The sequence below is a fragment of the Bidens hawaiensis genome, unplaced genomic scaffold, assembly GCF_021521415.1.
Source record: "Bidens hawaiensis isolate Kalapana, Puna unplaced genomic scaffold, B.hawaiensis_p1.1 tig00003430_1, whole genome shotgun sequence".
Lineage (NCBI taxonomy): Eukaryota > Viridiplantae > Streptophyta > Magnoliopsida > Asterales > Asteraceae > Bidens > Bidens hawaiensis.
In genome coordinates this window covers 216,348-288,436 of record NW_027491191.1, presented here as the reverse complement: position 1 = coordinate 288,436, position 72,089 = coordinate 216,348, and the positions used below count along the sequence as shown (strand labels likewise).

Here is a 72,089-nt window from a genome sequence, read left to right as displayed (position 1 = left end):
CAGACCGACAAAAGAGTTATGCTGCCAATCGCAGAAAACCATTGGAATTCCAAGTAGAAGATCAAGTACTATTAAAAGTCTCACCCTGTAAAGGAGTGATCAGATTCGGAAAAAGAGGAAAGTTAAGTCCTCGATATGTTGGACCATTTAAAATCATCGATCGAATTGTTCCAGTAGCATATAGACTCGAACTACCTTCAGAACTGAACGGAATACACGATGTGTTCCATGTGTCAAATGTGCAGAAATGTTTATCTGATGAATCACTGATCGTTCCTGTTGAGGATATTCGAGTTGATGATAAGCTTCGATTTGTCGAAGAGCCTGTAGAGGTCATGGATTGGAAAATACAATGGTTTAGACGAAATCGAATCAAGCTAGTCAAAGTTCATTAGATGAAACAAAAATATCCTCACTTGTTTCTAGTAGAGTCTGAAGCCAGTGACACTTCCTAAATTTCGGGACGAGATTTTTTAAAGGAAGGGAGAATGTAACACTCGGAAAAAAGTATCGTTAATATAATCATGATTATCAGTATAATATCATTTTATTAATAAAATCTTCCTTTATTAAGATTCTATATCTTGCAAAGTCAACAAAAAGTCCAAATTTTGACACGTAACGAGCATGGCATGTAATATCCTCGGGCGGCGAGCCAGAAAGTAAATAAATCATTAATATGATTTAATGGCCCCCAAAATTTAAAATATATGTTAAAACATTGGAGACAATGTATAAACATAATTTAGGAAAGCTCAAATTGCGAAAACTGAAAAATAAGTAAGCAAAAGCCGGAACAGGACCCGGAAAGGACCTGACACAAACTATTTTCAGAAAAATAGTTTTTATAGTCCATACTGTCAGGAATTTGATTTCGTTCAACGTCTGACAAAAATTATTAAAAACGGGATCCAATTGAATATCTAAAACTCGCAATACGTTAAACGATTAACCAAGATTATATTGTAATTAGCCAACCTTTCACCTCCTTAGATGTTCTTGAGTTGAAATTGAATTTGAAAGTTTGAAATCATGAATATTGGTGTGTGTGTGTGTGTGTATGTGAACCATATGTATTTATGTGTGTGTAGGAGGAGGGATTAAACCCACTTACACATGCATACCTTCATCTTGAAGTTCATACATTGATTGCTAAGATTGATTAGAAGCATTGTTGGAACACTTGATAGTTTGGTATAATCATAGATAAAATTGTTGTTAGAGTTTGATGTTAGGATGAACTTTTATTAGTTGTTGATCATTAGATTTGATTATATGGAATTGAATAATTGACTTGTTGATGTTAGAGATGAATATGATAAGAAGTTGTTCATAATTGAAAATTTGAGGATTTTTGGATTCTTGGATTAACTGTTGATTTTGGATGGATTAATGAATCATGAAATTGATATGGATTAGTATTATTGAAAATTAAATAGGGTATATGCTAGTAAATTCTTAAAACCAATAGTTAATACTTGAAGATTGTTGAAATTGTTAGATTACCAATTAAGGAAACTTTGTTACTTGATTAATTAAAATATCAAAACTTGAATAGAACAATAGGGTGCATGAAACCCTATCAAACTAGTTGAATGAGATAATATTAGATTCATATTTAAACAAGAATTGAAAGATTGAATTAAATAGAATTATCAAAAAATAAAAGTTACTATCATAAGAAACTTTGGAAATTAAACACTTTGAAAATTCATAAGGATACATGAACTAATGATTTGAATGATTTGTTTGAATGATTTGATGATGATGTGAATGACTTGATGAATTGATGATTAGATAATAATAATAATAATAATAATAATAATAATAATAATAATAATAATAATAATAAACACAAAAGTTGAAATACTTGATTCTTGAAAAAGACTTACATGATCACACGTGTTAGAACCTTCCAAACAAAAATAAAAGAATATAGTTGTAAAGTGTTACTTTAGCTTGTTGTGGAAATTATAATAAAAGGATAAAATCTGGATTTTTAGGTCATATTAGAATGTTTTTTCATATTAGAAACAATAAGCTTGATTAGTGACATTATTAATAACCTTAGGATATGAATTAGAAACTTGAAAATTGATTAAAATGTGTTGTGTGAAACTATGTGAACAAATCTGGAAATTTAGGATGAAATATGTGTTATAATGAGTAAACTTAGTCCATAGGATTTTTAGTGTGAACTTACCTTGCTTATTTTACTTGTCAGTAACATTAACGGTCGAAAAATCGGCTTTTAAATGTGAACCGACACAACGATTAGGGATTGTGTTAGAACAGCCCCTAAAGTTGTAAAATAATCATATATAATATAAGTTAATATATGATAAGAGGACAAGATAATAAAACTTGGTCCTAAAAGGGTCGTGTGGCGGAAACCGGCACGAAAACGTTAAAAAGTTGCTATTTTAAGAAAATATTTAAAAAAATAAAAATATCATATTTTTGTAAAGTAACTTCTAAAACTTGACTAATATATATGTAACAAATATTTTTCAAGATTAAAAGTTATATTTTATACAAAAAGTCGAACGGTTCGTTTTTAAACTCAAAACCAACAAAACCGACAAGATTCATTAAAAATAATAAATTAATATTTTCTTAAGACTATCCAGCAACTGAAACGTTAATATTTTATTATATTTATATATTTTAATTTATTTAGTTATTAAAAACAATAGTTAACGAAAACCAAACTATACGTATTTGTTAACTTAATAGGAACTTACTTGCCTATGTGCTTGTGTGGACATTAAACTAGGATTAACAACTAAAGATTTTTATAAAAAAATCAAACCAAGTTTTATTAACAAAACGTGTACTAATATTAAACACGAGATTTTTTGAACGAAAAGCTTCAACCGTAAGTTTCTCTATTGACCCCTCGTTTTCGAAATTTTTTTATTGTGTTTTGGGGGAAAAGCATATTCTTTCTACTGAATTTATTGAAAGTTTTATAAAGCATTGTATTCTACAAACAGTGTAAAAGTGGGATGAGTCAACAATTGGTTAAACAATTGTTAACCGAATTAATAAGGGCACGGAAATATTGGTAGATCTATTGGGGTGACGCCCCCCACATCCAATCGCGTTGGGTTAAAAGTGGGAATATTTTAAGTATGGTATGTATCGAGTTATCAATTTTGATAGTCATGCACTTGTTGTATTCCTTGCTAGTCTACAACATTACGATTTATTTAAAAGATAAAATGCTTTGTTTTTATGGTAAGTTCGATCATTGAGAATTTTTAAATGATATAATTACCATGTCACAAGAACGGTAGGAAAGGCCACCACCGTTGCTTATGGTAATGGATTATAACAAAAGAATGGTCCTTGAACCATGGTATGGAAAGAATATATATGAATTCGTTTACGATATTATGTTACTTGATAAATTGGTATCATGTTGATTATTATGATTTTATTTTTATGATGAGAGTTCGATTGCCTTATTTTCATTATATCATATGTATATATGTAAATATATATGTAAGTATATATATATATATATATATATATATATATTATTTTAATAAAGAGAACCCATCAACATTCGTGTTGACGTTTATTCTAATATGTTTTACAGGTAAGTGATGGCTTTGAGGAGACAAGGAAAAGAGAGTGGTTTGTGTGTTTGAATAATGTAGAAACCGGGATTTTAATAAACCGTGCGGTAGCACGTGTATAACTCTAATAATGTAATGAATATTTTATTAAATAAAATTTAAACTTTTATTATTAAGTATTCTTGTTCTATTATTATTGGATATCGGCATCTGTCACGACCCGAACAACTTAAGTTAAAGTCTTCCGTTTTCTTAATTAAGATTTTCGGGGTGTGACACCATTATCACTGACCATCGTTTGCGGTATCCCAAAACGGCGTATAATAAATTCCCAAATGAATATCCTGATGGTGACAGTCCAAATGGATGCCAAAGGTTTGGCTTCAACCCACTTTATGAAATAATCTATTGCGACTACCAAGAACTTCACTCTTCCTGGGGCTTCGAGGAATGGTCCTATGATATCAATGGCCCACTTCTAACATGGCCACGCAAAAGAGATTGAGATCGGATCGTTCTTGGGCCGGAGAGTGTTGGTGCATGTCGTTGGCAAGAGTCACACTTCCGCAACTATTTCACGGCATCCGTGTGAATGTCAGGCCAGTAGTAGCCCGCATTGGTGATCTTTGCCACAACCATTCTTGGTCTCGCGTGTAATCCACAAATCCCTTCATGGATTTCCCGGATTAGATAACTGGCATCCTCCGCATCAACACAGTGAAGCAGCGGGCCTATGAATGGCCTTCTGTATAGAATTCCGTCTCTCAGCTGGTATTGTAAGGCTTTGTGCTTTACTTTTTGGGCTTCCGCCTTCTGCTGCAGAAGGATTCCCTCTGCTAGGTATGCCTTGATTGGGGTCATCCATGATCCTTCAAGGTTTTGTGTAATGCAAACTTGTCTTGGCGGTGCTGATGGTTCTGCTAGGGTTTCCACTCGCACCTCTTTTTCTAGGTGTTTGAAACTTGTGGTTGCCAATTTACTCAACGCATCTGCGGATTTGTTCTCACTCCGCTTGATGTGTTTTCCGTTGCATGACTTGAATTTTTGAGTTAGCTGTCTGGTTTTCTCAAAGTATGATGCCATGACTTCGTCTTTTGCTTCATATGAGCCATTGACTTGACTGGCTATGAGCATTGAATCCACCAAATTTGTTAGCTATGCATAACCCAGCCAATAGAGCTTATATTCTGATCCATTATTGGTACTTTTGAAGTCTAAGCGGATGGCATACGTGAATTCTTGTTTTCTTGGGCTTACCAATTTCAAGCCAGCCCATGATCCTTCATCATTGGATGCTCCATCTGTGAACAACATCCATGTTTCATTTTCTTCTGGTATTGCGGTTGGTTCTTCTTCCGCCTTACACTCATCTTCTTTCTCGGTTGGCACTTCCGCGATGAAATCCGCCAGTATTTGATCTTTGATTGTTGGTCTAGGTTTGTATTGAAGGGTGTGTTCTCCTAGATCAATAGCCCACTTTTCCAACTGTCCTGAGAGTTTTGGCTTCCGGAGCACATTTAAAATTTTATAATTTGTCAACACATTAATTGGATGACCATGGAAGTATCTACAGAGGCGCCTTGAAGCGTATACCAATGCTAAGGCCAATTTCTCCATTTTAGAGTGCCTTGTTTCTGTTTCTGCCACTAACATAATAGATCAGTGTCTGAACCTTTTCTTAATCTAATAGTAGTACGGCTTCGACTGCCCTGGCCGATGCATATAAGTACATGGTTAATTCTTCATCCCTTCGCGGGGAATTCAATGATGGTAACTCGATCAGACATTTCTTCACTTCTTGGAAGGCATGTTCCGCTTCTAGTGTCCATCCGAATTGTGACTTTTTCAGACAGTTTCTAAATATTGCCACAAATGGGAATGATTTGGTGGCGTGGTTTGCTTGGAACCTGTTCATTGCAACCAACCTTACGTTCAGAGTTTGGACTTCTTTCAGTGATTTAGGCAAGGGCATGCGGAAGATTGCTTGTACTTTCTCGGGGTTGGCTTTAAATTCATCTTTCGTTACTATAACTCCGAGGAACTTGCCTTCTTCCATTTCGAAAGAGCATTTACTTGGGTTCAACTTCATACTTATCTTCCGCAACTTGTTAAAAGTGTCCTCGATGTCCCGAAGCATTTGATCTCATTTCATGATTTTGATGATGATGATGATGATCGGTTAAAAGTCGTGTGTTGTATTATATTAATTGTTTAGTTATAGTTTAACTATTGTGTGAACATTGGTACTTCAAGCGTGTTTATCTATTTCAAGTCATTGATCATTAAAGATACTAATTGGAGATATTTACGAGCATGCTTTGGAATCTCGGGGTGATCGGTTTCGATACTCACATGATGCAGGGTTACGAATAAAGCGAGATTAAAGCTACAATGTTGAGGTTTATTGAACAAGCTATTAATTTGATTAATGAGAAATATATATATATATATATATATATATATATATATGTGTGTGTGTGTGTGTGTGTGTGTAGAAAAGAGTTCAAATAGAATAAGGAGTTTCATAGGAATGGTAAGAACCAACAAGTTTTTGACATTTGGCATTACAAACTATGATAAAAGAACAATTCTAGGAAACTATGTCGGTTATAATGATGAAAGAGTAATTCTAGGAAACTATATCGGTTATTGGTAATTTTAAATCTTAACCATTGATTAACATGATCCAGTGGTTATGATTTATTCCTAGTCTTCCTAGGAAACTACTTATTTTTAGGATAACCCTCCCCTATATATATATATATATATATATATATATATATATATATATATATATATATATATATATATATATATATATATATATATATATGAAAAGGGCCCAAATAAAAAACAATTGTTTTGTGAGAAGTGTGAGAAGACTTTAAAATAAACCACACCACCTAAATAGGACACTATATAATGTAAAATGAAACTATACAACTTTTAAAAACTACTAATTTCAACCACTAGATCCTAGATCCAAGGGTCTACATATATTCTTATGTTTCTCACAAAACTATTATTTTTTAGGTTAATGACGTGAGGTCGAAGACTCACTCAAAAATAAACCAGTTACAACTAATTTGACAGCAGTAAGTGGGTATCGAACACATGGAGTTTGTGGAAAATGAGTTACTGAGTAGCTTTGTAATTAACTATATTAAACTAAATGCAGAAAACAAAATCAAAGATTTGGTTGTTTGATTTGATTAACAAAAAGAACTAAAAACAAATAATGAGTTTTAGCTGATTCAATAAAAAGAATGCTCTCTCCCGATTTCAGGTTTCCAATATTGATAATGTTAACGTTTACTTTTAGGATGAACTACATAGACATAGTTCGTGAGTATGTGTTCAATTTTGATAAAAGAGGACTAAGTACTTGGATTGTAAAAACGCAAGGTTGTCACTCGATAATCAGTTTTATATAATCAACCCTAATTCCCTTCCAATAAACCCCGATTGCCTATGGCACCAATAATTGATAGTCAAGAACACGAATTACACTATATTAACAATTATTAATCAAACTCACAATCACCATATCAATATAATCATAAGATCAAATTACTATCCCACAAATAACATAAACAATTAATAAACATTCAATAGAAAACCTTACAACTCGGGAGAGAACACAAAGGAAATAGCTAAACATAACTCGATTCATTATTCCTTCAATCAAAGTTTACATATGAATCAAAATTGAGTCTCTAATGATTACCACACTCACAATAATGTTCTTGCACCCCAAAATCGCCTATAGGTCGCTTTAGGATGAAAAGATATTATAAGAATGTCAAAAGCTGTCCCTAAAACGAGTTGTAAAAGTTGTTACAAGTAGACCCACCGTAAGTTACAGTGGCCACCGTAGCTTACGATGGCTTCTAAAAAGCTATGGTGGGCAAAAACTGCCTTACGGTGACCATTTTTTTCAGGGGATACCGTAGCTTACGGTGGCTTCCATTCTTGCCTCTTGTTTTCTTCATAACTTTCTCGTTTCAACTCCGTTTCTTCGTCGTTTTCGCCCACGTTCTCGTGATTTCATCCTCTACTCTCCCTACCTGCAATTATATGAGTAACCATAGTCAACTAATTCCACAAAATAAACCAATTATATGCATGATTATTAAAGGTCTTATATCACTTAAGGGTTGTCCAATGGCATCAGTTAACCCTACCCGTGTGTGTGTGTGTGTGTGTGTGTGTGTGTGTGTGTGTGTGTGTGTGTGTGTTTGTGTGTGTGGGGGGGGTGTTTGTGATTTGAAGCTATCGATCAAAGTCTAGAGGAAAATAAAAAAGGTGGGTCCATTAAATAGTAAATGATGGATTATTAATCTATTTTTTTGGCTCGTTTACTTGACAAAATTCAAATACCCACAAATAAATCAGTAGTGGACCACCATAACTGCATCAAGGCCCATAAAACAAATCGAGTGGCAGCCCACGAAGATGAATATAAACCTGACATAGGATATGAGGCTTTCGGGGGGGACTAGCGGCTGAAAGAACGAGGAGGCGCAGGAGGGCAACAGGCAAGAGAGCAGAAAAGATATGTGTCACACAAATCAAGAAGCAATAACCATGATGAGGCAGGGCTGATCTCGTTGTAACTTTCTCATGGATAATGGTTCATATAGGTTACGCACTCAATTTTGTTTGTTTATGTATTGGATTTGTTTATGTGATGACAAACATTTAGCAGATTGAAGTATTAGTTAATTAAACAGTTTGTTGGTTTTGAGTTCTTTATTTACAACCATGTTCGGTTGATGACAAAACCTAGAAGCGGGATGGGTAACTAGAGGGTGTTGACTTGATACTAGTAGACTGGGTAATTGAATTGTATAGGTTTGATGACAAAAGCATGTCTCAATATCTAATTTAACTAATTTCCATCACCATGTCTATGTGGTGTCTAATTGATCATACGAGTTTTGTGTGAAATCTAGGACCTGAACCCAGAGGAGGTTGCGTTTTCCTTAACTTGTTTTTAAAATCACTTTTTCAAATTTTGCTTGACATCATTTGTCCACTTTAGTTATAATTTTATATTATAATAATCAAACAAATTTGTACTACTAACGCATGCTCCTCGTGGATACGCTACCCTACTTACTCTAACTATTTAGTTTAATTGGGTTTTTGAATGACTAAAACGACGGTCATCAAATGACCGTGCCATCCATATATACTTTGAGGTTAATCACAATATGCTCACCAAACTGTCCATCTATCAGGCATTGATATGTGGCTCCCGCTTTCTTCAATCCAAAGGGCATCATATTGTAGCATATTGTGCTTTTATCTGTGCGGAATGTTATTTTATCTTGATTTTTCGCTACCATGTGGATTTGGTGATACCCCTTGTATGCATCCAATAAGCATTTGAAACAATATGGAACAATCACGTCCACTTTTAAGTCTATTTGGGGAAATGGGTAGCAATCTTTGGGCATGCCTTGTTTAAATATTTGTAGTCGATACACATTCGCCATGCTCCTTTACTTTTAGGTACCATCATCGGGTTTGCCACCCATGTTTGGTACCGTATTTCCCTTATAATTCATGCTTTCAACAGCTCATTTACTTGATCATTTATTGCATTCATCTACTCTAGGCCCATTTTTCATCCCTTCTTAACAACTGGTGTGAACACCGGGTTTACTTTCAAGGTATGTTCTGCTATACATCGCGGAACTCCTACTATGTCATCCGACTACCACGCAAACTCATATTTGTTCATCAACAATAAATGTTTCAGGTGTGAATTCACACTGCTAGATAGGGTAGGCCCGATGGTGATGGTTTGATCTGGGAACTTGACATTCAACATCCATTTCATGGGTTCCGCGTTGCTGACTGTTTTCTGTGCTTTTGGGGATTTTGATCCTTCCGTGACTGGGCAATGTTTATTTGTCTTTATTAATGCTATCCCCGTTGGTGTGGGGACGCCCATTATGCCTGTGTAGTGATGGGTTTGCATTAAAATCTTTATTGCTTCTCTTCCCAAGATCACATCGTGCTTGGATTTTACTGGCAACACTAAAAATTCTACATCTTCAATCCTCGAATGCTTCCCGTCACTCAACGTCACTAGGAACATCAGTCAAGTGTCTAATGAATGCTCTTTCTATGGAACTCACAACTAAGCTTTAAATTTAAAACGAAACTCCTAATGAATCCACAAGTAGTATAGACCTAAGAAGTCTGAATATCGAACACAAGGACACGCAAGAACGCCTATGATCACTAAACCCTAGACAAGACCTTCCTAAATTTAAAAAGAAAAGTATGTTATGAAAGTTATAAGTATTCTGAAAAGTTGGTCCGAAAAGCAAATGACCATGAGAAAGTTATGTAATGAAAAATGCCAAAGAAGCATTCTCTAAGTTAGTAAAAGAGGCCAAAGTTTCACATATTAGATGGGACTTAGAGTTTACGTGTTACCAAGGGGATAGTGACTCTGAGGATACACTATTGGGGCTTGAAGGTTCTTAGTCAATAAATATCAAATTAGGAATTTATAGGACAAAGTCCAATAATATTTAGGAATAGCTCGTACAGCCTCCACAGGACCATTCATCCATCAAATTTCACCGAGTGCATCTAATTAGTACCATCAACGAGTCATTGGCTTATGGTGATTTGTCGAACCAGTCTGCTTTGACTCTAGTTTTTCTAGCTCTCTTTGTCTGAGATGGGGCAGATGTATCCGTGGTTTTTGAACTTAAAACGCTTAATGAAAGGGGGGGCTTGATAGGCTGGTGGTTGGGTTTAAGTGGACAACAATATCGGCAATCGCGGTTTTTGCGTTTATCTGTGCTTAAAAGATAACCTATATGTTTTGAAAACTAGTCTTGAATTCTGATTCCATTGCAATATATATATTTTTCGGGGACGAAAAAGATTTAAGTGTGGGGATATTTGATATGGGCTAAATTATATATCAATATTATAGATATTTCCTACATTTTAAATAGCTTTTAACTTGTTTTTTTATAATATTGCTCTCAATTGTCTCATATTTAAAGTTTAAAGATTGCATGAGGCAACGAGTTTAAAACTAAATAAGTGATTATGTGAATGCATGTAGGTGTCGAAGTCATGGATATCAAATCTTAGAAGATATATGAGCTGGGCCCACAAGAAGATCAAAAGAAATAAATTAACAATGGCCATTGATCAATAAAAAAAGGGCTTATGTGGGCTTTAATATTTGTTGGAGCTAAAAGAAAACCCTACACTCTTATAATTATATAAATAGACAAGAAGTAGAAGGGAATTGAGGAGATTGGTTTGAGAGGTAGCACAAAAGAGACGCAGCAAACAGAAGTGAGAATAGTTTTCTTTGGGGGGGGTTTTGTTTTGATTGGGGAGAAGAAGTCAACGAGAAAAATATACATAATATAATATTCTTTTAAAGGGGCTTGCTACTGTGCATACGAATTGGAAGTCACGAAAGTTAAAGAAAATAATTTGGATGAAGCTTTTCTTTGTCTAATCACAAGAGACAACAAAACAAAAGAAGAAAAGAATAATATAAAATAATAATTTTAGAGGTCGGCCTGTACGAAAAGAAATCAACAGAGAATACTCTTGTGGTGTAAGGCTACTTTTTATTTTTCTTATTTTTTGTTTGAATAACAATAACATATATATTATTTTGGTTTCATACTTTATTATAAGTAGCTAAATACTTTTATACTGCCTAGGTTTTGATTGAGCACTATGTTATTTTAATTGTTTGACGAACTACTATTGATTTTTGGTTGATTTAATATTATGGTAAAAGTTTTTAATTGGTTTGGTCATGGTATAGTTGAGTAATTAAATCAAGTTTATTATTTTAATATTTATTCCACTTGTGTTTAAAAGTTTTTTTTTTGTGATTGTTAGACACATGATTAGGTTGTTTACTTTGCGTTTTCAACTTGTTTGCGGTTTATGGTCGAAATAACCGTAGGAATAAATTATAAAAGTTTGTTAGATTTTATTGTTCTTTCACTAGGGAGGCCGGGAGGCAATTTAGTGTTGTGTCATCTTTGTCTTTTGCGGGTTTGGGTAAAAATTGCATGGGAGTGAGTTATCCTAGGCCCCTTAGATTATTGTGATACAAGTTGTGTTCAAGTTAATTATAAATACCCCCTTTATATTAATATATATTGTATTCGAAGAGACCGGGAGGTGATTTGGATTTTGGGGTACCATAGTATTATTAGGTAAGGTGAGACCGGGAGGTGATCCAACCCTTTAACAATTGAGCTTCACATGTCATTAGCGTTCTAGGGTGTCGTCGGTGAGGCCGGGAGGCGATCTAGCGTACTTTAGTGGTCTTTAGTGTCATATTTTTAAGATATTGTTTTTCAACCAAGTCAAGTTCGTTAACTATTAATTTAACTAGTAGGATTCCATTACCTAGGTAGTCGTTTCTCATATTTGTTTTAAACCCGATTTTTTATAAAGTTTTATTTTTAGTTAATTTTTAATTAGTTAAGATTATTAGTTTAAGTAATATAAAAAAATATATAAATCAAAAGAAAGTTTAGGTTAGTAATCATTAAGTTTAATAATTAAACTTTACCCATAGTGTCCTTGGTTCGATATGTGTTCTTACTTGCTAGCTACATTGCATCCGGTACACTTGCCGATTGTGTGTGGTTTTTTAGGTGAATTCGGTAAAACTTGGTTTTTAATATTATATACGTTTTTCACACATCAGATTGCTAAGGTGTTCTAATGCCGAATCTCCTCTCGGACTCACCGACACACGACCCTAATGGAAACAAATACTACGCATCCAAGGATAGAGGAATAATTTGGTTTAACAAAAACTAGACCAACTAATCGCTCACGAACCCAAACCCGACAAGAACCGAACCCGCTCTCTCGCAATCCTAATCCTAACAAGCAAAAGGTAGGAGATGACTTTACTTCCTATCACCTCTCGGTCTCTAAGAAGGTGTTTACCCGCTGAATTAAATCAATTAACAATCTCAACAAAACCCCACGGTTGTACCTACCGCAAACAAACTCTAAACACATAGTAAAGAATTGAACATGCAACTAACAATCAAAACCAATTCAATTAATCGAAGCACAAGATTATAAGATAATATCAAAAATATGGTAGCCACTAAACACAACCTAATTCATCATTAAACCAAACTTTCAATAGCAATACAAGTCACATTAACCAAACAATCCATTCAACTCATCAAAACCGCACAATAATCATCAAACCTAGGTAGAACTAAGAAGTTTAGCCACACATATTTTTTGGACAGCAGCTATAACTCAAATTAAACATCATATTAATCACCAAAAACATAATCAAAATCATCCAACAATCAATTATGATCATACACAATTCAATATTCAACTCAATTGCAAAACAATTCATCTTAAAGAACAAAATCAAAAGAGTTATGAATCTTGAACAAGAAAACAAAGTGTATGGATGTTATACTCTTGTATGGGGCTGAGATATGTGATGTAAACCAACCCCTAGCTATTGTCCCGAGTCACGTTTGCTGCTTTTCTTCTTCCCTTGGCCGCCAAAACCCTAAAAACTCTTTTTCTCTTCTTGGTAGAAGCTGCCGATCGGAATAGGTGGTAAGAGTTTTAATTTTTTTCCTTCTTGTTTGTTGCTGGTTGATGATGATTTCGGCCAGATGAGGGCTCTATGGGCTGCTAGGGTTTGTTATTTTATGTTATTATATAATAAATCATGCATGGGTTTCCCTCAAATGGATACGGGCCGGGCCTTTAACTTGGTTCTTCAATAATAGTGCATAAAAGTTCTCTAAATCTCTTTCAAAGCTCGGTTTCTTTCTCTTTAAACCCGTAACCTACAAAATACATATTCATGTAAGATCATACTAAAACAAGTTAAAAACATTAAATATTAGACAAATAAGCGATTAAAACAATGATAAATGGTGCGGAAAATAAGTGTGTTTTACAACACATCAGTGGGTCTTCTCGTAACCACCCTCCGGCGTGAGAATTAGTATGGCAAGTAATGAGTATTTTTATCGAAAAGGTTAGAGAGTCGATTCCTTTACCATTAATCCTCATGTCGTATATATAGCCAAAGGGAAGGAGAAGGATTGGGCTAGCTATCCCACTCAAATGGAAGCTTCTATTCTCATGGTTTTGCATGATAATGGCTCCTGATTGGTTTAGACAATATGGTGTATAAGGTTCTTTGTCGTGGGCAAGTACCGCGTTGGCCTTTCCTCACTGGTTCAACATGCGCCCGTACACAGTGCCAGGATCTTAACCAATGGTTGGTCTTTTCCTTGCCACGTGTCCGTTTATGCCTTGTCACAACAAGTCTTCCACTATAACTGTTATAACTTGACAATTCTTTCCCGGTAGATGATACGTGCCTTACCGCTGAGGGTATTCTCTCTGCGGGGAGATCCTTCCGCTTCGCGGAGGACCTATTATTTCCATGGTGTATCTAATACTCTACCATCACACCATCTAATCTACATATTTATCCACCACGAGATCATAAGTCTCAACCACTTAAAAAGGAACATTGATTGATATGTAAACACCTTGATATTGCTATGCTCCAAGTCTTTTCAGCCTTAGTGGTAATTGAGCGCCAACAACAAGGTGTTGTCAAGGGATACTATCAAACTATAAGTTGCCAATGTGGAGTATTCTATTGAGTTCAATAGTCACCAATTATAGCATATTTTTCGTTTGTTATTTTAATAACATGTCTGAGTATCTATCTTTTTATTATCTGATCCTGTGCACAGTTCACAAGAATATCTTGTCCTCATGTGTAGTGCTATTCATTCTCGTGTACATTGGTTAATGAAGGAAGCGTAGTTATCTATTGTTGGGTTTATGGAAGCTTAATTGGGCCCGGGTTAGAAGACATCTTTAGTGGCAGATTAATTAAATTGAAGACCGATGGCAACCTGGCTCGTTTTTCTAATTAAAGTCCATTATTAGTTTTCTTGGGTAGTAAGTTGTAAACCCTAGTATGGTTTCCTATATATATCCGTTGTACTTGTAATTCCTCATCACGAGTGAGGCATAAAGCAATAATAAAAGTATCCTAGTTGCAGCTCGTGGACGTAGGTCAGCCGACTGAACCACGTAAATCTCGCGTGTTCATCTTCGTTTATATTTTTCTGTTGCAGATTATTTGTGTTTGTGTGTGTGTTGCACTACCAGAATCCCTAATGAGTGGTATCAAGAGTTGAGGTTACGATTACACACGAGAGGAACACAACGCGAGAGAAATTGTTTAGATCGAACTAGGGATAAGTTTTTGGTAGGTAGTCGTCCATTAAAACTTGAAGCCCAGATTGTTCGACTGAAGTTTGGTATTCCACAACTCCACGTTTTTTGTTTGTGTTAAAATCCAAGAGAAGACAAAAGGTATATATTGCATTGAAATTAGTTTTTATTGTCTTGTGCATGTGATTTAACACAACCGCCAACGTTGAATAATTTAATATGGATAATTGTTAACCTCCTATTTGGATTATCGATCACTTTTTTTACAAGCTACAAATTAATGTGATTTCTGATCACTGTTTCGAACACTATGAACATCCGTGTCGCCGCGGACCAGGGCGCAATTTATGGCAATTTCGCCGACTACTTTGTCGAGTTCTTTCAAGGCTGCCAACGATTATTCCAGGTTCTGTTTTCAATTTGTTTGTTTGTTTGTTTGAGTTGGTTCAAATTATTTTGGTTGGCATATTTATCGGGCAGTTTAGCCGGGTGGTTTATTGTGGTTGTCGGGGGTTATTTTGTTTGTCCGATATTATTTTTTCTGATTTTGTTACCGAGAAGTTGGAAATTCTTAGTTTGAGATAATGGCTGAGAGCGGGAAACTTTAGTTGGAGAAGTTTGATGGTAAAGCTTTTGGTTGATGGAAAATGCAAATGGAGGATTTGCTAGTTCAGAAGGATTTGGACATGGTACTGGGTGAAAGACCAGAGAAGATAAAACCATATGAGTGGGAAACTTTGGATAAGAAAGCCAATGCAGTTATTAGATTGTCGTTATCAAAGGATATTGCGTTCAATATCTTGAAAGAGAACAACGCGTGGGATAATGAATGCATTGTCTAATATGTACGAGAAGCCTTCGGCAGCTAATAAGGTTTTCCTAATTCGTGAACTGGTGAACACGAAGATGAAATAAGGAAGTTCAGTTACAATGCACATCAACAAACTAAACTCGATTTTGTCAAGACTTGGGTCAGTTAGTATCAAATTTGAGGAAGAGGTTCAGGCTCTACTATTGTTATCATCCTTGCCTGATAGCTGGTCAGGGACTGTTACAACGATTACTAGTTCTACCTGTGAGTTCATTTTTTATGGGATTTGGGATCTTATTTTAGGCGAAGATGTCAGGAGAAGAAATTCAGGTGAATCATCAAGTGATTTAATGTATGTTGGCAGAGGAAGGAGAAATAACAGAGGTAGTGGGAGCGGGTACAGGAAAAGAAGTCAGCCTAGGAATCGGAAGGATGTGGTATGTTGGAACTGCAATGAAGCGGGACACTTTAGGAATTAGTGTCTGAATGATAAGAATAAAAAGAAAGAAATCAACACTGCAGAAGAATGCTCAGAGGATGAGTTTTTAGTTCTTAGTGTTGAGGATAATGTTGATTCATGGGTCATGGATTCTGGTGCTTCATTTCATGCTACCCACAATAGTGAAGCATTGCAGAATTTGAAGGAAGGTGATTTTGGTAAGGTTAGACTGGCGAACAATGTTGTTCTTGATGTTACGGGCATGGGTGACATGAATTTAGTTACTTCATCCGGTTCATGGACCTTGAAGGATGTCAGAGTGATTCCAAGCTTAAAGAAAAAGTTGATTTCTGTCAGGCGGTTGGATGAACAGGGACATGAGGTTAAATTTGGGAACGGGCAGTGGAAAGTTGCGAAGGGAATCTTGTCATCGCTCGAGGAAGAAAGAGGGGTTCGTTGTATATGGTCAGTTTATCGTCTGAGGGAGTGATCGACCCAGTTCAGAAGAAGACCAAAGTCCGGTTCACAGAGTCTAGTGGGCAGAAGAAGGTTTGTTTTGCAGGAGATAAATCCAGAGCCACTGGTCAAATTCAGGTTGAACGTGCTAGAAGAGGTACAGAAAAACCAGTCAGAGGTTTTCGTGGCAGTGGGAGCACTGGCAGTCAGTCAGTCAAAGCTTTAGCCAGAGTTACCAGTCAACGGATTAAGAGAACCAGTATTTCAGAGGTTAAAGTCTTTCCAGAAGATTGCCTGCTTAATATGGAGAGTGTTGTTTATTCTCAAGGTATTCCAGGATTTGACAGCTCGTGTAAGTGGGAGCCGGTAGGGACAAAGAACGAGTCGCTGGCAGTTGTAGCCATGACTGAGGTGTTGTAGCTCGGAAGAGCTTCAATGGGCGTTCAGGTTAACTGATGAGAAGGCATATGCAACCAGGAAGACGAGGAAGATTACAAGAGGTACAAGCGATCATCTATAGGCAGTTTGAAGATTATCAAGCCTCCAAGTGGGAGATTGTTGGGTTTATGAAGGCTTAATTGGGCCCGGGTTAGAAGACATCTTTAGTGGCAGATTAATTAAATTGAAGATCGATGGCAGCCTGACCCGCTTATTTGATTAAAGTCCACTATTAGTTTTCTTGGGTAGTAAGTTGTAAACCATAATATGGTCTCATATATATATATATATATATATATATATATATATATATATATCCGTTGTACCTATAATTCCTCATCACGAGTGAGGCAGAAAGCAATAATAAAAGTATCCTGGTTGCATCCCGTGGACGTAGGTCAGCTGACCGAACCACGTAAATCTCGCACGTTCATCATCATTTATATTTTTTTTCTCTTACAGATTATAATACCGAATCCCTAACAATGATGTGATATATACAATTGACAATTTCAAACTTAGAAAAGGTAAGTGATCTATTTTGACTTGGAACACTAAATGGTCTTGACTTTTGTAAATTTGACAATGAAACCTCCAAGTTTGTAATACTTATCATGTCACCCCCCTTTGTTTATTATATCGTGTTGCTAACGTACGCGTTGGGTGCGTTGATATGATAGGAAAGCATCACCAAAGAACGCACTCGTCAAAGTTATCTATCTATATCCTCTTTTAAAAAAAACAATATTCTCTTCTCATCAATCAGGTCATCTTCAAATCATCATCCACAATCGTTGTTCATTCAATTGCAGCAGCAGCAGGTACGATCAATATTCAACCCTTACTCATGCGTAATTATGTATTCTATTCGTAGTCTTGTTTGATATAATTAATAATTAGTTTCCTAGGGTTTTGCAATTTTCAATTTAGGGCAACGTAACCGATTTGTTTCAATTGATCATAATCCTCTTCATATTCCGGTTTGTAATAAATAATTGTTTGTTGATCGATGATAAATGCGTGATGATCAGAAAAAAAATATATATTATTGTCGGCAGGGTTGTAAATAATAAGTCGATTTGGAACTTATTGCTTGATATATGTAGAATAGATTAGTGAGTGCATCAGTAAACAACTATCTGCTTATATTAATTAATATGCTACGGTTTCTGTTCTAACTCAGATCCATGTGTCTCATATGCTAAGCTTTTTTGTACTTTTCGATGTAAATTATTGGTGATAATAATTGATGTTATCCGTTTCATTAGGTACCGGTTATTCATATCAACACAGAGCTTGTTGTATAACCTCATGACTGTTGTTGAATATCAGTTTCATCAAGACATATTTGTGCTTCAATAAGCTTCTTCTTTTTTAAATTTGCAAGCTATTGGTGTTTTGATATTTGCAAGCCAGGGTATATTATGCATCTTTGTCATTGGATTCCAGTTGTCTTAAGTGTTCTTTCATCTTGTTATGTGGATTATTGTTAGTGTTGTTATATGTTTGGTGCCAAATTATCAGATTCAGTGAATTTTAATTGTAGTTAAAGAAGGGAGACAAGGATGTGGGCAGCTGGTTGTCTGGCGTCTTGCTGTGCATCATGTGCTTGCGGTGCATGCCAGTCAGTGGTTTCTGGAATTAGTCGTCGGTCCGCTCGTATTGCATATTGTGGTCTTTTTGCTCTTTCTTTGATCGTGGCATGGATACTAAGAGAAGTTGCTGCACCATTCATGGAAAAGATTCCATGTAAGATCCTTTTTTCTTAATCTTTGTTAAACTGTTAACGATGCTTACAGAAACAGAAACATAAACAGATTTATTACATGATATTTTAAGCAATTTGAATAAAACGATTTAGAATACTGTATTCATCAAAAATAAGATTTTGGCTGACTTTTGACTTGCTTGAGTGCTTGACATTGCCCTCTTTTAGCTAAAGTTTTTCTTCGACATGTTTGAGATAAAAAGACATCTCAAAAACCACTAGTATGGCTGTAAACGGACTGAACTGAACCGATCGAGACCTTGTTCAAGTTTGTTCGAGCTTTTATCGAACCAAATAAACAGTTCACAAACACATAATTGAGCGTAATTCCGTGGTCGTTCGTTAAGAAACTTAATATGTTTCTGTTTATCTGTGTTTGTTCATCAAATTTATAAACTAACACAAACGTTAATGGACGTAAACGAACATACATGTCAAACAAAAACGAACATTAACGGATGTAAACGAACGGACATAAAAGAACATTCATGAACACAATTAAACGGACGAGGCCTCTATTTGTGTTCGTTTATTTAATTAAAGAGCAGAATACTTTGCTCATGTTCGTTCATTTAGTAAGTGAACAGTCGAACACATGTAAACGGAACTTTTGGTTTGCTGAACGTTTGGTTTGTTTACAACCCTAACCACTAATTAGTAAATATGTTGAAATCGCCTCCTATTTTCTTGTTATGCAAAACAGAATTTTGTTTATGTTTGGCTATTGTGCTAATATCACATGTTATAATATGAAAAAAATTAAGTTTTTGTTATAAGACGTACAAGAAGAGAAAGAGAGAGAGAGAGAGAGAGAGAGAGAGAGATATTTTAAACATGCAAAGTACCCACAACTAACAAATTTTGAAAACTAGTGGATACAAATATGTAAAAACATGTAAATTTTTTACATAAGTTGAATCCTAAAAGCATTTTCTTTTGAAACTCAACGGTTTACTGTTTGTTGTTCGTTCTTGCAGGGATTAATCATTTTTACGAAACGCCTGACAGAGAGTGGTTTGAGACAGATGCTGTTTTGCGAGTTAGTTTGGGGAATTTCTTGTTTTTCTCAATATTATCTCTTATGATGGTTGGTGTGAAAACTCAGAAAGACCCACGTGATAGTTTGCACCATGGTGGATGGATGATGAAAATCATTTGCTGGTGTATTTTGGTAATCCTTATGTTTTTCCTTCCAAACGGGGTCATCAGTTTATATGGTATAACTCTATTTCTCATCAGTTTCTTAGGAATAATCTTTAGTTGCTTTAGATATGCAAAATAATATTCATTTGAAAGGTCATAATAACTTGTTACATTTGTGAATGCAGAGTCAACGTCAAAATTTGGCTCAGGGTTATTTCTTCTCGTTCAAGTCGTACTCTTGTTGGACTTTGTTCATAGTTGGAATGACAAGTGGGTTGGATATGATGAACAGTTCTGGTTAGTTCCTAAATTTTACTGGTAGCAATTTGAACTTATTTAGTTATGAATGGGTTGACTCAGGTCATGTATTATCTCCAAAGCCATGGGATATACATTCATGCCTCTTAACTCCACATAGGTGCCACATCACCCACTTTACCCCTTTTTACTTCATCTTACCTCAAGGAATTGGTTTAACCCCGCTTAATTTAATTTAAAAACAATTCTCAAAATTCTTTTGTGTGAGTATAGAGGATTTTAAATCCTGTTAACAGTTTAACCCATCTTGTCTTTAATGCCCCTTAACCCATGAAGGGAGTGGTATCCCACTCGTTGATCTTTGCCAAATTAACTTTAACGCCATGGACGTTAAGGTATACCCCCAGGACCTAATGGTCAAACATGTAAAGTATAAAGTAGCCAATAAGGAAACATGTCGAATCAAAATTGTAATTGAAGGGAAACAATGTCAAATAGAAATAACTTTACATTTTTTTCTTGATTTTGGAACCCAATTTTAAATCAAGGCATCAAGCATGAAATAGAAATCAAACTTATAACTCATTACTAACTATAGCAATTAACCTCATCGTAACAGTTTCTATTTTTAAATTGCTGATGTGGCACTGATTAATGCAACATATGCAAAAAGGGCTTATGTGAAAACGGTTCAGAAAAAGTTTTCATTTTTAAGTTTGAACAAAATGATATTTTCTTAAATTTTTTATGTGAAATAATTCTGAATGCATATCGGGTGCCACATGGCATATACATGTACACTAAAATGATATATAAGATGCCATGCCAACAATCTTTGAAATATCAGCAAAAGAATGAATCAATAATGGCACTAGTTGATCAAGTCAATTTTGATGTTTGGTAAAAGGTAACTTGGCTGCTAAATTTGGTAATAAAGTGTACACCGGCTTCTGTTTTACTCCTAATTTGAAGCTGGTTGCCAAATTGAGAAGAAAGTGTAAAGTATGTATCTATTTCAGGCATTCTGCATTAATGGCCTTGGGGTATACCTTAACGCCCATGGTGTTAAACGCTGATTTGGCGAAGGTTAACGAGTGGGAAACCACTCTCTTCATGGGTTAAGGGGCGTTAAAAGCAAGGTGGTTTAAACTGCTAACGGGCTTTAAATTGCTCTACACACACATAATAATTTAAGAATTGTTTGTAAATTAAATTGAGGGGAGTTAAGTGAGGTTAAACCAGTTCCTTTAAGTGAGATTGAGTAAAAATGGGTGATGTGGCACCTACATGGAGTTAATGGGCATGAATGCATATCATATGGCCTTGGTCTTTCTATTTAAAAAGTTAGGTTATGATTGATATATTTTATGTATTGTAATCGTATTTGACACAGGTATGCAGCCTTGCTTGTTGTTTCCCTCGTGTGTTACGTGGCGACATTCTCGTTCTCTGGGCTTTTATTCTATTTGTTTACCCCATCAGGCCAGGACTGTGGGCTCAACACTTTCTTTATTGTGATTATTCTGATTCTCGTGTTCGTGTTTGCTGTTATCACTCTACATCCTACAGTAAGTTTTTTTACCCCTTTTGATCACTTGTCAAATCCAAGTCTTCTTTACTATAAGTTGAACAACTTAGTTGTGAATGAATCGATTTGGGCTATGTTTTATTTCTAACGGGTCAAGTAGTAAATTAAAAAGAAATTGGCTAATAACGAAAGGGACAAAATGGGTTAAATCTTAACCAGGTAGAAAGGTACCCAAAGTGTTATTTTTTTGTAAAATATCAAAATTTTTTCATTCCTAACTTTAGAGTAAATTATAAATTATATCAATTGTTAATAAAGTTTTGCACAAAAAGTACTTCTGGTCAACCGATGCTCATCTGAGTATCTAACACAATATGAATAGGCCTGTGAGTGAAGCAAACGAAACATGAACGGAGCATGTTCATGTTCGTTAGTTTAACTTTAACCAACAAATGATTGAGCATGAACAATTGAACTGGAACAGGTTTTCTTTTTCTTTATGTTCATTCATTAAGAAAACGAACGTCTTCGTGTGTTAACGGTATAAATCACGGTTCACGAACGTAACTGAACATAGATGAACAAATTTTATTGAGCTAAAACATTGATAAAGTAAATGTTAAATAACAATGCGTTGGGCCTATAACGTTTTTAAAACTAGATTAAGTTGTAATAGGCTTAAGTAATTTAAATGGAAGTATTATCGAAGGTAAACGGACAAGCTTAATCAAACATATACTAGCGAACATAAACGAACTTAAATGAACTAACAAGACATGTGTCATGTTCGTTCTTTGAACTTAATGAACAATTTTTTTTTTGTTCATGTTCGTTTGTTTATTTACAGGCCTAAATATGAAAGTTTCTCTGTTTTGACCTGAAGTTGACTTTTAACTGCCATCTTACAAATTCTGTTAATTTCATATTTCAGGTAAGTGGAAGCATTCTACCAGCATCTGTTATTTCATTATACTGCATGTATCTCTGCTACAGTGGGCTTGCAAGTGAACCACGAGATTATGCTTGCAATGGGCTCCACAAGCATTCTAAAGCTGTTAGCACTGGCACACTTACTATCGGGCTGCTCACAACTGTCCTCTCTGTCGTTTACTCTGCTGTTCGGGCCGGATCTTCTACCACTCTACTTTCCCCTCCGAGCTCACCTCGTGCAGGTAAAATATAGGAGACACACATGTTTTTAACAGGTTGATTGTGTGTCGTTTTTAAAATGAGTAAAGAATGAATATATTGCTTCATTGTTAACAACTTAACTAAAGTTAAGGGTCAATCAAATCTGATGTGACCCCGCTTGACTCTTACTGATGAATCAGTATCACACCAGGATCTGTATTGAATATGCTTATAAACGAACCAACGAACATGAACAGAGCGCGTTCGTGTTCGTTTGTTTAACTGTAACCGAACAAATGATCAAACACGATCTAAACGAACAGGGTTTTCTAGTTTGTGCTTGTTCATTAAGAAAATGAACGTGTTCGTGTTTTGTGTTTGTTCATGCTTGTTTGTTGAACAATATAAACAAATGGTTCACGAACGTAAATGAGCGAACATAAGTACATAACTGATGTAAAGTCAATTAAAACTTTAAATTAATATATTAACGAACGAAATTAAAAGTTTAAAACCAACATAAATCAATGCAAGCGAATGAATATAAACGAGTTTAAATAGGCGAATGAGGCGTGTTCATGTTCGTTTGTTTAACTAAATGGACAAAAAACGTGCGTTCATGTTCGTTCATTTACAAACATAGATGAACTTCCCGCCAAAGGGTTCATCTTTAATGGGTCAAATATAAATTTTTAACTGAAAGTATAATGGGGCAAAACAGATTTACTGGTTGAAAGTTGCCCAGTATGTATTTTAGTGCATAAAACATGCTAAACTGCTTTGTTCAAAATTTTTGAGAAAGAATTGGCCCAAAATAATGTGTTTGGGCCTAAATCTTTTTGTTAATTAATGATTAATTGTTTGCTATATGTTTGAGCTAAAATATACATTTGGTTCGTTTTTTCCACATTTACGGATAGGTTTTTTCGGTTTTATGCGCATCTCTAGGTCATCCCGATCAGACATGTACTATCATGTTGACCTGGACTTCTATAATTTAAGTTCCAAATTTCTGAGTGGGCCCTGGTTTTGTAACCATTCACTCGACGATGACCCGAAAACTAAAATTTGGTTGCAATGTTTCAGGTGGTGAGAAGCCTTTGCTTCCATTGGATAAAAGAGATGAGCATGAAGAGAAAGAGCAAAACAAGCCTGTTACATATTCATATTCTTTCTTCCACATCATCTTCTCACTCGCCAGCATGTACTCTGCAATGCTTCTCACTGGGTGGTCAACCTCGGTTGGAGAGAGTGGCAGGTTGGTTGATGTCGGGTGGCCCTCTGTGTGGGTCCGGATGTTGACCTCGTGGGCCACTGCTGGTTTGTTCATTTGGTCAATGGTTGCTCCTCACCTATTTCCTGATAGAGAGTTCTGAGTCCAAAGTGAATGAATGTTGAAAATGTTATGAAGTTGGTAATGTTCTGATTGACTGGATCAATGTATCTGCACTTGAAGTTTGTTTGGTAATGTTTCTATATTTTCTTTTGGGTGTGAATAAATCTATCTTAAAAATGTAATGAAATTGTCACTTGTTTTGTGCATGAGTTATAACTTGTAAGCATATTGAACACAGCTTGAGCTTGTATATATGGTTATTTCGCATCTTAAATAATTATCAAAACTTTAAAAAGCACATACAAATTTGGACAAAAAGGTGGGCCATATGGGTAAAATGTACAATGAAAACCTAAAAACCATTATGTTACAAGTATCACGCATTAAGATTTGACAAATAAACCCTATCTTTCTTGAATAAGATTTACCCCTCTCCCTCCAGTTGTTTAAAAGATAAAATATTTAAATGCTAATATGTTGCGGGGTGTTCCTATCGCCAACGCCAAGTCATGATACAAAGCCAGATAAAGGGTCTTAGGAGGTGTATGAAATTGAGTTTTGAAACTTTTTAATTAAATATATTATTATGTATTCGAATTACAATAACATGTTTTATGTACGAAACAACTCTTTAATGCATATTTGAAGTATAAAATGATTTAGTATAACATGATAATATAAGTTTAATCATTTAACTAGTTTTTTAACATAGTTTTTTTTTTTTTTTTTTTTGAAAGTTCAACGAATTGTTGAACATAAGCTATGAAGGACGCTAAGTTTTAAAGGATTTTAATGAAAATAAAGTTGTTTTATATCCATTTAATAAGTCTTTTAACTCATTATATGGATGCTATTCGAATGTGTATATATTTTGTTCTAGTCTTTCATAAATAAAAATTAATCTATAGTTTATTTTGTCTGTTTTTTTTTAGTTAGTTCAACTAAAAACATGTGTTAAAATATAAAAAAACACCGGAGTTTTATTTTACCTCGTATTAGTTTACTTTGATAGGTCGATACAATAATATTGGTATTTAGAAAAGTATAAAGATACTTTTTCTATTGAGTATGTTATTCTAGTAAAATGTTGTGTAAATGAAACACGATACATATGAAGTGATCTATATAATATGGTGTTATGATTTGATTATGGTTATAGATGAGAAATCACATTCTTGTATATTATTTAAATAAGAAATTTAACATAATAATTCAAAATAGAAACAAGTTTTATCATCGCTAAGGCTATGTATAATGAAGGGGCTATAAATGGGGGAGAATTGTGACACGTGACGTCCAGTCAGCAAAGGGTGTGAATTTGTTTTTGGGATGTAACGGTGTAGGGGCTACAAGTTGGGCCCACAGTATCTTTTTTTATTATTTTCTTTTTATAATTAAACTAATCAAATAAAAACTAATTTATTTAAATAATAAAATAAAAATGCATTAAGATTAAAAAGAAATACAAAAAATACATAACTAAAAAAAAGATACATAACTAAAAAAAAATACTAATATCCATAATATTCGCGCATTTTTTCGACTCGTCGTCGTTGCAACAATGCGGCCTCTTCGTTTGACCCGGCCGCTTTGAAGGATTCGTATTCTTTACTCATTTCCCGCAACTCCATCATAGCGGCAATATTTCCGTGTTGTTTGTTGGTTTCTCTCATGGTATCGTTGAGTTCCTCGACAAACTTTTCGTGTTTTTTGATGATTTCGGTCATGAAAGCGGTGAGTTCCTCGGGTTTCGGTTGGTTCGGGTTGTTTGTAGGATTTATTTTGCTAGATTTTTTTGAAGAATTTGGGTATAAATTGTGTATGAAATGGAGAAGAAGGTGTATGTTTATATATATATATATATATATATATATATATATATATATATTGTTTTAATTAAATTTTTTTTTTTACTTTTTACCGTTGAACGGTATTATTAATATAATATTATTATTATTATTTAAACTCGCCGGCGACAAAAGAACCCCGCCCCCGCCCCAATTCGTCCACATATCGCCGGGGGGGGGGGGGGGGTGTTCTAGCCCCTTCGCGCCCAAAAATCGCCCCAACTGGCGCCCACTACACACAGCCTAAGTAGTTATGTAAGTATTAAAAGACATTTGGTTCAATGATATCTGGTGGTGTAATAGGTGCCTCATTCTTTTGGGGTCATATGTTTAAATCCCAAAACAGGGGGGTTAAGTGGATTATAAGTAGAATATTTATTTTTAAAAACGTAATTGTATTAGTATAATTAGTTTGATCAAGTAATGTAAAACACCATTAAATTGAAGATTATGAAATTGTGATATTCTGAATGATTCCTAAACTAAACATATTAAATCTATTAATGCACCATTATGACATTGTGTGGTGATCAACCCCCCATCACCGAGAAAGGGGGGGGGGGGGGTTAACACTGACATGCCAAAGTACTTTGATTTATGAGGTTATTTTAGTATGAGTTATTGATAGTCCAAACATTTATTATAAAAAACATATTAAAAAGGTTAAAAACACGGGTTTTGCAATAAAAAAACTATTTAATAAAGAGACAAAAACACATGATAAAATCAAAGAGAAAAATTAAAAATATCTAAATAGAACGGATATTATTTTGGAAAATACCTTTTTGATTTGGTAAGGCACTACTAATCCTCAATTCGTCACACGTAACTCTTGTGATTCCCTTCTATTTTTAAGAAAACGTACGTTGCGAATTTCTTCTTTTTGAAAGAAAGGTCTTCATTAAAGTTTGGGTGGTTGTGAAACAATGACACGTACCTTTTTAAGTTTTTATTTTACATAAAATGATACACAACGATGACAAAATGTACACATGTATGGATACTAGAAAAAGTTAACAAGGGATTTTAATAAAAATAAAATTAAGTATATACCAGTAAATAACCATCAAAGGCATATAATAATTTTGCTTGGATAATTTCCTTGAAGAGAATCCCAACTTTGGATGACTTGGCAATGATAACTATGAACATACTATTAGGGGAATGTCCAAATTGCAAAAGAGCTATCAAATAAACTAATAATTTTTTTTAGAACTGGGAACTAGCTCGGTATGTTTGGACACACGCGAGTTTTGGTGTAAAACACCTATGATATGTGGCCAATCTTTTCAAGGGATCTTGAATTACATTGACAATCGGTGACGATATTTTGGTGAATTTGATAAGCTCGTAACGATAAATTCTTCAACCACAAGGTGGTCTCTATCAGTCTATCCTGTGAATACTCGAAGATATCGAAATCAATGGTTTTCTTTGGGTTAAAAACAAAGCAAATTTATTATTCTTACTTAATTGATCAGATTGGTGTACATTTAATTTAAACAAAATTTTATTGTAAATTGTTCTAGCTACTCGATAATTTTTAATAAAGTTACCACTGTTTTTATAAAAAAATATGAATTATGTATACACCAACTAGCTAGCTACCTATTGGATTTGTGGGTAAGTTTTAATTTGATTAAAAGTTGCCCTTTAATAAACAACATTAAACATCATATAAATAATAAATAAAAATGTAAAAAATGGTGAAGCAAGGCAGCCAATGTGAAACAAACAGCTAGTTGTAGTTGCAGTCTAGTCAGCTGGTAAATAAAGAACACGTGGCGGGATAGTAGCATAACAGATAGCATGCAATCGTTACCTGTTGGTGCGCCGATCTAAAAGCTCTACTCAAACTCATTCATTCATTCATTCATCTCTCTCCGTCACCACTCCTCAATCTCGCCGCCTTCACCGTCGTTTCCTTTTATTTCACTCTTTATTTTGCCCTTTTCATTACTCAAAAACACTAACTAATTAAGCAGTCATTCCGTGTAAGCCTTTCCTTTCTTTTAGCTTCACTTATTATTAATTTAATTTAATTACATTACTCTCGAGGTTTACGATTTACGCGTCTCTCTCTCTCTGTACAGGTTTATTAATTAATTAATAATAATAGTAATTATCGGCGTTTTTGTTTCATTGATGAGAATTTTAATTTGAATTTGACGATGCTCAATCTGAGTTCCACAAAGCAACTCCCTACCGGTGAGTAATTATGTTTTGTGCATGTTCTTCATTACGGGTTGTAATTTTTTTTATAAACAATCAAGTATTCATTACGGGTTGTAAAATTTTTATAAACAATCAAGTGTTAGATTTGACTACAGATTCAATGGTTTCAATAATAATTAAACTTTTATATTGAAGTGGTCAGAACGGGTCAAAACATGTACTTATCGCGTAAACAGTTTAATGTGTCAAAACATGTACTTTTTATAAGGTTTTATTCATTGAATACACACATTGGGGTAGGGGCGTTCATAGACCAGCAAGACAAACCGAAAAAAATTTGCCGGTTTGTAAGGTCTGGTTAACGGTTCGGAATTAAATCTGCCGGTTTGTAAGGTCTGGTTAATGGTTCTGAATTTACGGTTTTGAACTTTAAACCAGTCATGTAAACTGAACTGGCCTTTTAACTTATATTATTTTTTAGAAATATGAAGTTGTGTATATGTGTGTGCATTTATATATTATAATCGTGAACAACTTTTATCATTTTTTTAAAATTTAATACAAATGTATGTTTTAGATTTATTTTTATTAATGTATTTTTTTAAACCACAAAAGCAGAAAATCGAACTGGTAACCGTAAAACCGCGAAAACCAGCCAGTTTGGGTGACCCAGCCAACTGGGACAGTCTAGTTAATCTTTTAAGAGAGAAACATAATCTGAATCTAAATATTAATAAGTAAATTTGGTCAAAATTGATGTCTTACTGGTACGTGTTTTTCTTGTCAGCCAATAAAAGCATAGATATAGAATCTATAGCAGCCAACATCACTAGACTAGAACAATTAGGCTGAGGGGTGCGGAGCGCTAGTCAGGACGCGAGAGGGAGTTCGCTCGCGCCCCGGGGCGCGAGAGCCACACCACCGGGGCGCTAGAGGGGCGCGAGAGGGGCGCGAGAGCGGAAAACGAGGCTGGCGCCAGGAGGCTCGCGGGACAGGTTGAGCGTGAGGGGTGTCTTGGGATGCAAAATAGAGCCGTTGGGGTTTAAGCTGGGTGTCTTGGGAATGTTTCAGCATATATATATATATATATATATATATATATATATATATATATATATATATATATATATTCGTGCAGAAAAGCTTCAATTCAACCACCGAGTGTAGGTGACGCCGATGGTGGTGGAGGTTACGGTGGTGGTGAGGAGGAGGAGAGAGAGTGAAGGTGCCATGGTTTTGACCGGATTCCGGTGGAGGTTACGGTGGTGGTGAGGAGGAGGAGAGAGAGTGAAGGTGCCATGGTTTTGACCGGATTCCGGTGGAGGTTACGGTGGTGGTGAGGAGGAGGAGAGAGAGTGAAGGTGCCATGGTTTTGACCGGATTCCGGGTTGAGAAATTCCGGTTTTGACCGGATTCCGATTGAGTTTTTGAAGACCGGATTCGTTGAGGTTTTGACCGGATTCCGATTGAGTTTTTGAGAAATTCCGGATTCGTTGGGTAATACATTTATAAAAAAAAAAAAAAAACCGCTCGCGCCCCCTCTCGCGCCCCTCCACACCATGCCCCGGGGCGCTATCACCACTACCAATACCCATCTTATCAAGTTTCTCTCTCTGCCACACGTCACAATATTATTGGATGGCGCCCCCACTCACGCCCCCTCTCGCGCCCCCCACACCCCTCAGCCTTAAAGGTACGAATCTACCCTATGTTTTTTGATATTAATTGTTTTACTCGTTGGAAATGAAATAAACACCAAAACCAATATGATTTTGACATTTCACATACATGGGTTAGACATCCCACACTTAAACCTGTACACATCTCTGTCTACACGTCATTATGAAATATGAACATGCACATGCTTTTTTAGTGATAGATACTTCAATTAACTTGATTTGTACATTCATCTATAAATGTGCTCATTTAATGGAAAAGGAGATACTTTTGAATTAAGGCATTAAAGATTAACTGTACATAAGTTGTTGGACCAGAATGTCTAGCCCGTATAGCAAAATAGACATGTTTGTTTAGTTGGGTTGTGTAACAAGCCCGTTCACGTGTATTTTGATATTGGTTAGAACTTAGAAGTTACCAAATGGGTGGGTCAGGAAGGGGTTTCTCATTTCAAGCTTGGCTCATGAGAAGCTTTATTTGCAGGTTGATGCAAGTGATGATAGGGAAAAGGAGTTGCTCAATGAGATAACCGATCTACATCGTAGGTAAAGCAACAGTTCATAGAATCAAGTTGTTTTGTTTTGTGGGTCACCCATGACATCATGTTTTCCATTATAATAACACTGGTGCTGTCTTTTTATATGTAGGCTCTTATGTGCACAGGAGGAACTCCAAAGATACAAAGCCGGAAATAATCAAAATGTCATTTAGTTTCTATTCTTTAGGAGTAAAGGTGACCATTGTGCATGGACCAATATGGGTAACATCTTATCTTTTAAAGGATCAAGTGGGTAAAATCAAAATTTAATTGACAAAAAACAGTTGCATTAAAAAATATCTGAAAATTAAATACTGCTATCTTAGTTTTATGTAACTAAATCTCTTATATTCTAAAACATAACTGTAGAAACATGAAATGAATCTGACCTGATCCATGACAATGTTCCTCGGTCTTTGAGATGAACGAACCACGACTCGATCTTCTTCTCCGGTAGCTTGAGATCTGCAATGGTTTTTGGGGTGTGGAGGTGACTGCTAAGAAATCTCGAGGATCTCTTGTTTACAGACACAAAAATGGTTATGGTGGTGGCTCTTATTGAGAACAACAACAACCCTTAATAAGGAGGTGGAGACCTCCTTATATAGGGAGCCTCATGGCCACCATCATGGTACCCTAATGGGCCTAGCCCAGTTAGGGTTACCTCCACAAAACCCCCTCAGCCCAATAATATTGTATTAGTCCATATAATAAAATAAGCCAAACATAATAAATTAAGGTCGTAAGCCGGGTTTAGTACCATACCCCTACAAGCCCCCAAGTCCAGTGTTGCTCCTAGGCGTGCAAGCGTTTAGGTGGAGCGCTGGACTTCATAAGGTGTGTTAGGATATGAGGCGGTTTTCCCCTTTCTTCGGCCTTGTCTTTATTGTCTTTGAGTTTTGAGAGGTTTTCTCCATGATGGTGACATGTTGTGATCCTTATAATAATGATGGTGCACTGACATGAATAAGATATAGCACGCATCATAACAATAGTGGCGCGGGGCCTGATAAAAGATAGAGTGCGCATCTCGATAATAATGTAATGCAACTTGCGCGCGAGGCAGCTTACGAGCTATGAAAATAATGAAGCTTGCGCGCGAGGCGACTTACGAGCTATAAAATAATGAAGCATGCGCGAGTTGCGGCTTATGAGCTATAATATGATGATAATGATTGGCCCACAAGGGCCTCTTCTACGCAGGATGACTATCCTGGCTTGTCTTCAAAATAATAATGGAGGCACAAACGGCCAGATAATAATAATAATGTCATAGGTGCTTGTGCGACTCGTAACCGAACCTGCAAAAACATATAAACTAAAAGTGGATGTATTACAAGGTTCCCATCCTCGGGCAAATTATGAAGTGTGCCCAACCTACATTGGCGCGTGGCCGTTTGGGTTTATGAGGATTCCCAACCTTTAAGTATGGCGCGTAGCCGTATGGGTTTATGAGGATTCCCAACCTTTAAGTATGGCGCGTAGCCGTATGGGTTTATGAGGATTCCCAACCTTTAAGTATGGCGCGTGGCCATGTGGGATATTATTAGGCTCCCGACCTTTATGTTTGGCGCGTGGCCATGTGGGATATTATTAGGCTCCCGACCTTTATGTTTGGCGCATGGTCATGTGGGATATTATTAGGCTCCCGACCTTTATGTTTGGCGCGTGGCCATGTGGGATATTATTAGGCTCCCGACCTAAGATTCAGATGTCTTTCATCGCGATAATGTAGTGGTGGTATACCACGATAGTCCCCCAGTTCATTGCTGCTAAATAATGTTAGGAGCATTGAACTTGTAATAATAAACTTGTTAATAAAGTTTTAATCACATGGGCGGATGAGGGGCTGTTATGAAAAATTGGAAATAATTCCCTCCTCTTTTAAATCTTTTTGTCTCTGCACGTTCCTGCCACCATTTTGAACATTTTGAACATTTGGGATGGTTGCATGGAGTTCGTAATTGTCGGAGTTAGCGTTGAACTTCAAGAAGGTCGCATGCATTCCGCGACGGCGGAGTTTTACCCACCGGATCAAGTTGGTGGAATGTGATACGCGACTGCGCGCAAGCATCATGGCAGTGCGCGTGTAGAGTGGCGGAAGGGTTGATCTGCGACTGCGGTGGCAGAATGTTGATCCGCGGTGGCGCGCATGCGACGTGGCTTGTATTCCACCCTGCTATAGTGGCGCTGTTGCGTTACAATGGCGCTGTTGGTATGCTAGTGTGTATGTGATCCGCGGTGGCGGGTGTTAATCCGCCGTGCCTGTTTTTGTCCGCCTACGCGCATGAGAAAGCGGTTGACACGCCGTGAACGGATTACAAATAACAAACATGGTGGTCTTCGTGATGGCGGCCTTAATGTCTTCCCACTTGAACAGTGATGCGGATGCAAGAAACCAAATTTTTGGAGGCGCCAATCCATAATGAAGCGGTGTTGTTCCGCGACGGCGCCCACGCATGTGGCGCAGTGTTCTTTTGTGACGTGATTGCGTAGTGGTGATCCTCAAGTATGATGGCGGTGTGTTGTTTAGCGATGCGCATGCACGGTGGTGCGGTGCTCGGCGCCAGCGCGTATGCGTGATGGCGCGCTGCTGCTCCATAGCGGTGGAACTCATGCATGGTGGCATGCTCCATGGCGGCCAGATGGTTATCCGCGGTGGCGTGTACGCGTGGTGGCGCAATGACATTACGCGGTGGCGAGGTTCACTTGTCGTGGCGCGCATGAATGTTGACGGAATGTTAATCCGCGACTGTGCGCATGTATGGTGGCGGAGTATTGACCCGCGACAGCGCATCGTGATCCGCGGCGACGCGCTGCTGCTTCATGGCGGCGCGCTGTTGCCTCAAGGTGGCGCGAATGAATGGTGGCGATGTATTGAATCGCGGTGGCGCATGCGTGGTGGCGGAGTGTTGTGCCGCGGTAGCAGACATGCGTGTTGCGTTGTTCTTCCGTGGTGCGTTTCAGACAAGCCAGTCGTTGTCGTCGTCCCGCTACAGTTCCAAATATGCCGGAGCGTGCGGGTTGGTATAAGAAAGCGTGGGTGACCTCCAGCTGTTTGGAATTTATTCTAAGGAACACACATGTGACCCGCGGTAAGTGACCCTTAGCGTTCATAAAGACCCGTGTTAAGTGACCCTCGGCAGTGTGCATGCATGGAAGCGGAAACTTGATCCCCGTTGACGCGCATGCATGGCGGCGGAGAGAGGACCCGCCGGCGCGCATGCACGATGGCACGCAGGTGTTGACCCGCGGGTGGTATTGCCAACCCGCAGGTGTTGATACGTGGCGGCACGCAGCATGGTTACGACCCGCGGGTGGCATTGCCAACCCGCAGTTGTTGATACGTGGTGGCACGCGACATGACGGCGAAGTGTTGACATCTCTTCCCGCAGGTGTTGATACGTGGATCGCGGTTACGACCCGCGGGTGGTATTGCCAACCCACAGGTGTTGATCCGTGGATCGCGGTTACGACCCGCGTGTCACACCCGGTCCATAGGCGGAAACAACTGGTGTGCGACTCATGAAAGGTTTTTCGAGAGCGCGGTTAAGCAATAACTATATAATAAAATACATGAGGATTTCATTCATAATATAAGTTTTACAAAAATATCCATAAAAAAAATTTACATATAACATATTGAGATTTCACAGTTATGTCCTGCTGAAGGGAGATATAACCGTGAAAACTCCAAAATATAAAATCCTCATACATGAAATTTCCATAGTTAAACATAAAACCGTAGTGAGACACCGTGACCTCTCCACGTAGCTAAATACCTGAAAGACACGTAAAATAATTAATCAGTATAAACTGAGTGAGTTCACAAGTTTTGTGACTCGATAAAATGCTTTATAATATAATTCTCATAACGTCATGAATGCAGTATCCATGACTTGCAGTGTAACGTGAATACATGAGTTCGTAACCATTCCTTGACTATATATATACACCATAAAGCCCCACATAACATCCCACGAGTCCACGAGGGAATAAATAAATCGGAAAACTAAGCACCCGTCTTATAAAGTGGCGCGACCACTTACGAGTGGGTTGGTCAGACCAGTAGTACTACCCGTAGAGTTCCTCGGCTATAGTTGCCTATAGTTTATGGTTACAATATATACCGGGGACTTTATGTACCATGAGCGCGCCAAATATCTCATGTACACGCACATTGTAAATCAAGATATACACAATGATAAAACATATTTAAACACGTGTCCCTCGCCCCGAAAACAGTTTAAAACATAGTGAAAATAGTGAAAGTAGGGGCTGTGAGACTCACCTTAAATGAGGAATAAAGTTCCGTTATACTTGGTGAGTTCCTGTATCATATCGTATACGTACGTACTTCAGTACATAATATTCATACTACTATTAATACTTAGCCCGATACATACTTATGAGGTGACGGTATATATGTATACTTTTTATACATTAGCGATACGGACGTTAGACAACGTCTTATACTTGTTATGTATATCCGTTATATCCTCTTTATATATATATCCTCCGAGCATTAGGGAATGCTCGATACAAATTATTCGTCGGTAATCATGACGTTCGTGACATGCTTTAGCCTAATAGGTTTTGGAGCTCTCATCGTTAGTCCCCAGGTAGGTAACGGGCCCATCTATGATATATTCGTTTACCAGCCTAGACAGGACGTCCCGACTACCGGCACCTCCACCCTTCCAGTTACTCGCAATGTCCATCACAAAAACCCGTATTTTATATTTGTACGTATGGCACATATATAGGAATATATGTGTATTAATTGTATATATCATTTCCTCATGTATATGATAAGTATTATTAGTATTTTCGTCTTCGTAACATAAAGTTATCTTTTACTTTTATAACTCTTATACACATCCTTTGTTTTTATAACATTATACATGGGTATTTATATTTTCATTTGCGTATATAGGAATATACGTGTACCTTGTATTTTACCCGTACAATCATCGTTATTTTTATTTCCAAAACTTGATGCAAGGGTTGCACCTTATGTTTAATGTGCACTTTTATTTATACTTTTATCTTTATTACTAGTACTCATATTTTATCATTATTATTATTATTATCACTATTATTATTACTATTATTATTTTTACTTTTATGATAACCCGACACGGTTTTGCTTAAGTTATCAACTTCCTTATTAACTTATACACATTCAAGAATCCGTTTTGTATCACCGTTATTCATTCTTTTATAATTATGTGTTATATCATCATCAAAATTATTCATTCCCTTAACTAATTTTCCATACTCCCTAAAAACCTTTAACACCTTTATAAATCCTTTATAACTTTTACTTAACATGATTTATCCTTCATTATATGTCATTTTAACACACTTCAAGTTTATATTCATGATTCATCACCTCGTTATGTATATGTATCTTAGGCTTAGTCCATGTTTTTCTACTAAACATTTTATGGCATTAGTACCTTGGGAATGTCGGTTTTTGAGCGTTCTTGAGCGGGTTTAAGGCGAGATCCAAGTTCCTTGACGTTAATCACGATGTTGAGGGTCTACATTATGTTAAAAAAACATGAAATAGGTGAACTAGGGTCAAGTAAAATGATGAAACCGTGGCTGGACAGAATCTGTGTTTTCCCAGCCACCATAAACTGTTACAACTCGAGTTTTCGGCTTACCTAATGCTGAAATGAAGCCGGAAATGGATGTTCAAAAGGTGGTTCGTGATCCTTGCGAGTTTCCTTGGATTCCTAAACAAGAATCACCCAAAAATACTAAGTGGTTTGTGAGATATGAACAAAAGAAGAGAGGGGGGTACTGCTGGAAAATGCAGTTTCCAGTAGTGACCTTCGAAGGTTCAAAGCTTCTTACCGAGTTTTCCGGGCAGAGATCCGTTCAAGGCTTTCTACCACGGTTTAAGGATTTCTTCTAGCTTTCCAACGATATATAGGGTTCAAGATGTTAATAGTAGAATTATAGAGAAAACAGGTTGCAAAGAGGCGGCTGTGGTGGTGCACTGCTGCTGCCTTCGGCCGAGAGAGGAAGAGGTTGTTTTTGGAGTTAAGTTTCTTGAGTTTGGGTGGTGATTTTTGATCAAGAAAGCTAGAGTATATATATAGAGTGGAGGATGGAAACATAATCCCTTAAATTGGGGAATCACAATCCCATGAATTAAGGGTGGCAAATCACTCATTCAAGTGCAATAGTAGTCAAGGCATGGTGTAAATTGTTGTTTATTTGGGAGGGGAATGGGAGGCCAGCTCTTGGAAGGCTTTTTGGAGACTATTTGGTGGCTTGCAAATTTCCAAGGTCATGATAATGTTGGTGATGATGATAGTTAGATGGATGATGCTATGGATGATGATGAATATGTTAATACATGGATGTATGTAATGGTGTTTTGTCTTGTGTTATAACCGAATGGGAATAGTTGGGGTTCGGCTTTGGGCTGCAAAGGGAGGGTATTATGGTCATTTAATAAATATACTGGTTGTCCAAATGTAGTGCTAAGTTCAATCTTGGTTCGGGTCTTAAATGGATAGTCGTTAGGACGAGTAGTTTATCGAATGAACGAGATGGGAATTATATTGGACTTGGGTATTATGAGCTTCTCTTAATTTATTTGGTCACCTATAAAGTATTATAGATGGTATGGAACCCGGTATTTATTTCGGTTCCCGGTATGATGTATATTTAAATTTAGCCCGGAGTTATATTCGGTTAAATAGTGCTCCATATTGTAATCTTTCATGGATTGTTTAAATTATTATCTTCATATTATTCCGACTAGTATACCTTTAAACACTTCATAGTTTCATATCTTGATCGTCTCACTGTATAATGTGTCATTAATTTGGCCGGTTCGGCGACTATATTCCATTATTTAAACGTTTTTGACGTTTCGGTCCTAATTAGGGAATTAGGACATTATTGGGCAAAGTCTTACCATTACCCATTATATTGGATCATAGGTATATATTTAGCTTGATATGTTTGTCACTTCTGACTATTACTGGGCTGTCTTTATCATATAGCCGTTCTCATCGGCTCTTTATACGATCCTATAGGCATAACGACTGTTCTCGTTCACATTTCAAGTATACTATGGTTTATACCTCATATAAATTATATAAATAATACGTAATTTAAATCAAATATATACATTAGAGTGTGAAAAATTACCGGGTGTCACATTCTCCCCCTGTTGGAAGAATTTCGTCCCGAAATTTGTTGTTAGTTATCCGTTATAGTTGGGTCCGGGAAAAGGTGTGGGTACTTCTTTCGAATTTGATCTTCTCTTTCCCAGGTAAACTCGGGTCCTCTTTTAGATTTCCACTGTACGTTCACTAACTTAATCCGACTTCTTCGTAGTTTTTGTTCTTTCCAGTCGGTAACGGCTATCGGTTCTTCAACAAAATGTAATTGTTCGTCAATATGTACTTCGTCTAGGGGTACGATTAAAGATTCATCGGATAGACACTTTTTAAGGTTCGACACATGGAATGTGTCATGTACCCCGTTAAGTTCTTCAGGTAGCTTCAACTTATAGGCCACGGGACCTATCCTTTCCAGGATCTCAAATGGTCCGGTATATCTTAGGCTGAGCTTGCCCCGCTTTCCAAACCTCGGAACTCCTTTCCATGGCGAGACCTTTAAAAGAACTTTATCTCCCACTTGGAATTCCAAAGGCTTGCGTCTCACATCCGCATAACTTTTCTGTCGATCTCGGGCCGTTTTCAGTCGTTCTTTTATTTGAAATATCTTGCCAGTAGTTTCTTGAATTAGTTCGGGACCCGTCATTTGTCTATCGCCTATTTCCGCCCAGCACAAGGGCGACCTACACTTACGACCATACAAAGCTTCGAACGGTGCAGCCTTTATGCTCGTGTGGTAGCTATTATTATATGAAAATTCCACCAAAGGAAGGTGAACATCCCAGCTACCACCAAAATCAATTGCACACGCTCTTAGCATATCTTCCAATGTTTGTATAGTTCGCTCGCTTTGGCCGTCAGTCTGGGGATGGTAGGCGGTACTCATATCTAATCGCGTTCCCAAAGCTTTTTGTAACGACTTCCAAAAATGAGACGTAAATCGACTGTCGCGGTCGGAAATAATCGAGACTGGGACTCCATGTCTTGACACGATCTCTTTTATATATAGTCTAGCTAACCGCTCCATCTTATCCGTTTCTTTGATAGCTAAGAAATGCGCGGATTTGGTTAGCCGGTCGACTATCACCCATATGGTGTCATAACCACCTGGAGTCCTATGTAACTTCGTAATGAAATCCATCGAGATTTGTTCCCATTTCCACATGGGAATCTCGGGCTGTTGTAATAATCCGGATGGTTTCTGATATTCCGCCTTGACTTTTGCGCAAGTTAAACATTTTCCCACATAATTTGCTATATCACCCTTAAGATTAGGCCACCAATAGTATCCCTTTACATCTTTATACATTTTATCTGCACCGGGGTGCACGGAATACTTCGTCTTGTGGGCTTCATCAAGTATTCTTTCACGTAATCCTCCCTTGGGAGGAACCCATATTCGGTTGACAAAGTACAGGGTACCGTCTTCTTTGGATTCTAAGTTGTCAACCATACCACGGAGACCCTCGTCTTTGATATTATCAGGTTTCAAAGCTTCTCGTTGGGCTTCGTGGATAAGGGTGGTGAGGTTCGTACTTATAGTTAGCCCTAAGACTTTAACACGTGATGTCTTCACCCTTTCTTTCCTGCTTAAAGCGTCTGCTACAACGTTCGCCTTTCCAGGGTGGTACTTGATTACACAATCATAATCATTCAATAATTCAACCCACCGTCGTTGCCTCATGTTTAATTCTTTTTGATCAAATATATGTTGTAGGCTTTTATGATCGGTGTAGATTGTGCAATGGGTGCCGTATAAGTAATGACGCCATATCTTAAGTGCAAACACCACTGCGCCCAATTCCAAATCGTGAGTGGTGTAATTTTTCTCGTGCACTTTGAGTTGTCGTGACGCATACGCGATGACTTGATTTCTTTGCATAAGGACACAACCAAGTCCTTAATGCGAAGCATCGCAATAAACTACGAAGTCATCCATCCCTTCTGGTAAGGCTAGAATAGGTGCACTGCAAAGTTTCTGTTTTAGCAACTGGAACGCCTTTTCTTGTTTATCTCCCCAATTAAACGACTTATCTTTCTGTGTGAGCGCAGTAAGGGGTTGTGCTATCTTCGAGAAATTTTCAATAAACCGTCGATAGTAGCCTGCCAGACCTAAAAATTGTCGTATTTCCGTCGGCGTCTTCGGCACTTCCCAGTTTTTAATGGCCTCTACTTTTGAAGGGTCAACATGAATTCCCTTCTCGTTGACGACATGGCCTAAAAAGTGTACTTCTCTTAGCCAAAAATCACACTTTGAAAACTTTGCATACAACTTCTCCTTTCTCAACAATTCTAAAATCAATCGAAGGTGTTGCTCGTGCTCTTCTTCGGTTCGGGAATAAATTAATATGTCATCTATAAACACTATCACGAACTTGTCAAGGTAAGGTTTGCACACTCGATTCATTAAGTCCATGAACACGGCAGGTGCGTTCGTTAGCCCAAAAGGCATGACTAGAAATTCATAATGACCATACCTCGTTCGAAACGCAGTCTTTGGTACATCGTCCTCGTGTATCTTCAGCTGATGGTACCCGGATCGTAGATCTATCTTGGAATAGAAACTAGATCCCTGTAATTGGTCAAACAAATCATCAATCCTCGGTAAAGGGTACCGATTTTTGATGGTCAGTTTGTTAAGTTCCCTGTAATCAATACACATACGGAACGAACCGTCTTTCTTCTTGACAAATAGTACCGGGGCTCCCCAAGGTGAGTAGCTCGGGCGTATGAAACCCTTGTCTAGTAGCTCCTGTAATTGATTCGATAGTTCTCGCATTTCCAAGGGAGCTAATCGATAAGGTGCTCGCGCTACTGGTGCAGCTCCTGGTACTAGATCGATTCGAAACTCCACTTGTCTTTGAGGTGGTAACCCTGGTAGATCTTCTGGAAAGACATCGGGGAAATCTCTTACTATAGGTATACTTTCTATCTTCCTTTCTTCATCCTTCTTCTCCACCACGTGGGCTAAGAAAGCTTGACACTTCTTTCGCAAGCACTTTCGTGCTTTCATACACGAAATTAACTTCATCACAGTGCCAGGTCTTTCTCCTTGAATAGTCAGCGTTTCACCACTTGCCAAGGGTATGCGGATTTGCTTGTCATAACAATTAACTTCAGCGTGGTTCTTTGCTAACCAATCCATGCCTAAAACGACATCAAAACTTCCTAAATCTATCGGCAACAGATCTACGTTAAATTCATGTTCTCCCATCACTAGTACGCAACTTTCCACTATATCCTCTGATCGTAACTGTTTGCCATTAGCTAATTCTATAGTATAGGGCGTTGCTAATTTACTAGGTGCTAAACCAAGTAGGTCTTTAAATTCAGTGGATATAAAACTTAAATCCGCACCAGTATCAAATAACCAGACGCATAGTGGTTGTTAAGTAGGAACGTACCAGTGACGACATTTGGGTCTTCCTTAGCTTCACTCGCCCCGATAACAAAAGCCCTAGCTTGAGCTGTATTCTTCATCTGCGGACAGTTCTTGATAAAATGACCCGTATTTCTGCACCCATAACAAGCTCGTGGTGTCGTTTTCCCCGGTTCTTGCTTCACAACTACTGCACCATTCTTAATTCTACACTTAGCTTCCACATGCCCTCTCTTGTGACAATGCTTACACACAATACTTGAGCAGTCACCAACATGATAATACTTGCATTTGTCACACCACGGGTTTGACCCGCTATACGTCTTCCGTGGTTGATCCGTAGTCTGGGCGGCATACACTTTCACAGTTTCTTGTTTCTTGACAGGGGGTTCTTTGGAACTTGACCCTTGATTACGAGAGGCCCAGCTCCTCTTGTGATTGTTATGGCGGCTGTTGCTGCGTTGGGAGAATGGTTGGCTTGCTTCCTTCTGAGTTGGCTTTCCTAGGGTGCCAGCTCGTACTGCATCTTCTGTCAGACTCAGCCCTAGTTCAACAGCCTCGGCCATGGTCGCAGGCCTGGTGGCCGTGATTGGTCCCCTGATAACTGTTGCTAATCCCCAGATGTACCTTTCAACTCTCTTTTCTTCAGTGGTGGCCATATGAGGAACTATTCGGCATAGCTCGTGAAATCGCGTGTTATATGCTGTGATGTCGGCTCCCTTCATGGTGAGCGTCCAGAACTCATTTTCCAACTTCTGCATCTCAGTCCTTGGGCAATATTTCTTTTCCATCATCTCCTTTAACTCTTTTTCCAGGTCTTACCATAGGCCACGTCTCGGCCTAGGGTTTGTACTTGTAAATTCCACCACGATAGGGCTTCATCTTGAAACATACATGTCACGTACAACACTTTCTGTTTTTCTGTGCATCCACTGATTGCTATCACAGATTCTGTCTTCTCGATCCAACGGATAACTCCTATGGCTCCTTCCGTTCCCTTAAAGGACCACGGTTTGCATGTCATGAAAGTTTTGTAGGAACATCCTCATTCCTCACCGCCAGTCTCTGGAGCTACATTTTCAGTGTTTGCGGAATTCCTTCGTTCTTGACTTGAGTCGCCCCTACTGGCTTCGTAGGCGGCTATCGCTTGCGCTATGACTTCTTGTAATTGTGCAGGTGTATTAGGTAAACTGTCGTTCCTTCTCCTTGGCATTTTCCTTCAAGTTGAGAATAAGAAGGATCGGTTAGTATTGGCATCACGCTTGTATGTAAGTAGTTGTAGGGTTCGATACTTATTACATTCACACCCATATATTTGCTTATAGTCATACTTATTAATCATATACTCGCATACATAGATTTTATTATTACATCTCATTATACCACATCGTATACTCATACTCATATATCATAAACATAACTTCATTACATCAAAAGATTTGATTACATAAGTTTATGTTTAAGTCTACTACAAACTCCTACAACATACAAGCGTTTTGCCAAAAGATCAGGTCGTAGTCCGTAATATATTACTTCCCATACATATGATTACTACCCGCTAATACTAGTCTATAGTCGCTTCATGGCATCGGTGGTGGAAACACGTCTCCCAAAAAGGCTTGAATTGTCTTAACCTCATTCTCCAATTTCATCACCCTTCGTTCGGCGGCAGCGGCCCGCCTCGTTCCCACATCAGCTAAGTGCAATGCATCTCTTACCATATGCTCCAACTTTAGCACTCTCATCCTTGCGTCCGAGATCAAGTCATAGTGATTATCAAGGCGGAGACTGGTCTCACAGGCCTTGCCTTTCACGCTCTCCATAAACACCTCGACCCTCTGCTCCCAATCCATGAGCCATTCCTCAAGGGCCTTTCTCTCAGCCTCGGCGGCTGCTGCGGTCGGTGGTACGGGGACCTCCGTATCATCGGAGGTACCGCGCCCTTGGGGGCGTGAGGACTCGCCTACCTCATGTATAGTCCGGGGCACCTCATCGTCGGAGTCCGTGGCATACCTTTTCAGCCCGGCGGCTCGTATCTCCTCGGAGGGCACTGCAGCCAGCTCCTCCATCTCCTCAAGGTCGTCGTCGTCATAAGTTACCTTGTCGTCCTCATCGAGCCTGATTACCTCGGTAGGCTCGTCATCGGAGATCTCTATAGGATCATCAGGAATTGGAACAACGTCGCTCATATGGAAACTGCTGCTATCAGTGTTAAGAGTCAGAGCCGGAGTCGGAGTCAGTGATGGCTAGGCCATGATATGGATCATTGTTCGGGAAGGCCATCGCTGAAAGGATTAAGGTTTAATTAGTGATAATATCGTTTTTTTTTCTATCCCTTATTTTGGTCATTCCTATACTAGACCATTAGTTGCGATAAAGGTGTCGTGAAGACACGTGCACTCTCGTGTAATGCAAGTTTTGAAAACATGTCATGCATGAAAAACGTTTTCATGAGGGAATCTAAGGGGTTATAGCCTAGACTCAGGGTTGAATCCTAGTTCGCTATAACCTTGGCTCTGATACCAGTATGTCACACCCGGTCCATAGGCGGAAACAACCGATGTGCGACTCATGAAAGGTTTTTGGAGAGCGCGGTTAAGCAACAACTATGTGATAAAATATATGAGGATTTCATTCATAATATAAGTTTTACAAAAATATCCATAAAAAAAAATTTACATATAACATATTGAGATTTCACAGTTATGTCCTGCCGAAGGGAGATATAACCGTGAAAACTCCAAAATATAAAATCCTCATACATGAAATTTCCATAGTTAAACATAAAACCGTAGTGAGACACCGTGACCTCTCCACGTAGCTAAATACCTGAAAGACACGTAAAATAATTTAATCAGTACAAACTGAGTGAGTTCACAAGTTTTGTGACTCGATAAAATGCTTTATAATATGATTCTCATAACGTCATGAATGCAGTATCCATGACTTGCAGTGTAACGTGAATACATGAGTTCGTAACCATTCCTTGACTATATATATACACTATAAAGCCCCACATAACATCCCACGAGTCCACGAGGGTATAAATAAATCGGAAAACTAAGCACCCGTCTTATAAAGTGGCGCGACCACTTACGAGTGGGTTGGTCAGACCAGTAGTACTACCCGTAGAGTTCCTCGGCTATAGTTGCCTATAGTTTATGGTTACAATATATACCGGGGACTTTATGTACCATGAGCGCGCCAAATATCTCATGTACACGCACATTGTAAATCAAGATATACACCATGATAAAACATATTTAAACACGTGTCCCTCGCCCCGAAAACAGTTTAAAACATAGTGAAAATAGTGAAAGTAGGGGCTGTGAGACTCACCTTAAATGAGGAATAAAGTTCCGTTATACTTGGTGAGTTCCTGTATCATATCGTATACGTACGTACTTCAGTACATAATATTCATACTACTATTAATACTTAGCCCGATACATACTTATGAGGTGACGGTATATATGTATACTTTTTATACATTAGCGATACGGACGTTAGACAACGTCTTATACTTGTTATGTATATCCGTTATATCCTCTTTATATATATATCCTCCGAGCATTAGGGAATGCTCGATACAAATTATTCGTCGGTAATCATGACGTTCGTGACATGCTTTAGCCTAATAGGTTTTGGAGCTCTCATCGTTAGTCCCCAGGTAGGTAACGGGCCCATCTATGATATATTCGTTTACCAGCCTAGACAGGACGTCCCGACTACCGGCACCTTCACCCTTCCAGTTACTCGCAATGTCCATCACAAAAACCCGTATTTTATATTTGTACGTATGGCACATATATAGGAATATATGTGTATTAATTGTATATATCATTTCCTCATGTATATGATAAGTATTATTAGTATTTTCGTCTTCGTAACATAAAGTTATCTTTTACTTTTATAACTCTTATACACATCCTTTGTTTTTATAACATTATACATGGGTATTTATATTTTCATTTGCGTATATAGGAATATACGTGTACCTTGTATTTTACCCGTACAATCATCGTTATTTTTATTTCCAAAACTTGATGCAAGGGTTGCACCTTATGTTTAATGTGCACTTTTATTTATACTTTTATCTTTATTACTAGTACTCATATTTTATCATTATTATTATTATTATCACTATTATTATTACTATTATTATTTTTACTTTTATGATAACCCGACACGGTTTTGCTTAAGTTATCAATTTCCTTATTAACTTATACACATTCAAGAATCCGTTTTGTATCACCGTTATTCATTCTTTTATAATTATGTGTTATATCATCATCAAAATTATTCATTCCCTTAACTAATTTTCCATATTCCCTAAACACCTTTAACACCTTTATAAATCCTTTATAACTTTTACTTAACATGATTTATCCTTCATTATATGTCATTTTAACACACTTCAAGTTTATATTCATGATTCATCACCTCGTTATGTATATGTATCTTAGGCTTAGTCCATGTTTTTCTACTAAACATTTTATGGCATTAGTACCTTGGGAATGTCGGTTTTTGAGCGTTCTTGAGCGGGTTTAAGGCGAGATCCAAGTTCCTTGACGTTAATCACGATGTTGAGGGTCTACATTATGTTTAAATAACATGAAATAGGTGAACTAGGGTCAAGTAAAATGATGAAACCGTGGCTGGACAGAATCTGTGTTTTTCCAGCCACCATAAACTGTTACAACTCGAGTTTTCGGCTTACCTAATGCTGAAATGAAGCCGGAAATGGATGTTCAAAAGGTGGTTCGTGATCCTTGCGAGTTTCCTTGGATTCCTAAACAAGAATCACCCAAAAATACCAAGTGGTTTGTGAGATATGAACAAAAGAAGAGAGGGGGGTACTGCTGAAAAATGCAGTTTCCAGTAGTGACCTTCGAAGGTTCAAAGCTTCTTACCGAGTTTTCCGGGCAGAGATCCGTTCAAGGCTTTCTACCACGGTTTAAGGATTTCTTCTAGCTTTCCAACGATATATAGGGTTCAAGATGTTAATAGTAGAATTATAGAGAAAACAGGTTGCAAAGAGGCGGCTGTGGTGGTGGAAAGCTAGAAGAAATCCTTAAACCGTGGTGCACCACCACAGCCGCCTCTTTGCAACCTGTTTTCTCTATAATTCTACTATTAACATCTTGAACCCTATATATCGTTGGAAAGCTAGAAGAAATCCTTAAACCGTGGTAGAAAGCCTTGAACGGATCTCTGCCCGGAAAACTCGGTAAGAAGCTTTGAACCTTCGAAGGTCACTACTGGAAACTGCATTTTCCAGCAGTACCCCCCTCTCTTCTTTTGTTCATATCTCACAAACCACTTGGTATTTTTGGGTGATTCTTGTTTAGGAATCCAAGGAAACTCGCAAGGATCACGAACCACCTTTTGAACATCCATTTCCGGCTTCATTTCAGCATTAGGTAAGCCGAAAACTCGAGTTGTAACAGTTTATGGTGGCTGGAAAAACACAGATTCTGTCCAGCCACGGTTTCATCATTTTACTTGACCCTAGTTCACCTATTTCATGTTATTTAAACATAATGTAGACCCTCAACATCGTGATTAACGTCAAGGAACTTGGATCTCGCCTTAAACCCGCTCAAGAAAGCTCAAAAACCGACATTCCCAAGGTACTAATGCCATAAAATGTTTAGTAGAAAAACATGGACTAAGCCTAAGATACATATACATAACGAGGTGATGAGTCATGAATATAAACTTGAAGTGTGTTAAAATGACATATAATGAAGGATAAATCATGTTAAGTAAAAGTTATAAAGGATTTATAAAGGTGTTAAAGGTGTTTAGGGAGTATGGAAAATTAGTTAAGGGAATGAATAATTTTGATGATGATATAACACATAATTATAAAAGAATGAATAACGGTGATACAAAACGGATTCTTGAATGTGTATAAGTTAATAAGGAAGTTGATAACTTAAGCAAAACCGTGTCGGGTTATCATAAAAGTAAAAATAATAATAGTAATAATAATAGTGATAATAATGATAAAATATGAGTACTAGTAATAAAGATAAAAGTATAAATAAAAGTGCACATTAAACATAAGGTGCAACCCTTGCATCAAGTTTTGGAAATAAAAATAACGATGATTGTACGGGTAAAATACAAGGTACACGTATATTCCTATATACGCAAATGAAAATATAAATACCCATGTATAATGTTATAAAAACAAAGGATGTGTATAAGAGTTATAAAAGTAAAAGATAACTTTATGTTACGAAGACGAAAATACTAATAATACTTATCATATACATGAGGAAATGATATATACAATTAATACACATATATTCCTATATATGTGCCATACGTACAAATATAAAATACGGGTTTTTGTGATGGACATTGCGAGTAACTGGAAGGGTGGAGGTGCCGGTAGTCGGGACGTCCTGTCTAGGCTGGTAAACGAATATATCATAGATGGGCCCGTTACCTACCTGGGGACTAACGATGAGAGCTCCAAAACCTATTAGGCTAAAGCATGTCACGAACGTCATGATTACCGACGAATAATTTGTATCGAGCATTCCCTAATGCTCGGAGGATATATATATAAAGAGGATATAACGGATATACATAACAAGTATAAGACGTTGTCTAACGTCCGTATCGCTAATGTATAAAAAGTATACATATATACCGTCACCTCATAAGTATGTATCGGGCTAAGTATTAATAGTAGTATGAATATTATGTACTGAAGTACGTACGTATACGATATGATACAGGAACTCACCAAGTATAACGGAACTTTATTCCTCATTTAAGGTGAGTCTCACAGCCCCTACTTTCACTATTTTCACTATGTTTTAAACTGTTTTCGGGGCGAGGGACACGTGTTTAAATATGTTTTATCATGGTGTATATCTTGATTTACAATGTGCGTGTACATGAGATATTTGGCGCGCTCATGGTACATAAAGTCCCCGGTATATATTGTAACCATAAACTATAGGCAACTATAGCCGAGGAACTCTACGGGTAGTACTACTGGTCTGACCAACCCACTCGTAAGTGGTCGCGCCACTTTATAAGACGGGTGCTTAGTTTTCCGATTTATTTATACCCTCGTGGACTCGTGGGATGTTATGTGGGGCTTTATAGTGTATATATATAGTCAAGGAATGGTTACGAACTCATGTATTCACGTTACACTGCAAGTCATGGATACTGCATTCATGACGTTATGAGAATCATATTATAAAGCATTTTATCGAGTCACAAAACTTGTGAACTCACTCAGTTTGTACTGATTAAATTATTTTACGTGTCTTTCAGGTATTTAGCTACGTGGAGAGGTCACGGTGTCTCACTACGGTTTTATGTTTAACTATGGAAATTTCATGTATGAGGATTTTATATTTTGGAGTTTTCACGGTTATATCTCCCTTCGGCAGGACATAACTGTGAAATCTCAATATGTTATATGTAAATTTTTTTATGGATATTTTTATAAAACTTATATTATGAATGAAATCCTCATGTATTTTATCATATAGTTGTTGCTTAACCGCGCTCTCCAAAAACCTTTCATGAGTCGCACATCGGTTGTTTCCGCCTATGGACCGGGTGTGACAGACTGGTATCAGAGCCAAGGTTATAGCGAACTAGGATTCAACCCTGAGTCTAGGCTATAACCCCTTAGATTCCCTCATGAAAACGTTTTTCATGCATGACAGGTTTTCAAAACTTGCATTACACGAGAGTGCACGTGTCTTCACGACACCTTTATCGCAACTAATGGTCTAATATAGGAATGACCAAAATAAGGGATAGAAAAAAAGACGATATTATCACTAATTAAACCTTAATCCTTTCAGCGATAGCCTTCCCGAACAATGATCCATATCATGGCCTAGCCATCACTGACTCCGACTCCGGCTCTGACTCTTAACACTGATAGCAGCAGTTTCCATATGAGCGACGTTGTTCCAATTCCTGATGATCCTATAGAGATCTCCGATGACGAGCCTACCGAGGTAATCAGGCTCGATGAGGACGACAAGGTAACTTATGACGACGACGACCTTGAGGAGATGGAGGAGCTGGCTGCAGTGCCCTCCGAGGAGATACGAGCCGCCGGGCTGAAAAGGTATGCCACGGACTCCGACGATGAGGTGCCCCGGACTATACATGAGGTAGGCGAGTCCTCACGCCCCCAAGGGCGCGCTACCTCCGATGATACGGAGGTCCCCGTACCACCGACCGCAGCAGCCGCCGAGGCTGAGAGAAAGGCCCTTGAGGAATGGCTCATGGATTGGGAGCAGAGGGTCGAGGTGTTTATGGAGAGCGTGAAAGGCAAGGCCTGTGAGACCAGTCTCCGCCTTGATAATCACTATGACTTGATCTCGGACGCAAGGATGAGAGTGCTAAAGTTGGAGCATATGGTAAGAGATGCATTGCACTTAGCTGATGTGGGAACGAGGCGGGCCGCTGCCGCCGAACGAAGGGTGATGAAATTGGAGAATGAGGTTAAGACAATTCAATCCTTTTTGGGAGACGTGTTTCCACCACCGATGCCATGAAGCGACTATAGACTAGTATTAGCGGGTAGTAATCATATGTATGGGAAGTAATATATTACGGACTACGACCCGATCTTTTGGCAAAACGCTTGTATGTTGTAGGAGTTTGTAGTAGACTTAAACATAAACTTATGTAATCAAATCTTTTGATGTAATGAAGTTATGTTTATGATATATGAGTATGAGTATACGATGTGGTATAATGAGATGTAATAATAAAATCTATGTATGCGAGTATATGATTAATAAGTATGACTATAAGCAAATATATGGGTGTGAATGTAATAAGTATCGAACCCTACAACTACTTACATACAAGCGTGATGCCAATACTAACCGATCCTTCTTATTCTCAACTTGAAGGAAAATGCCAAGGAGAAGGAACGACAGTTTACCTAATACACCTGCACAATTACAAGAAGTCATAGCGCAAGCGATAGCCGCCTACGAAGCCAGTAGGGGCGACTCAAGTCAAGAACGAAGGAATTCCGCAAACACTGAAAATGTAGCTCCAGAGACTGGCGGTGAGGAACGAGGATGTTCCTACAAAACTTTCATGACATGCAAACCGTGGTCCTTTAAGGGAACGGAAGGAGCCATAGGAGTTATCCGTTGGATCGAGAAGACAGAATCTGTGATAGCAATCAGTGGATGCACAGAAAAACAGAAAGTGTTGTACGTGACATGTATGTTTCAAGATGAAGCCCTATCGTGGTGGAATTTACAAGTACAAACCCTAGGCCGAGACGTGGCCTATGGTAAGACCTGGAAAAAGAGTTAAAGGAGATGATGGAAAAGAAATATTGCCCAAGGACTGAGATGCAGAAGTTGGAAAATGAGTTCTGGACGCTCACCATGAAGGGAGCCGACATCACAGCATATAACACGCGATTTCACGAGCTATGCCGAATAGTTCCTCATATGGCCACCACTGAAGAAAAGAGAGTTGAAAGGTACATCTGGGGATTAGCAACAGTTATCAGGGGACCAATCACGGCCACCAGGCCTGCGACCATGGCCGAGGCTGTTGAACTAGGGCTGAGTCTGACAGAAGATGCAGTACGAGCTGGCACCCTAGGAAAGCCAACTCAGAAGGAAGCAAGCCAACCATTCTCCCAACGCAGCAACAGCCGCCATAACAATCACAAGAGGAGCTGGGCCTCTCGTAATCAAGGGTCAAGTTCCAAAGAACCCCCTGTCAAGAAACAAGAAACTGTGAAAGTGTATGCCGCCCAGACTACGGATCAACCACGGAAGACGTATAGCGGGTCAAACCCGTGGTGTGACAAATGCAAGTATTATCATGTTGGTGACTGCTCAAGTATTGTGTGTAAGCATTGTCACAAGAGAGGGCATGTGGAAGCTAAGTGTAGAATTAAGAATGGTGCAGTAGTTGTGAAGCAAGAACCGGGGAAAACGACACGTCGAGCTTGTTATGGGTGCGGAAATACGGGTCATTTTATCAAGAACTGTCCGCAGATGAAGAATACAGCTCAAGCTAGGGCTTTTGTTATCGGGGCGAGTGAAGCTAAGGAAGACCCAAATGTCGTCACTGGTACGTTCCTACTTAACAACCACTATGCGTCTGTGTTATTTGATACTGGTGCGGATTTAAGTTTTATATCCACTGAATTTAAAGACCTACTTGGTTTAGCACCTAGTAAATTAGCAACGCCCTATACTATAGAATTAGCTAATGGCAAACAGTTACGATCAGAGGATATAGTGGAAAGTTGCGTACTAGTGATGGGAGAACATGAATTTAACGTAGATCTGTTGCCGATAGATTTAGGAAGTTTTGATGTCGTTTTAGGCATGGATTGGTTAGCAAAGAACCACGCTGAAGTTAATTGTTATGACAAGCAAATCCGCATACCCTTGGCAAGTGGTGAAACGCTGACTATTCAAGGAGAAAGACCTGGCACTGTGATGAAGTTAATTTCGTGTATGAAAGCACGAAAGTGCTTGCGAAAGAAGTGTCAAGCTTTCTTAGCCCACGTGGTGGAGAAGAAGGATGAAGAAAGGAAGATAGAAAGTATACATATAGTAAGAGATTTCCCCGATGTCTTTCCAGAAGATCTACCAGGGTTACCACCTCAAAGACAAGTGGAGTTTCGAATCGATCTAGTACCAGGAGCTGCACCAGTAGCGCGAGCACCTTATCGATTAGCTCCCTCGGAAATGCGAGAACTATCGAATCAATTACAGGAGCTACTAGACAAGGGTTTCATACGCCCGAGCTACTCACCTTGGGGAGCCCCGGTACTATTTGTCAAGAAGAAAGACGGTTCGTTCCGTATGTGTATTGATTACAGGGAACTTAACAAACTGACCATCAAAAATCGGTACCCTTTACCGAGGATTGATGATTTGTTTGACCAATTACAGGGATCTAGTTTCTATTCCAAGATAGATCTACGATCCGGGTACCATCAGCTGAAGATACACGAGGACGATGTACCAAAGACTGCGTTCCGAACGAGGTATGGTCATTATGAATTTCTAGTCATGCCTTTTGGGCTAACGAACGCACCTGCCGTGTTCATGGACTTAATGAATCGAGTGTGCAAACCTTACCTTGACAAGTTCGTGATAGTGTTTATAGATGACATATTAATTTATTCCCGAACCGAAGAAGAGCACGAGCAACACCTTCGATTGATTTTAGAATTGTTGAGAAAGGAGAAGTTGTATGCAAAGTTTTCAAAGTGTGATTTTTGGCTAAGAGAAGTACACTTTTTAGGCCATGTCGTCAACGAGAAGGGAATTCATGTTGACCCTTCAAAAGTAGAGGCCATTAAAAACTGGGAAGTGCCGAAGACGCCGACGGAAATACGACAATTTTTAGGTCTGGCAGGCTACTATCGACGGTTTATTGAAAATTTCTCGAAGATAGCACAACCCCTTACTGCGCTCACACAGAAAGATAAGTCGTTTAATTGGGGAGATAAACAAGAAAAGGCGTTCCAGTTGCTAAAACAGAAACTTTGCAGTGCACCTATTCTAGCCTTACCAGAAGGGATGGATGACTTCGTAGTTTATTGCGATGCTTCGCATCAAGGACTTGGTTGTGTCCTTATGCAAAGAAATCAAGTCATCGCGTATGCGTCACGACAACTCAAAGTGCACGAGAAAAATTACACCACTCACGATTTGGAATTGGGCGCAGTGGTGTTTGCACATAAGATATGGCGTCATTACTTATACGGCACCCATTGCACAATCTACACCGATCATAAAAGCCTACAACATATATTTGATCAAAAAGAATTAAACATGAGGCAACGACGGTGGGTTGAATTATTGAATGATTATGATTGTGTAATCAAGTACCACCCTGGAAAGGCGAACGTTGTAGCAGACGCTTTAAGCAGGAAAGAAAGGGTGAAGACATCACGTGTTAAAGTCTTAGGGCTAACTATAAGTACGAACCTCACCACCCTTATCCACGAAGCCCAACGAGAAGCTTTGAAACCTGATAATATCAAAGACGAGGGTCTCCGTGGTATGGTTGACAACTTAGAATCCAAAGAAGACGGTACCCTGTACTTTGCCAACCGAATATGGGTTCCTCTCAAGAGAGGATTACGTAAAAGAATACTTGATGAAGCCCACAAGACGAAGTATTCCGTGCACCCCGGTGCAGATAAAATGTATAAAGATGTAAAGGGATACTATTGGTGGCCTAATCTTAAGGGTGATATAGCAAATTATGTGGGAAAATGTTTAACTTGCGCAAAAGTCAAGGCGGAATATCAGAAACCATCCGGATTATTACAACAGCCCGAGATTCCCATGTGGAAATAGGAACAAATCTCGATGGATTTCATTACGAAGTTACCTAGGACTCTAGGTGGTTATGACACCATATGGGTGATAGTCGACCGGCTAACCAAATCCGCGCATTTCTTAGCTATCAAAGAAACGGATAAGATGGAGCGGTTAGCTAAACTATATATAAAAGAGATCGTGTCAAGACATGGAGTCCCAGTCTCGATTATTTCCGACCGCGACAGTCGATTTACGTCTCATTTTTGGAAGTCGTTACAAAAAGTTTTGGGCACGCGATTAGATATGAGTACCGCCTACCATCCCCAGACTGACGGCCAAAGCGAGCAAACTATACAAACATTGGAGGATATGCTAAGAGCGTGTGCAATTGATTTTGGTGGTAGCTGGGATGTTCACCTTCCTTTGGTGGAATTTTCATATAATAATAGCTACCACACGAGCATAAAGGCTGCACCGTTCGAAGCTTTGTATGGTCGTAAGTGTAGGTCGCCCTTGTGCTGGGCGGAAATAGGCGATAGACAAATGACGGGTCCCGAACTAATTCAAGAAACTACTGGCAAGATATTTCAAATAAAAGAACGACTGAAAACGGCCCGAGATCGACAGAAAAGTTATGCGGATGTGAGACGCAAGCCTTTGGAATTCCAAGTGGGAGATAAAGTTCTTTTAAAGGTCTCGCCATGGAAAGGAGTTCCGAGGTTTGGAAAGCGGGGCAAGCTCAGCCCAAGATATACCGGACCATTTGAGATCCTGGAAAGGATAGGTCCCGTGGCCTATAAGTTGAAGCTACCTGAAGAACTTAACGGGGTACATGACACATTCCATGTGTCGAACCTTAAAAAGTGTCTATCCGATGAATCTTTAATCGTACCCCTAGACGAAGTACATATTGACGAACAATTACATTTTGTTGAAGAACCGATAGCCGTTACCGACTGGAAAGAACAAAAACTACGAAGAAGTCGGATTAAATTAGTAAAGGTCCAATGGAAATCTAAAAGAGGACCCGAGTTTACCTGGGAAAGAGAAGATCAAATTCGAAAGAAGTACCCACACCTTTTCCCGGACCCAACTATAACGGATAACTAACAACAAATTTCGGGACGAAATTCTTCCAACAGGGGGAGAATGTGACACCCGGTAATTTTTCACACTCTAATGTATATATTTGATTTAAATTACGTATTATTTATATAATTTATATGAGGTATAAACCATAGTATACTTGAAATGTGAACGAGAACAGTCGTTATGCCTATAGGATCGTATAAAGAGCCGATGAGAACGGCTATATGATAAAGACAGCCCAGTAATAGTCAGAGGTGACAAACATATCAAGCTAAATATATACCTATGATCCAATATAAGGGGTAATGGTAAGACCATGCCCAGTAATGTCCTAATTCCCTAATTAGGACCAAAACGTCAAAAACGTTTAAATAATGGAATATAGTCGCCGAACCGGCCAAATCAATGATACATTATACAGTGAGACGACCAAGATATGAAACTATGAAGGAATTAAAGGTATACTAGTCAAAATAATATGAAGTTAATAATTTAAACAATCCATGAAGGATTACAATATGGAGCACTATTTAACCGAATATAACTCCGGGCTAAATTTAAATATACATCATACCGGGAACCGAAATAAATACCGGGTTCCATACCATCTATAATACCTTATAGGTGACCAAATAAATTAAGAGAAGCTCATAATACCCAAGTCCAATATAAATTCCATAACTTGTTTACTCGATGATCAACTCGTCCTAACGACTATCCACTTAAGACCCGAACCAAGATTGAACTTAGCACTACATTTGGACAACCAATATATTTATTAAATGACCATAATACCCTCCCTTTGCAGCCCAAAGCCGAACCCCAACCTTTTCTCTTTTCGATTTTAAACACAAGATCAAACACCACATGAAGCCACCATTTATGCATCCATACATACATATCATTATCTTCATGCTACATCATCATCACCAACATCATCATTATAGTAGTACTTGCAAGCCACCAAGCCTCCAAGAATCCTTCAAAAATCCGGCTCCCCATCCCAATCAAATAAACAATGAATTTGCACCATACTTTGACCAACTATTGACACTTGATTGATAAGGTAGCCACCCTTAATTCAAGGGATATTGTCCCCTCTTGCTTTCCATATTATATACCAAGGTTGTGGACAAAGAATTAACACATACAAACTTCAAAACACATTCCAAACTTCAACCTCTTCCCTCTCGGCCAAAGAACAGCAGCAGGCCACCAAACAGCCGCCTCTTTGCAACCTGTTTTCTCTATAATTCTACTCTTAACATCTTGAACCCTATATATCGTTGGAAAGCTAGAAGAAATGCTTAAACCGTGGTAGAAAGCCTTGAACGGATCTCTGCCCGGAAAACTTGGTAAGAAGCTTTGAACCTTCGAAGGTCACTGCTGGAAACTGCATTTTCCAGCAGTACCCCCTCTCTTCTTTTGTTCATATCTCACAAACCACTTGGTATTTTTGGGTGATTCTTGTTTAGGAATCCAAGGAAACTCGCAAGGATCACGAACCACCTTTTGAACATCCATTTCCGGCTTCATTTCAGCATTAGGTAAGCCGAAAACTAGAGTTGTAACAGTTTATGGTGGCTGGAAAAACACAGATTCTGTCCAGCCACGGTTTCATCATTTTACTTGACCCTAGTTCACCTATTTCATGTTATTTAAACATAATGTAGACCCTCAACATCGTGATTAACGTCAAGGAACTTGGATCTCGCCTTAAACCCGCTCAAGAACGCTCAAAAACCGACATTCCCAAGGTACTAATGCCATAAAATGTTTAGTAGAAAAACATGGACTAAGCCTAAGATACATATACATAACGAGGTGATGAATCATGAATATAAACTTGAAGTGTGTTAAAATGACATATAATGAAGGATAAATCATGTTAAGTAAAAGTTATAAAGGATTTATAAAGGTGTTAAAGGTGTTTAGGGAATATGGAAAATTAGTTAAGGGAATGAATAATTTTGATGATGATATAACACATAATTATAAAAGAATGAATAACGGTGATACAAAACGGATTCTTGAATGTGTATAAGTTAATAAGGAAGTTGATAACTTAAGCAAAACCGTGTCGGGTTATCATAAAAGTAAAAATAATAATAGTAATAATAATAGTGATAATAATAATAATAATGATAAAATATGAGTACTAGTAATAAAGATAAAAGTATAAATAAAAGTGCACATTAAACATAAGGTGCAACCCTTGCATCAAGTTTTGGAAATAAAAATAACGATGATTGTACGGGTAAAATACAAGGTACACGTATATTCCTATATACGCAAATGAAAATATAAATACCCATGTATAATGTTATAAAAACAAAGGATGTGTATAAGAGTTATAAAAGTAAAAGATAACTTTATGTTACGAAGACGAAAATACTAATAATACTTATCATATACATGAGGAAATGATATATACAATTAATACACATATATTCCTATATATGTGCCATACGTACAAATATAAAATACGGGTTTTTGTGATGGACATTGCGAGTAACTGGAAGGGTGGAGGTGCCGGTAGTCGGGACGTCCTGTCTAGGCTGGTAAACGAATATATCATAGATGGGCCCGTTACCTACCTGGGGACTAACGATGAGAGCTCCAAAACCTATTAGGCTAAAGCATGTCACGAACGTCATGATTACCAACGAATAATTTGTATCGAGCATTCCCTAATGCTCGGAGGATATATATATAAAGAGGATATAACGGATATACATAACAAGTATAAGACGTTGTCTAACGTCCGTATCGCTAATATATAAAAAGTATACATATATACCGTCACCTCATAAGTATGTATCGGGCTAAGTATTAATAGTAGTATGAATATTATGTACTGAAGTACGTACGTATAAGATATGATACAAGAACTCACCAAGTATAACGGAACTTTATTCCTCATTTAAGGTGAGTCTCACAGCCCCTATTTTCACTATTTTCACTATGTTTTAAACTGTTTTCGGGGCGAGGGACACGTGTTTAAATATGTTTTATCATGGTGTATATCTTGATTTACAATGTGCGTGTACATGAGATATTTGGCGTGCTCATGGTACATAAAGTCCCCGGTATATATTGTAACCATAAACTATAGGCAACTATAGCCGAGGAACTCTACGGGTAGTACTACTGGTCTGACCAACCCACTCGTAAGTGGTCGCGCCACTTTATAAGACGGGTGCTTAGTTTTCCGATTTATTTATTCCCTCGTGGACTCGTGGGATGTTATGTGGGGCTTTATGGTGTATATATATAGTCAAGGAATGGTTACGAACTCATGTATTCACGTTACACTGCAAGTCATGGATACTGCATTCATGACGTTATGAGAATCATATTATAAAGCATTTTATCGAGTCACAAAACTTGTGAACTCACTCAGTTTGTACTGATTAAATTATTTTACGTGTCTTTCAGGTATTTAGCTACGTGGAGAGGTCACGGTGTCTCACTACGGTTTTATGTTTAACTATGGAAATTTCATGTATGAGGATTTTATATTTTGGAGTTTTCATGGTTATATCTCCCTTCGGCAGGACATAACTGTGAAATCTCAATATGTTATATGTAAACTTTTTTTTTATGGATAATTTTGAAAAACTTATATTATGAATGAAATCCTCATGTATTTTATCATATAGTTGTTGCTTAACCGCGCTCTCGAAAAACCTTTCATGAGTCGCACACCGGTTGTTTCCGCCTATAGACCGGGTGTGACATGATCTGTGGCTGCACGCATGCATGGAGGCGGAGTGGTGATCCAAGGTCGCGTATGCATGGCGGCGGAGTGGTGATCCGGGGGCGCGCATGCACAGCGGCTGAAAGTTGAGCGCGCATGCATGGCGGAGAGTTGAGCGCGCAAGCATGGTAGAGGGTTGCGTGCACATGCGTAGCGCATGCGTGGTGGCGATGTATCGAACCGCGGTGGCGCATGCGTGATGGCGGTGTATCGAACCGCGGTGGCGCATGCGTGTGCTTGTTGAATATAAGGTATGCTTGCACATTGAAACTTGAACAAGGTTGTAAGGAAATTATTTTTACTTAATCCTTAACAGTTGTCATATTTCAAGTTATTTTGCGATATTCTGAATATGCTAACACGTGCCTTGGCATTTCATTATTCCTCTTTTGCGCGACGTTATCGTGCATTTATTATAGGGAATTATGAATGAGTTTTTTAGCCTTTACGTGTCATTATGTGTTACTCTGCCTATATCCATTATAATCTCTTGCGCTGCCCCGACCTGAGACCTTAACAACTATGCTTTGGCATGTGCTTTGCCTTAGTTGTGCTTAGGTATTTTTATGGTCCAGCTGCGCAATACGTAGGATAGATGCTATGAGTAATTTGAGCTAAGGCTCATATTATTGGGCTAAGGCCCTGACGTTTTAGAGTTAAAACTCGTCAACGCGTCTGAGCTTGAAGCTCGCGCATGTATGTTTTACTTCGTTTTATTTTTAGTTTGATGTCAATACAATGTTGTCATATTGCTCGAAATTAATAAAGGGAAGTGTGAAACATGTATGCAAAAGGTAATAGAACGCATATTAGTTTGGTGAGGGGAGTCCATATTCTTGGTAGAGGTCTGTTAGGCTCTCTGCCGCCTTCCTTCTTGTCACCTTCTCCGCGATTAAGAATGTCTTTTTGGGGTTGGGCGCGCATGCATGGCGGGAGTTGAGCGCGCATGCATGGCGGGAGTTGAGCGCGCATGCATGGCGAAGGGTTGCGTGCGCATGCATGGCGGGAGTTGAGCGCGCATGCATGGCGGAGAGTTGAGCGCGCATGCATGGCGAAGGGTTGAGCGCGCATGCATGGCGAAGGGTTGCGCGCGCATGCATGGCGAAGGGTTGCGCGCGCATGCATGGCGGGAATTGAGCGCGCATGCATGGCGTTGGAGTCTTCTACGTAAAACCAAAAGCATGGAGTCGTCTTTCGAACTCACATGGTGGTTTCCGCGGGCGCGCATGCATGGCTGCGGAGTGAGGATCCGCGGGCGCACGTGCATGGCGGCGGAATGGTGACCCGCTGGCGAGCATGCATGGCGAAGGGTTGCGCGCGCATGCATGGTAGCAGAATCTTGATCCTCCGCAGTGCCCTTGCATGGAAGCGGAGACTTGATCTCCGATGGCGCGTATGCATGGCAGCGGAATCTTGATCCTTGGTAGTGCACATGCATGGCGGCGGAGTGGTGACTCATGGGCGCACATGCATGGTGGCGAAGTCTTGATCTTCGGCACTGCGCATGCATGGAAGCGGAAACTTGATCTCCGGTGGCGCGCATGCATGGTAGCAGAATCTTGATCCTCCGCAGTGCCCTTGCATGGCGGCGGAGTGGTGACTCGCGGGCCCGCATGCATGGCGGTGAAGTCTTCTGCGCAAAACCAAAAGCATGACCGACATGGTGGTTTCCGCGGGCGCTCATGCACGGCGTCGGGAGTCTTGTTCGCTGGAGCGCACGTGATGACGAAGTACTGATCTGCGATGGCGCACGTGCGGCCATCACATTCTTCCGCGATGGCGATAGCGCAGTATATGATGTCTCTTCCATTCTAAAATCCAGATCTATAACCTAGATCTAGATCTGAAGCTCGGAGTGGAGAGAATTTAAAACCATCACAGATCCGGAGGCTTGACCGTCCGAATCAGGTAGTTTCTTTTTTGGATCTACAAATCTTTTTCAACTTCATTTTTGCACAGATCTAGAAGCATCTTTTAGATCTATGGATCTTTTTGAGCTTTAATAGAACAAGTCTTGAAGCATCTTTCTGTAAACTTCACAGATCTGGAATAATGGATGAATAGATCTGAGAACCGAGACGAAAATCGAAGGGTAGCTCGTTGCCGGTCCCACGGATGGCGCCAATGTAGAAACATGAAATGAATCTGACCTGATCCATGATGATGTTCCTCGGTCTTTGAGATGAACGAACCACGACTCGATCTTCTTCTCCGGTAGCTTGAGATCTGCAATGGTTTTTGGGGGTGTGGAGGTGACTGCTAAGAAATCTCGAGGATCTCTGTAAACAGACACAAAAATGGTTATGGTGGTGGCTCTTATTGAGAACAACAACAACAACAACCCTTAATAAGGAGGTGGAGACCTCCTTATATAGGGAGCCTCATAGCCACCATCATGGTACCCTAATGGGCCTAGCCCAGTTAGGGTTACCTCCACAAAACCCCATCAGCCCAATAATATTGTATTAGTCCATATAATAAAATAAGCCAAACATAATAAATTAATGTCGTAAGCCGGGTTTAGTACCATACCCCTACAATAACGTATTTGTCCCTTCATAACTCCAGGGAAAGTTTTATCACGTAACAAACACCTTTTTGTTAAATTTGTCAATTAAATTTTAGATGTTAAAAAAAGATAAATCCATAGATTATTTTTTTTCGTAGCTGCCCAAAAGCTTACAGAGCTAGACGATAAAAGGGTTCTGTTACCCAATCCATCTTTGTCGCCTATTTGCGGGGACGATCAATACAGAACCGAGAATAAGAGTTCTATGCAAATTTGGTTATGTAATCTGTATTGAATGTGCCCGCACATACACTAAATCATAACTTAATAGGAAGTTTTTCTTTACAGGAATGAGTCTTTTCACATCTTCAACCATGACATATGACATATTGATAGTCAAGTTTATTATTCCAAGATTGTGTAAGAAAGTTCGTATTTACGTAAGCTTTTTTATTATCCATTTTGAGGTTTGTGACATAGTTTACTCTCTTTTTTTCTTTAGTGTTATCAATTAATATGTAAATATAATTGAATGTTTGCATATGATTTCTCTCTACAATGTAGTCATTGCTAGTGCGGGTTGGGACTTTGGGTAACGTGTAATTTCAAAGTATGCATGCGTTGACGTCAGACTTGACGGCCGACACTATTTTTAGATATAGCAAATTACTAAAATTACTATTTTTTTATATACAAAATAACTAAAATAGAAGTTTGTAATAGGTTTTAGTCCTTGCTAGTGCGGGTTGGGACCTCGGGTAACATGTAACTTCAAAGTATGCATGGGTAACATGTAATTTCAAAGTATGCATGCGTTGACTTGACGGCCGACACTATTTTTAGATATAGCAAATACTAAAATTACTTCATACAAAATAACTAAAATATAAGTACTTAGGGTCCCTATATAGGGACATTGGTTTTTAATATGGGTTTTCTAGGGACGTCAAACACCCCTTTATACGCCCTCGTATAGGGCTATAGGGGGGGGATACATCACCTGTATGCGTCTCGTAGAGGCCTATACGAGGCCATATACGTCCCTTATAGCCCTATACGGGGCGTATAGGGGGTGTCTCTTGTAGGACCTCTATAATACTTTTAACTTTCATCCGTTAGCTGATACCAATCCTAACTTTTAATTTGTTGCCTACCATTCTCAACCTTTAACATATTTTCATGTATCACTCTCCATCTAATGGAACACAAACCTCGTTAGGGTTCAAATTAGTTGAGGGTGTGAAAAAGAAATTTAATTTGTTTAACATATACCCAAATTTGCCTTCACCATCCACTTAAGCACCGCATGCCACCACTGGCTTCAAATACGCCTCACTGGCTCACTTAGCCTTCAAGTACAACTTCGCTCTCCCTCACCATAATCGACGACTCCCTTGACACCCTCCGACTACTCTCTCTCTCTCTCTCTCTCTCTCTGAAGAAACCGTGCATCGTTGCATAGGCTTTGGCATGGAAACCCTAGCTGAAATTCTTCTCGCCGGATAATCGGTTCTAGGATCACCATCGATATAGCCTCCGTTAAATCCTTCTCCCCTCCATCCCCCCCCCCCCCCTCATTTCGTGATATATGTGTGCTTGTTAGTTTGTTTCAAAAATGACGAAAAGATGAAGTGTAGTGGTTTTGAAAGAATGGTTGAAAGATGTTGCAGGTGGGTTGGTGTTGATGACTCAGAGGTGTGGTGGTGGTGGTGGTCTGATAACCGACGATGGAGTGGTGGTGCTTGATCTAGTGTGGAAGTGGAGGCAAATTTGGGTATATGTTAAACAAATTAAATTTCTTTTTCACCCCTCAACTCATTTGAATACCATTTTTTGTCCAAAAAACTTAATATGTTAGTGTTCCGTTAGATGGGGAATGGTATAATAAATACGGTAAAAATTGGGGATCGTGGGCAATGTCGTAAAAGTAGGTCTGCATGGCCGAGTACTTCACGAGTACTCGCTACAAGGTACCGCGCCGAGGAGAGTTCTTTAACTCCGCCTAATTCATAAGAATTGATCAAATGTGGTAAACGTCAAAAATCACATATAGTTGGGCAGTTTTGGCCAATTTTGACTTATAACTTAAAACACAATTCATATTTCTATAATACTAAAAAAAGAATAACACTTTTTTATTATAAATATTAGTATACTAATGATATTTGACATATATATAATATCTAAAAATTAATTTTCTTTATATTTACCATTTCCGAGTACTCCCAGTGTATTTCGAGTACACTCAACTCCCCGGTCGACCGTTTAAGGTCCGCCTAGCGACTTTTACAACCTTGGTCGTGGGTAACAAATGAAAGTTTGGAGTGTTACCAGCCAACAGATGAAAGTTAAGAGTATTAAAAACCAATATCCCTAGATTTAATATATTTTGGGTGACTTGGTCTATTTTTGTATTAGTAGTTTGAAATAGTTCTTAATCACCTCAAAAGGGGTGTAAAGAAGACCATTTATGCTCGAATTAAGCTCATTGAGAGCTCAAATTTTAAAGAAACAACTCGCTCGCGAGTGTTCTTTAAACTTGAGTTCAGTTGGTTTATTATATTTTCTGGCAGTTTTATATATAAATATTTGTATACATGTATTACTTAGTTATTTTATTATTATTATATAAAATAATAGTAACTGAAAAAAAATATGCGTGCATACATAGAAGTGCACAGAAAACCCAAACCCGGAACTGAACTAGAAAAAAAATACCCGAACTCATACCCGACCCTACCCGTAGGGTACAGATAAGGTATGCATTTCAGTACCAAAACCCATACTAGGAACCAGACCCGATTTATACTCAGTAATACCCGAAAACCGGAACCAGTTCCATACCAGGAACCGGGTTTCTCCAATGCCCGAAACCGAGTTTTTCAAATACCCAATCTATACCCGAAATTACCCGAAAATACCCCTAAAAGTGCGACTCCTTAAAAAAATTTCAATCTACACCCGAAAAATACCCGGAAAAAAGCCAGAAAAATCTGGGGTTATTTTCAATATCCGGAAATAGGGTATTCAAATACCCGGTTTTGGAATACTCGGTTCTATACCTAACCCGAACCCGATGCATAGAGTATTGATTTTAGAGACAATACTCAGACCCGAACCCAACCTGAGTATTGCCAATGCCCGATTTTCCAATACGCGAACGCGATTTCATACCTGAAACCGGGTATTTATAAAACACGATTTGTGCATCTCTATGTATACATATGCAATTTAAAATTTATATTATATTGTTACTTTATTGATAGGTGAAGCTAAACTGCTAAAGGTTTGGTTTTCTTTTAAACGAGCTTGTTTTTTTTGTTTGGGATTCAAGTTTTTAGTTAGCTGATATCGAATGGCTGACTTACATTCCTATACCACTGTACTTGACATTTTAATATATTTATTTGTTGATGTATTTATGACATATTGCTGGTAGTTGGAGGTTAGACCAATACATTTTTAATACCGTACAACGCGATTTTGGTATTTAATTTGTTGAATCTTCACTATAACAGTTGATGGGGTACATGTATACATCTCATAAATTTTCTAAAATAAGAAATGCCACGTGTATATTGTTTCCTTTTATTAGAAATTGCGGCCATGGTATTTTTAGTTTGATTGAGAACGATTTGTGATGGGATATTGGGTTGGTTTACACCGTGATTAATGGGTATGAGGTACAGAGTTACGAAAACAATTTCTAGGTAGTAGAGATAAAAAAAACTAATTAGTCGTTTTTTGCAATAAGTTTGTTTAACAGTGTTGATCTGGTTAAAGTAATTCTAAATAGTTTCATTAACCAATCTAAACATACTGACCCCAAAGGAACCTGAGAAAGAGCTCAATTTTCGTTCTGCTTTAGACCTATAAAAGGCCGAGTTAGCTTGATTATTTATATCTTTTTCTAACAAATTTGATAAGATGCTTTCCTATAATTAAAGTCTAGCTTCATCGTAAAAGCTCTTGCTTTCAACAAAACATATCAAACGTGCCTATATTGAAATGGGAAAATGTTACGTATAAGCAGTTGAGCAAATATCTAAATACGCTATCGGGGTGTAATCCATGATTTAATGGAAGCTTACCGTCCATTGAATCTGGTTATTTGAGTTTAATATGTTTTTAAACTAAATGTGATTTCTAGCAGGATTTGAATTATAATTTAAGAAAACAAAGGCTCAAATTGGAAAACCCGAATTCGGTTCGTACTCAGGTTGATTACAAAACCAGATTATGATTAAAAAAACAAATGAAATTAAATCATAAATAAAAATATATATATTTTCAATAAATTTTTATATGTTGATTTTTAGACATAACATGATTTTCTATGAGAACGGGGAAAATAAAAAAATAATTTATGTTTCATGCTTAAAAAGTTTTGAAATATAAGGGTTATGAATGTAATGTATTATGTATTCTCTCTTTTGATATTTAAAAAATGATATTACTTATAGAATCTACATGTATGAAAATTATACGTATGTTATATTTCTTACACACAAACTATAGTCTATATGTAAATGTTTAAAACGAAGAAGAAAAATATTCTAATAAATTAGTTTAACGGTTTTTTATGTATATGACAGAGAAATTTATATTCAGAAATAAAGTTTCAAATAATATGCATTATTGAAAAAGAAAAATACTACACATGGGATGCTCAGAGGGTGTGCGATCCGCACCATCGACCGGGGCACAAGCTTTTTTTATATATATTACATATATATGTTTTCTGGTGTTAAAATAAGTTTATTTGCAATGGTTATGAGATAATTACATACTTAGAATGGTTTCTGCTTATAATAAATCGGCCGATAAAAGTTTTATCCATGTGCATTAGAGAATAAAAAATTTTCGTTAAGGCCTACGAACCTTTATATTTTAACTCGACTGAGGTATTTAAATTCTCAGAGACGGCCTTATTACTACACAAAGTATTATTTTCATTTACGCTATAGTTTGGTGTTACAAATTGTGGTTTAATTGGAATTAAAATGGTAAACAATCAAGTTGCAATGGTAGACCGGCTGACCAGCCTGTGATCTATCTTTGGACCCAAAAGTAGCATTCACAGGGAGTTCAATGGATCTTTCATTGTGGTCACATGTTAAAAATATAATAATCCATATCCCATCACCTACGTACCCTTTTTTATTAAAAATAGAAAGATGTAGCTGGCTTATTTGACCATGTTTCAACGGATTTCCTGTTCAAAGCTGATCCTCGGTTATACGATTGAGAACCGGTTATATAACTAGTCTTGTCTGGGGTGAGCATTTTGTCCCAAATACTCATACTCGTATATGTACACATACATGTACCTGTACCGATTTAGCTTATACGGCACGGGTATTAGTACTTATTTTTGTTGAATTTTTGTACAGGTACAATAGGGATAAACATTTTGTCCCAAATACCCGTAATCTTTAAGGCATTGCTTTGTTGCTTCTAAGATTTTTTTAGAATTAAGAACTTTGATAACCATTTTAAACGAAAAAAAACCTCTTAAAAATATAAAACAAAAGAAAACAAAAAATATAAAAAGGTAAAAAACCAAAATTTTTTATTTTTCAACCCGGTTTCATAAAAAACAAATAAAAAGTTAAAAAAATATCGCTTTTGCAAACTTATACATATATGTATAATACTTAATTTTTAGTTTTATACATGTTATTCTTTATATGCATATATACAATTAAGATAAATGATAATATACATATGTGAACATTATTTAAATCGAGATTAAATAAAAATATACACATGTGTATAACTAGTTTTTTTTTATGAAACGCGATAAAAATAAAAAGTAATTGTTTTTTTTTAACTTTTTAAAGATTTTGTTTTTTTTGTTTTATATTTTTAAGAGGTTTTTTGTTTAAAAAAAATGGTTCTCAATTTAAAAAGTTCTCTTAGGATCTTCATCCTATATATATATATATATTCATTTACATTTTCAATAATTGTTACTTAATCGTGTTTCTATTTACATTATCAAATATGTTCCATTCACACGAATGGCTATATGTGGTCCTATCAAGAGTTACAAGCAGACATGGATTAAAGATTTCGATTTTTTAATAAGCAGGGTTCTTTGACCAATACAATCACAAAAGTAGTGTATAAGGAAATTTTTACTTACTTGTAATATATTTGCGTAATGTTTGTTTTGTATTTCACTTAAATTTAATGTACATTGTAATTGTATTAATAATATATGATAATTTTTTTTGTTAATTGTATTTCTTTTAATGGTTAAAATTGAAAATTTTAATAAATTATCCGTGTAATACATGAGCCTCAAACTAGTATAATAATTATCCATATCCCATCACCTACGTACCATTTTTTCATTAAAAAATAGAAAGATGTAGCTAGCTTATTTGACCATGTTTCAACGGATTTCCTGTTCAAAGCTGATGATATCATAGTCAATTCGAAACTCGGTTATACAATTGAGAATTGGTTATATAACTAGTCTTGTTAGGGATGAGCATTTTGTCCCAAATACCCGTACCCGTATACGTACCTGTACCGATTTAGCTTATATGGTATGAGTATCGGTACTCATTTTTGTTGAATTTTGGTACAGGTTCAATCGGGTACAAGTACGGGTACATTTGGTATTTTGTACATGTTTGGAGTATTTAAAGGTTTAATTGAGATTTTTCATATTTGATATATAAAATAAATTCTCCAACCACGTTATTATTGAATAAGTACTAAACGTTTCTTCAAAATTAAATAATATAACATCCAAGACTCGAACCGACAAACAAATCACTTAAAAGTCGGCGACTGAATTAGGGTTCTTCAACGACCAATTTGGTACCTGTACTAATTTGGTACCCATCACGTACCTGTGAAAGTACCAATACTAGGACTAATTCAGGTTGTGTGTTACTCGTACCGGTACCGGTTTCAAGATCGTCGAATATTTGGAAATAAAAAAGCAGAGTGGTACAAAAATGGGTTAATGAAATATCCGTACCATACCGAAAAATTTGGTACGAGTATTGGTACGTGTTTTTATTGATTTTTGTTACGAGTACAATCGGGTGCAGGTACAGGTACAGATGCAGGTACGGTCTCACGCTCATCCCTAAGTCTTGTTGAGTCCTTTTGAACTATCCGGTTGAACTAACAAATATGGCCATGTGGTTAAATAGGTTTCAAATATATATATATATGGGAGGGATATTTTGAAAACTTAATAAGTTGTAAGAACTTTAAGAACTCAATTTTGAACCACACATTTAATTAAATGAGTTAAAATATATGGCTGAGATTAAATTTGATTAAAAAATAAATCAGGAGAGAGAATAAAAATTTTTGTTAATTACACAAGTTTAAACTTTAGTTACACATGTGTAAAATGTAGATTCGGTGTGTAAAAAATTACGGTAATTTTTTGTACATTACTTAAACTTTCGTATTACACGTGTAAAAAAAATCAAAAAAAAAAGTTGTTATGTTGAGTTCTTTCAAGTTCTTAAAACTCAAAACGGTTCTCAAAAGAAATCAATCATATATATATATATATATATATATATATACTAGTAGTGAACCCGCGCGATGCGGCGGAGCCGATAATTTACAACACGGTTTTTCTATTGTACGTGTAACACTTCGTAATTGCAATGGGTTTTTCTGTAGGATAAGCGATGTGGATTTGGTTGCACAACCTAACGAAAAGCCATATACAGTTGAGAACATTTGAAATGCTACAAGTATCCTTGGAATGAAGTGCCAAACAAGTTATCCAAGGCTTATTCGGTGTCATATTTACTGACTACAGCATCAATGATGATTATTCATTTGTCAATTTACACTTTGCAAAATCAATTTCTTTCAAAGTTAAGCATCATCAATATTTCTTCCCAATTGAGGTATATTTTTATGATAGCATATATAAAAATATATTCTTATCTACCATTACATAAAAGTTTATAGATTAAAAATTTTACCTCTTTGGGAAACTTTAAATGAATTCTCCTCACAAAGTATATTATCAAGATTAAATATATATACATCAATAAATATATGTAGTTACAATATCCAATATTCTTAGAATATTCATATGAATGTATTTTCAAAAAGAAAATTAATATAACTTACAGTCAGGTTTCCAGGGTTACAATCACCATTGGCTCCTAATCATAAATATTTAATTATTAAAAACATTCTAACTTCTAATGGCAAATGTAATATGAGGATAAAAATCGGGCCCAAATACACTGATTAATAAATGATAACTTAAATAAATGATAACTTACAGGTTGTTGATATATAGGCCCCAATTAGCATCTTCATCAATGTAATATGGAAGAAGTGAAACACCAAACAAATAAAGAGATTGGTGGATCAACACATTAAAACACCCCTCTCCACACACAATAGTGAACCACCTGGTTCTTGCAATATCTGCTACATGAGCAATATCCAGGCGTGCATTCTGTGTTGGCCAACACATTGAAACACCTCTCTTCACATGTAAACTCAGTTTTGGCAGGATCAACTTTTCTTTCACAGATAACAAACAGGCCAACATGCAAGCTGCTACCCACAACGATAAAAACAGACAAACAGCACCAAAAAACTTACATTACAAACCACTACTACAAGAATCTCACCCAATCCTCCCAGAATAATGATAACCTACTTTCATGTGTTGACTTTGATTGCACTTTATCAGCCTCAAGAATATTCGTATACCAATTATGAAAACAATTAAAACAAAAATTGTTACCGTTCAAAAGCAAGGTATAATGATTATTCAATATCACAAAATTGCATTTATAACACTTGAAAAGCTCACCTATCCTTAAAAAATAGTATTGCAGATCCAACTTGATATGTTAAAAGGGGGACATGATGCATCCGAAGAATGGCAACCAATCTACTCAACAGGTCCATAGAAAGAGCATTGTCTGACAAAAGACAGTTAAACATTAAAATTCACAGAAAGATAAAAAATTAACCATAATAACAAAATTTTCCTGAAGTAGATTCAAGTGTTTAATACCACCTAAACTAATTTGTAAAATTCATTGGAATATTATTTTATTTAGGGGTGCAAACGAGCCGAGCTGCTCGCGAGCTACTCGAGATCGGCTCGTTAAAAAGCTCGAACGAGCCGAGCTTAACCGAGCCCGAGCCCGAGCCTGAGCTCAAGACTAAAAGTAACCTCATTTAATAAACGAGCCCGAGCCCGAGCTTCACTTATCGAGCTCGAGCCGGCTCGCGAGCCTAAACGAACCTGCAATTTATATAATTTTTTAAAATATATATTTAATAATTATTAATATATATATATATATCAGGTTATAAATATAAATAAAATTAAGTAAATAATATATATTATTTTATACAAAAAATTATAATCGAAAAAATATATAAAAATAATTATATTATTTAATAAGTAACTTATAAAAGCTAAACGAGCCGAGCCCGAGCCGAGCTCGAGTTTGAAAAATCTACTCACGAGCCGAGCTCGAGCTTTGGAAATAGAGCTCGAAACGAGCCGAGCTCGAGCTCGAGCTCTATGTAAGTTAAACAAGCCGAGCTCGAGCCTGGTCGAGCTCGGGCTCGGCTCGGCTTGGCTTGTTTGCACCCCTAATTTTATTAAATAGTTTCTGTAGTTTATTTTAACAGAACAATCATAATATGTGAAATTCAAAATCTTAGACAAATAAATAAGGATACATTTGTAATTGTGTATATATCCTTTCAAAAGTTCAAACTTTTACATATAATTTAGAAATTGCATAACATGGTTAAAGAGAACTTTACCTTAAACTTTGCCTAAACACTTTCACTGGATGTTTGGTCCAACACTGGTCTGCTTCAACAACCTGGAAACAAAATTACCAAAAACGATAATGAGAAACACCATCTAAATGAAAGTTTAAAGTAGAAACATTAAAAAAAAGGTTGGTGTTAAAAGAAATTGACAAAAGGCTTGAAGGTTAAAATAATATTAACTCAAACAATTTAAAATGATTATATATACAAGCATGGATAAAAATAACTTTAATATGAACTCACTTTCAATTCAAACTCTGTAATTGAGGTTGGATCACACATTTATGCTAAAAGTGATTCCACCCTTAGTCCTGGTATAAATAAAAATAATAATTTAGATGCTTAAAATAAAATTTGATACATGATTGAACACATTTAATGTTATAACTTACCTCTGAAGCCTTTGGAGTCTGGAATTAATTGACTTGATTTAGATGATAATCCCACTTCAGACTCTTGAAAAAGCATGTGGGACAGTAGATGGTTGAGTATAACCAGAATCCATAATATAATCTCCTCAAGAGTTAAATTCCAAACGAAGATATGGCACAAGCAAATCCAAATACTTATGCTATTAATAATAGTCTAGTAACAAGAAAAGAACTTCAATTGCCCCTGGACAAACACAAATGAAAAAATTGGACGTATCCTAAGCACAAAACAGAAACATTAACCCCCAATTCGATTTGGGTTCTATCAAACCTCACACAAACAGGTAAATACTTAAATTTTCAAATAATATAGATTTGCAATGATTACACGTATTTCTCAATTCTGATATAGAGAACAACGTAGTTGGTGGCTATTTTAGAATTCATGTCACCGGAATAGGATGAAGTTACTGTTCAGATCTACTTCTTCCAAGGCATTAGCGGCTGCAACAAGGACCAAGATGGGGAGAATGGTGGTAATATTGGTTCTTCAGAGGGAAGAGTAGTAGTTTTAGAGAAAACAGATGCGTTTGAATTTTGAAATGGATTATGGTTTGAAGGGTATTGAAAGCTTCATAAGCTTGTAAAGTTCTTATTTTTCAACATTTACTTTTTCTCTCTCTTATATGTATTATATATAGTATATATATATATATATATATATATATATATAGGAGGAATATTTTGAGAACCTTAATGAGTTGTAAGAACTTTAAAAATTCAATTTTGGACCACACATTTAACTAATGATATGAAATATATGGCTGAGATTAAATGTAATTAAAAAAAATAATTAGGAGAGAGAATAAATATTTTTAATGATTACACAAGTTTAAATGTTAGTTAAACATGTGTAAAAAGTCGATTCGACGTGTAAAAAAATACTGTAACTTTTTGTACATTACTTACACTTATGTATTAAACATGTGAAAAAAAAATTCAAAAAAAAATTATTACGTTGAGTTCTTTTGAGTTCTTAAAACTCAAAGCGGTTCTCAAAAGAAATTAATCATATGTATATATATATATATATATTAGTTTAATTCCCACATGTTACGTGGATCGCTTTTTGATTTTTTTTTTTGTTTTCTTAATAAGCCGACTTACCTGTAGCAAAACATGTCATTATTATATAAATAGAAAACTAATAAAAAGTTAAATCAAAATAACTGTCACACCGAGACCAAAGGCGGCGGAATATGCCGTGGTGCAACGTGATTGGATAAATACACAAGACGCT

The 72,089-nt window shown here is 37.5% G+C and overlaps 2 protein-coding genes and 1 long non-coding RNA gene across 4 annotated transcripts; 2 read left to right on the top strand and 1 right to left on the bottom strand.

Annotated features, from left to right (window-relative positions):
• Nucleotides 1–4,154: 4,154 nt before the first annotated feature.
• Nucleotides 4,155–5,201, bottom strand: LOC143623390 (uncharacterized). The gene is made up of 2 exons (XM_077094317.1): nucleotides 4,842–5,201; nucleotides 4,155–4,739 (listed from the first exon to the last, which is right to left on the bottom strand). The coding sequence occupies exons 1-2, from the start codon at nucleotides 5,199–5,201 to the stop codon at nucleotides 4,155–4,157; spliced, it is 945 nt and encodes a 314-aa protein (XP_076950432.1).
• A 12,497-nt stretch (nucleotides 5,202–17,698) lies between these two features.
• On the top strand, nucleotides 17,699–24,367 carry LOC143623385 (uncharacterized). Of its 2 annotated transcripts, none has more exons than XM_077094308.1 (7): nucleotides 17,699–17,820; nucleotides 18,546–18,748; nucleotides 19,745–19,984; nucleotides 20,096–20,207; nucleotides 21,562–21,736; nucleotides 22,628–22,868; nucleotides 23,914–24,367. In XM_077094308.1, the coding sequence occupies exons 2-7, from the start codon at nucleotides 18,565–18,567 to the stop codon at nucleotides 24,201–24,203; spliced, it is 1,242 nt and encodes a 413-aa protein (XP_076950423.1). In that variant the 5' UTR covers nucleotides 17,699–17,820; nucleotides 18,546–18,564; the 3' UTR covers nucleotides 24,204–24,367. The 2 variants fall into 2 exon arrangements, with proteins under 2 accessions (XP_076950423.1, XP_076950424.1); XM_077094309.1 differs by having other exon boundaries at nucleotides 17,716–17,820; nucleotides 18,530–18,748.
• A 5,656-nt stretch (nucleotides 24,368–30,023) lies between these two features.
• Nucleotides 30,024–61,105, top strand: LOC143623371 (uncharacterized). The gene is made up of 3 exons (XR_013151876.1): nucleotides 30,024–30,407; nucleotides 30,510–30,564; nucleotides 60,957–61,105. It is a non-coding gene; the product is annotated as an uncharacterized LOC143623371 (long non-coding RNA).
• Nucleotides 61,106–72,089: the final 10,984 nt, after the last annotated feature.

Bases quoted from the DNA above. Each gene is read 5' to 3' on its own strand.
- LOC143623385 (XM_077094308.1), top strand. From the start codon at position 18,565: ATGTGGGCAGCTGGTTGTCTGGCGTCTTGCTGTGCATCATGTGCTTGC. The intron at 20,208-21,561 runs GTTAGTTCCTAA...TATTTGACACAG, and splicing joins GGATATGATGAACAGTTCTG to GTATGCAGCCTTGCTTGTTG. The intron at 22,869-23,913 runs GTAAAATATAGG...GCAATGTTTCAG, and splicing joins TCCGAGCTCACCTCGTGCAG to GTGGTGAGAAGCCTTTGCTT.
- LOC143623390 (XM_077094317.1), bottom strand. From the start codon at position 5,201: ATGGAGAAATTGGCCTTAGCATTGGTATACGCTTCAAGGCGCCTCTGT. The intron at 4,740-4,841 runs GTAAGCCCAAGA...GGTTATGCATAG, and splicing joins CATGGGCTGGCTTGAAATTG to CTAACAAATTTGGTGGATTC.